The 72,089-nt window shown below is 36.8% G+C and overlaps 1 protein-coding gene and 1 long non-coding RNA gene across 2 annotated transcripts; both read left to right on the forward strand.

Moving 5' to 3' along the window:
* The first annotated feature begins 17,876 nt into the window (after nucleotides 1-17,876).
* On the forward strand, nucleotides 17,877-19,692 carry LOC145128286 (uncharacterized). The gene is made up of 4 exons (XR_013716787.1): nucleotides 17,877-18,390; nucleotides 18,731-18,832; nucleotides 19,217-19,381; nucleotides 19,607-19,692. It is a non-coding gene; the product is annotated as an uncharacterized LOC145128286 (long non-coding RNA).
* A 7,499-nt stretch (nucleotides 19,693-27,191) lies between these two features.
* Nucleotides 27,192-29,400, forward strand: LOC145129899 (nicotianamine aminotransferase 1-like). Its single transcript, XM_079064733.1, has 7 exons — nucleotides 27,192-27,485; nucleotides 27,622-27,961; nucleotides 28,171-28,389; nucleotides 28,511-28,570; nucleotides 28,645-28,800; nucleotides 28,876-28,969; nucleotides 29,060-29,400. The coding sequence occupies exons 1-7, from the start codon at nucleotides 27,220-27,222 to the stop codon at nucleotides 29,176-29,178; spliced, it is 1,254 nt and encodes a 417-aa protein (XP_078920859.1). The 5' UTR covers nucleotides 27,192-27,219; the 3' UTR covers nucleotides 29,179-29,400.
* Nucleotides 29,401-72,089: the final 42,689 nt, after the last annotated feature.

The following is a 72,089-nucleotide window of genomic DNA, read 5'->3' on the forward strand; positions in this document are numbered from 1 at the left end:
ATATATATATATACATATATATATATTATTAAACTTATAATATTATAAAGTATAACGGTTGAATTTTAACTTTTAAAACTCTAGGGTTTGGAATTAAAGTTTCATTTAATGAAACTTTGCAAATTCCAAAACTTGAGGGCAAGTTTTGAAACTTGTCAAAACTCTTCACATTCATAACCTATGAGTTTAATTTGATTTTAATGAAGAGACCTTTCATTTTCCATAACTGGAGGGCAATTTATGGAGGTCATTAAACATCATTTAGATCATTTTTTCTAACAACTAAATTATCACATAATTCATGATCTAACTAAACTCATAATCAAGACAATTTCATATCAACAATTTTAAAAGCAACTTTGTTTATCAAATAAAACTACAATTATTTTAAAAACTTTGACAATTATCTTGTGGTTGGATGAGTACAAGCACCACCATATCATAAAAAACATTTCCAATGATCCAAAACAGTTTGTGGTAGTGTTCCCAATCCAAACCAGGCCAAGAAACTCGAAATTTTGCACACAGGGGCACCAACTCGTCGAGTACATGAACTGGACTCACCGAGTTGGGCTGTTTCTGAGTGAACTTGGAGAGTCATCCAGTGGACTCGGCGAGTCCATCAGTCAGATGCAAAAATTTCGACTTTTTCAGCTTTGAAAAACTAGTAAGCTTCAAATATAATAGAAAACAACCCTAGGCTTTGATACCACTGTTGGGGTTTGAACACTATAACACTCATATGGTGCACATGCAACCCTAAATGCTTTGGATCTATGTTTTCTTTATTATACATGCATATTTTCAATTTTTCCAAAGCTTTGTCCTAACTAGCATACAAATTTCCAAATAAATAAAACATCTAGTTAGATGACATACCTTTTGAAGGACTTGTAGTTCTTGACCCTTGAAAGCTTGAGCACCTCAAGTGTGATGCCTCTAATGGTTCACAAACACCAATATGCAAAAGGATAATGTAAGAGAATAATCTATTTATCTCAAAGAGAAGAGGCAACCGGTTTTGGTCTATGGAGGGTTCTATTTATAGTGTTGGACATGATAGGGGTACACTTGGTAAACCCTAATAACCCATGACTTTCCACATTCTCATGCTCCATGGGTTTAACCTCCATAGACTATCCATGGAGTAGTTTAGCCCATAATCATGGATCATTAGCCCACACTACAAGAATGATTGATTTACATAAATAATCCCCATATATTTAGTTAGTCTCTGTTGATCATAAAATTAATAAACTAATTCTTGATCAATACTAATTAAATAATTTCGTATTAATATATTAAACTTGTAATATATTAACAAACCATAAATAACCTTATTCTCAAAATCCATCCTATCAAATTGCACTGATGAAGGTAACCCAAAAGGACCATGCTACAATCGGGTCAAGTACATACCAGTTATAATTATGGCCTTAGACACCAAATCCAACACAATCTTGGCTGGATCAACCAATATACCCTCTCGGTTGATGATGTGCCCCAAAAACTGCATCTTACGCAACCAGAAATCACACTTTGAGAACTTGGCATAAAGCTTTTCCGTCCTCAGTGTCTCCAACACCTCCCTCAAATGCTGCTCGTGCTGCTCCTTGGTATTAGAGTAGACCAAGATATCATCGATAAAAACGATCACAGACTGATCCAACATTGGCCTATACACCCTGTTCATGATGTCCATGAACGCTGATGGGGCATTGGTGAGCCCGAATGGCATCACCACAAACTCATAGTGACCGTACCGAGTCCTGAAAGTTGTCTTCGGTATATCCTCATCCCTAATCCTCATCTGATGGTACCCCGACCAAAGATCAGTCTTGGAAAACGAAGATGCACCCTCAATCTGATCGAACAAATCATCGATCCTAGTAAGTGGATAACGGTTTTTCACCGTTAGCTTATTCAGCTCCCGATAATCAATGCACATCCTGTGTGACCCGTCCTTCTTCTTTACAAACAGGATTGGTGCTCCCCACAAAGATCTACTCGGTATAGCAGCTCCTGAAGCTTTATAGACAGCTCCTGCATCTCAGGCGGAGCTAGCTGGTACGGTGCCTTGGCTATCGGAGCAGCACCCGACACCAAATCAATGCGAAACTCTACCTACCTCTCCTGAGGCACCACAGGCAACTCCTTAGGAAACTCATCTCGAAAATCCTGCAAAACCGGTAAACTGCCCAAATCTGTCGTGGTCTTAACCCTCGTATCCGAGATGTATGCCAAAAATCCTGAACAACCCTGATGGAGAAGTCTCCTAGCCCTCGCAGCTGAACAGAGGGTTGGCACCTACGAGGCCCTCTCCCCATGAATAACTAGTTCTCCCCCACTTGGAGTTCGAACTCTCACCAGTTGGTGCTTGCAGTCTATCATGACCCTATTGGCCCCCAACCAGTCCATCCCGATGATCACCTTCAGCCCTCTCAACGGTATCGGAACCAGATCAACATGGAACCTCTCCCCAAACACATTTAGGACACAGTCACGATATACCCTCGCAGCACTCACGGTGCGGTCATCCGCAATCTCAACCTCCAACGGGGAATACAAAGTCCCCGGAGCATCCCGTAACTTCTTGCTAAGTGCAAGAGATACAAATGATCAGGTAGCTCCCGAATCGAAAAGAACATGAGCCGACATACCATTGACCAAAAAGGTCCCTATACAAGCGCACATATATACATATAAGCATAACAAATAATATCAAACAGGAAAAATAGATTACGTACTAGCCACTGCGTCTGGTGCAGCTCGAGCCTCCTCTGTGGTCAGCTGAAATGCGCGGCTCTTCACCGCAGGAGCTTCCACCTTGGCAGGGCGACCATCAGTGATCCTCATTGTGGAAGGCGCAGGCGCCGCCACTACTCCTCCTCCTCCCTGCAACCTCGGACAATCAGCCATTTTATGGATGATCTGGTTGCAGTGGAAACAAATCAAGCCCTTGTTGGGGAAATCCCTACTCAGGTGGCCCGGTTGGCCACACGTGTAACATCCCGAGCCTGCTGCTCGACAAGCCCCATTATGTGGCTTACCGCACTTGGAACACCGGCTACAACCCTTCTTTCCCCTACTAGAAGAATCAGAGGTCTTAGGATTTTTAGCCTGACCTACAGCTGTCTGGACCTGCTCTAGCTTCCGCTTGGTGCGGAACTCCAACTCCATCTCCCGCTCCCTGACCTGATCCACCATCTCATCCAGGGTACCTGCACCCTGAAAAGCTCACGAACTCATGGATATCATCCCTCATCATGGAATGATACCTCTTCCTCCTCATATCCTCATCCGCAGCATACTGCAAGATCAATTATACTCGTTCCCGAAACTTGGCGGTGATCTCCGCCACAGTCTTGGTGGTCTGCTGTAGCTCCTGGAACTCCCTTACAATCTGTTGCACCTCAATGGATGGTGCAAACTCCAACTCAAAACGCCTAACAAACACGTACCATGACATCTCATCCACTCCAGCTGATCCAACCTTGTGGGTCACCTACTCCCACCAATCCTTGGCTCGGTCCCTCAACATGCACCAAGCAAACCCCACTTTTGCCGCCTCGGGGCAAGAGCTCGTGTGGTAGGCATTCTCCATGTTTGCCGCCCGACGTTGACTAACTATGGGGTCCCTGACCCCAAATAACTCCGCCGCCTCGCACGCCTTACACTCCCGGAACGAGGGAGTTCGGGCCCCGACCTGGCCTGCAGCAATCTCAGCTCGGAACGACCTGAGCCGCTCCTCTATGATCTCCATCATACCTTCCTTGATGGTCCCAAAAATCACAGGGGTAGCGTCAAGAATTCCCCTCGTAACCTCGGCTGCGATAAGCTCGCGCAACCTCTCATCAAGGGGCTCAGTAGCGTAGCCCGACCCAGATCCTGATCTCGATCCCCCTGCTCCATGACGTGTCATCACCATACTGTGCTGAAATACCATAAGACAGAATGATCAAGATATTCAAAACGGTAATCCTTCCACACCGGTTCTCCTTAGAGCTTCCAGATCTAACATTAATTCGGGTACAAGTCCTGTGCTTTCAGTAGTACGGGCCCAATACTACCTTCCACACCTACCTGTACCTTCCCCAAGGCTCTACTTGATAACTCTAATTCGTCCCAGAACAAAACATATCTCACAAACTACGCATAACTCAAAACCTAGGCTATCCTAAGATTTGCTCAATCCTATCAACCAGAACTTAAATCAATCATAACATGTTGCCTTATGCATGCAAATTATACATAGAACAGGATCAAATAGACTGTCGAATAGCAGACTCTACCCTAGGACCACAACCAAACAAGGAACAGGATATAAGGCCAAATCAATTATTCCAAGGCTATAAGATCCTAACTGTATACAATTTTTAAAGCATACACATAGCAAAATCCATACGACTATCACATTCCAAATATAGCATGGCTAACATATTGGGGAAACCACTTACTTGAGCTAGGCCAATTACGCGCATTGCACTCTCCCTTTTTCGGTTTTAAAACGTTTTTTACTTTGATTTTTGAAAACAATTTTTTTTCCATTTCTCAGTTTGGGTTTTGACACACCCGAGAGTGTGCCCGAATCCCTCAAACCAAGGCTCTGATACCAACTTGTAATAACCCAAATTTTCGATAATTTTTTTCATTTTTAATAATCAAATCATTTCCATAAGATATAAATTATTCATAATATCAGAGTGACCCAGATAAAACGCCAGAGAGTGCATGCCACGCCATCACGTCGGGCCCTTGCCCTTAGATCCTGAAGTACCTGAAACAACCAACAAACTGTAAGCTAACGCTTAGTGAGTTCCCCAGGGCATACCCCACATAATCCACATAATCATATAATCATGTAATCCACATAATCATATAATCCATATCAATCACATAAGCCATTCATATAACATATAGGGATGTCATGGGCTCCCCCAGGGTCTTACTCCAGGATGTCGTGGGCTCCCCCAAGGTTTTACACCTATTTGCCATGGGTTCCCCCATGGTCTTTAGCTGGAAAGCCATGGGCTCCCCCACATGGTATGATATCCAAGTACCATGGGCTCCCCTATGGTCTTTACCTGGAATGCCATGGGCTCCCCCACATGGTCTGATATCCAAGTTCCATGGGCTCCCCCATGGTCTTTCATGCAAATATCACAGAAACAACTAGCATACCACATAACATATAACAAACTAGTATACCACATATCACTACATCAACTAGTGTACCACATATCACAAAATGGGTCGGCCTTGGTGCCTTCGACCCATTGGTATGGTGAGGAGACTCACCTTGGTCTGCTGAACACGAAAGCTGCTCGCCTAACAGTCCGAAACCACCCGTGTTGAACAATAATGCCATTAACTCAAAATTAGGATTAAATACAATCTAATTAAAGAGCCCAATTACCTAAGCCTAAGTCCATGTCCAAAGCTATTAATGGGCCCAAGAGTCTTTCCTTTGCTGATGGGCTCAAAGTCCATGTCCAAAGCTATTAATGGGCCACATGGCCCACTAAGGCCCAACCAAAACAAGTATGGCTCCAAAATACCAAAATCAACCCAAAACTAAAAAAGGAGTCCAAACCCAACGTTGAATAAGGCTAGATGGCTTGCGGGCCCAAAACCAGCCCAAAACTCATCTGAGTGCGTACGCCTTACGTACCACTCCAGTACGCTCAATGTACTAGTTCCTTAAGCAGTACGCGCTGCGTACATGCTACTACGTGCGGGGTACCAGTCAGACATGCACAAACGACCATTAAGCTCTTAATGATTGGGATTTTGACGTCTAACTTTAGTTCTGAGTCCATTAAGATGTCTTAAGGCATAAAGTTGACAACTTTATGCCTTTGCATGTTCCATATGTTCCCAACAACCCCCTTATAACCCATTAAGACTTTTCCAAGGGTCTTAACTCATGCATGAGGTCAAAATACTCATCAAGACTGCATTTTTATGGTATGAATAAACTAAGAGACCTCAGATCTACTCTTCCTAAGCTCTGGAGTTTCTAAAACTCCCAAGAGATGATCAATCTAATGAATAAGATGCCAAGATTAAGACTTTATACCTCCAGAAGCTCCTCAAGATGAACTAGATGAAAGATCTTGAAGCTCAATGCCACACCAAGCTTGCTCACTAACTTCTTCTTCTTCTTGGATAATCTCTAAAATAGCCACAAATACACTCTTTAAGCTCAAGAACACTCTCACAAAGAAATCTGGGGTGAAAGGGCGAAATGAGGCTATGGAGGTTGATTAGGGTTTGGTCCAAGAGACTTAAGGATGTTTAAATAGGTGTCAACTCCGAGAGTTAGGGTTTTGAATATTCGTCACCTACGCCCTGCGTACCCTTTGGTACGCCCAGCGTATGTGCTGACCCATCGCAATCATCCATCCTTAGTACACCAAGCGTACTCCTGAAGTACGCCCAACGTATGTAAGGGACCATTATACTATACTTTTTCATTTTAAGGGTACAAACGGTATTTACCTGATTTGGAGTGTTACACAGTTCTTTGTAAATAATGTTTTTATTAAGTCTTATCTATCATATCTTCATATGAACTTAGAATGAAACAGCCTCATATAAATGACCTTGCATAAAAATTTGTTTTGATACATATATACTAATTGTATCAAGTATCACCTCATTAATTCGATACTCTCCGGATGACAGAAACGATAAGGAAAAGATGAACTTATAGCGAGCACGTGAGACTTTTAGAATATATATTTGTGGATTTGGATGTATTTTATGGTCAGACCAATTAATGTCATGCACTTGTTCAACTTCATTGTAAATTAAATAACAACTAATGATATTTAAATTTTTAAATAACAAATTGTGATGTTTAAAAAAGACAATTCTTCATAAATTGTCCATATGGTTTCCCTAGATTATGATGTTTAGTCCCAAATTCTTTTCGGTCTCATGGAAGGTCCTTGCGGTTTCAATTGTTATCGTGGTTGGTCAATCATCCACATAAAAAGACTTATTTACCCTTTTTTATTTATTATAGACTTTCTTCAGTTAATACTATTTTGAAAAAAATGAAAAAAACCCATATCCCTAACGCTAACGACAGTCGCATTCACCATCTCCCCATCCACACCCACCTCTCTCTCTCTCTTTCTCGTTCGTCTCTCTTCTCGATGGCAGAAACCACTGCCGCCACCTAATGGCCATCTTATGATCACTATGTAGCAAAACAGCAACGTCTCCACCTCGTCTTTTTCCCTAGTTGTCTTGTTCCTCACCCTTCTCACCATCGTAGATGACGATCTTGCTTTGTATTAACTTTTTCGAGCACCAGTTTTTGGAGATGGTGGCTATGTTTTTGTTTTTGATCAAGATGTAAAATGTTATGGGAAGAGGAGCGAATTGGGCAACAAGTAAATAAAGAGACTGATAAAATAAGGCTTCTTATTCATTATTTTCTATTTTGGCACAATTGCCCCTAATTACTACCATAATCACATTATTAGTCCATATGTCTCTTAGTTTGACATTTTAACTCTGAAATCAACTTATCTCATTAAGATGGATTTATCAAGGGAATGAGATAATTGCCATTAATCAATTGGTGTAATGATCAACACATCTGAATTCCTTATTGTTTCCCCTTCTTTTCCCCACCTTTTCAACTCAAAATCACTAGATGTTCATTGTTTTGCTTTTGGAGTGTTTTTGGGAGGATATTGAGCAAATGATTGATTTCTTGGTTTCTTTTCCTATATAGGAATTTACATGTCACATACTAACTTGGTAGACCACGTGTTCTATCATGTGTTGCATAGATTTCTAACACGTCATGTTACTCCTCTACCGCTTTGACATTGTACTTTGAACATTTTGTGTATTCTAACACTACATGTCGCGTAGTTATAAAGTACATTGACCTTAACCAATATAGCAACATACAACAAAATTTTACATCAAACGAACCCTAAAGGGCCATGTAATTCTATGGTACCCGTTGTGTTCTACTTGTCTTGGTTCTGAACATGGCAATATATAATGTGTTGTGTTTCCTTGCCCTACGCATTGTATATATGTAAAGTACATTGTTACTCTTTAAATTACAACACAAATCCTTGCCTTACGTCAAATGCACGCACCACGTAAATCTATATTACACGTCGCGTAATGGAGGTCAGTTCAAGACTTCTTTTTATTTCCAAATTTACCCTATTATTATAATTTCCCTTTTTAGCAGATACAACTCATAATATAAATGAGCTCAAACAACTATCTCTATCAGTATAACAATGTTATCAGCTCAAGTTTACAAAGAAATTAGCTAAAACTCATAAAATGCACAAAATAACAAAATTGTCTTCTTACTACATTAAGCTCTTAACATAAACAATACGAGTGACAACTAATTAACTATTTATATTATCAACTTACAAAAAGGGTTTTACATTATGAATTACTAAAAAATCTTTCTTCGTATTTCAATATATGTATCTTTAAGTTGTTATGCAAGTTCCTTTATTTAATCTAGAGAAAGCTCTTTCGTTTATGAATTTTTAGGTTGTTCATTTGTTTTTAAGTTTACTTACTACTACTTTTGATTATGTTTTTGTACCACCTTATCTTGGTCCTATACTAACATCATCAACTGTTCATCGTGTTCAACCAAACACTTTAGTTCGATTATGTGGAATGGTAAAAGACATGTTATGTAACAAAGTTTATGTTAGTGCTTATAAGGTATGTTAATCCCCAAATTCCATTTCCCAGTGAACCTATGAATAGGATCTAGATTATATTTTGTTTATTATCATTAACTTTGTATTAGCTTTTATCTCAATTATCCATGGATCATTCTGCTGATATGAATGTTTGGGAGTGTCTTCTTCTTTAGTTTGTTCATGTGAGTATTTCTCATCCGATTTAATCTCCTACTTTTTAATCAATATCCTCGGTATCTACTCTAAATTCATGGGCATATTCTACTTATGATGATGCAATAATTACATACAAATGCTACATCCACAAACAGAGAAAATAGACTTAAGGACACATGTCTTCTTTCTATGTGGAAATAGAAGTAAGTTCACCTTTAAAAGATCTTGAGTTCTTTGATATCTATCTTTTTTATTTATATTGAAAATTTAAATGAAAAAGTTCACACTTTTACATGTTTTCATACCTTTTTTTCATTAAATGCATGATTCAAGTGAAAAGAAGATGGTGATCAGCTAATAATGTTACATTCATACCTTTTTTTTTTCAAAATATTAGTTCATATTGTAGTATATTTATTCCAAAAATGGTTTTATTGCTTCTTTCTAAAGACCAAAATTCATCCCAGATTTTGAGAAATATAATAGCATTTTAATGCTTTTGTTATTTAATGCATTCTTAAAGAATTATCTTTTGATTCTTAGAGAATGAACTCTAATTTTTAAAGAATTAACAATGGCTGATGGAGGTGGTTTGCGATGATGAAGTCTTGATAATGGGATTTTTATGCATGTAGGTGGCATAAGAGAATGGTTATGCATGTGATAATCTATATCAATCGGAGAAACTACCATCGAAACCTTCTTGCTTAGGCCAAGAAAAAAATTAATGACAAGCCCCCTCTAAGCCACCTTACTGGTTCTTCAACCACCATACACAACCGATTACCAACCAATACCACCGTCGAAACACAACCTTGTTCATCACTAGCTTCACATCCAAAACCACCATTAGAACACAACCTGTGTTCGTGACCATCTTTTGCATATATTCTTTCAGAATGATATTCTTTTATAATTCTTATTCTTTCATAATGTTATTTACTTTTAAAGAATATTTCATATTCCTTTCAAGAATGTCTCTTATTTTTTTTCAATAATTTATTTTATTTATTCAAATATATTACTAGCATCAAGTTCTTTTTAATTCTTATAGAATATACTTATATTATATTTTGAGAATGTATGCAATTTAGTTTATTCTTTAAGAATGCATGTGATTTGTGAAATTATATATCATTCTCAAAATTTTCTCACTCATTGTCACCCATTCTCATTCAATCTTATCACATTTTTAAGAATGATTGGAATTTTGTAGATAATGAATGCAATTCATACTTATTATTAAAGTAGGCATTTTCTTCTATTTGTAATTTGTAATAGGAATTATTATTATTTTGATGGAAATTGTTATTCTTGAACATATGCATTTGTATTCATTAAGATTGTTGATTCTAAAAAGATCTCTTGAATGAAAGAAATATATCTGAGACGGAATTGGAAACCATATTTGAAAGTGTTGAATGAAAGTCATATTAAAAAAAATCTAATTTAATTTGATTATGTTGAATAAAATCCAAGATTTCATTTGATTATATTAATTAATTTGAATTAGTTTCCTAAAATAAAGACAATATTAAATTTCTCTCTTAGTAAAATGTCATATTTACCTTTATAATTAATTAAGTCAAACTATATAGTAAATGTTATTACATGATAATAACATCTATATTAAGATCACAACCTTTTATTATTTTAATGTAATAACCACAATTTGGTCACACACACACACTATACTTGTTTTTTTTCTTGAACAACAAGAAATTTATACAAAACAAGCTAGCAAGAAGCTAGAATTACATGAATTTGACACATTCTTGTGAAGGGTTATAACACCAATCAAACTAATTAAAGAAATAACCTTTTTTTAGATCTGCATATAAGGCATTCGAAGGCCAACATCACTTACACTATACTTGTGATTTACATTTTATCATAACACATACACATACACACACACACACTCCCCCTCTCTCCCTCTATCTCTCTTTTCTCTCTCTCTCTCTCTCTCTCTCTCTCTTTATATATATATATATATATATATATATATATATATATATATATATATATATATATATATATATATATATATGAGTAAATTACATGGATGGTCCTTGTGATATTGGGTACTCGGCTGTTAATATTGGTGCTATCTAGGTGAGATATCGGTTATCGGTACCTTTCAAAATATTGGTATCAAATATCGGCCCAGGATACCGGAACCGCAAATATCGACGATAATTACCGATATTTGAGTACTATTTTGATTCATAAATATCGGTTATATCACCGATTTTCCAGTAAATCTATTTTCAGGCCAAATTGTGGATAAGCTAATAAACATTGATTTTTTTTGGAATTAATTTACGAACTCATAATCCCATACACCTAAAGTCTTAATCCCAAATTCCCAATCATATACGTAGCTTTTTCAATCAGATTGTATTTGTTCATATTCAACCCTCGACAACATCGATCTGCGACTTCAACTGATTTGTGATTCCTTTGGTATGTGGTGCGACAACTCTTGTTCCTTTATTCTTCTTCGGTTCTTCCACTATTAAGTAGCTAAGGAGCTACTGTTCTTCGTCTTCAACAAGTATCTTTTTTCTTTGGTTCTTCCATCAATTTTTATTTTTAAGCTAAATAAGTAAACTAACTTATTGATGTTATGATGCTACCCTCCTACTCTTAATCTTCAGTAATTTAGTTTCTGCAATATGTTGTCTATTTTTCTTAACTTAGTTGTTACTATAAAGCCATGGATTCAAGGTTTTAAACATTAACCGATCATGTTATTGTTATATCGTGTTAAATACTTAAGTTTTAACTGTTAAGTTGCTTGTTGCTACAAATTTCTTTGATCATGTTGTTGTAAAATTTTAATAAGTATTAAGTACTTAATTCTTAAATGATCCCGTTGTTTTGTTACTTTGTTAATGATCGTGCTTTTCGCAACAGGTTTGATAATGGATGGTCCATACTCATATGCATCTATAAACCCTACAAACACAAACAATAATACAATATGGTCTGATGTCGGAACCGGCTCAAAATGTTTGAATGGAGATATGGCATGGGAATGGGGAGAGTGGAGAGATCTCTCGAAAAAACAAAGAATTTGGTGCACATTACGTGGTAAGAAGGTAAGTGTAGGAATCATACGGTTGAAGCAATATCTTACTCATACCGGAGGACAAGTCATCGATTGTCCAAATGTAACTGTGGATATCCAAAAGAAAGTCATGACATCAATTAAAGAAAAAGAAAAGATACAAAAAAAGAAAAGAAAGTTACAAATTCTTAGATCAAACACATTTGATCTTTTTGATGAAGATGAGGATGAGGAAGTCGACGTACAAGAAGTTAGTGCAAAAAGAAATGTTTCAAAAAAAAAAGAAATTTGTGGGTGCTAGCAACGTGTGAGGTCCTCTCGATACAATTTATAAGACTAATCATGGAAAAACAAACCAAAGTACACTTGATAAAAATAATCCAATAAAAGAAAAGTTAAAGATGAATTATTGGGATAAAATTGCAACTTGGGCTTATTCGGTTGGTTTACCCTTCAATGTCGTACGTGACGAAGGTTTCCAAGATATGATCAATTCCATTGGAGAATATGGGAGAGGTATTTAAATGTGATTAAAGATTTATTGGTTATTTGATTATTACTTAAATACTTAATTTTATGACTTTATATTAGGTATGCCAGCTCCATCTTATCATAATATCTGTGTCACATTGATGAAAAAACATTTAGAAGATACTCAAAACTTTGTGGATTCGTTCCGACCACATTGGGAGGAATATTGATGTAGCATTATGTCTGATAGACGGTAAAGGAAGATGTTTGATAAACTTCTTAGTCAATTGTCCTCTTGGAATGGTTTCATGAAATCAATTGATGCATCAGAGCATGTGAAGAATGCTCAATTGATTGTGTAGATGATAAATGAGGTGATAAAATATGTTGGAGAGGAGAACATTGTGCAGGTAGTTTTGCTTTCCAGTTTTCTAAATATTATTTGTTATTTTAAATTTATGTTCATGTTATTAATTAATTCTTTATTATTTCTTATAGTTCATTACAGACAAAGGGTCAAACTTTAAAGATGCTAGAAAGATTTTAGAAGAACAACATCCTAAGTTGTTTTGGACTCCATGTGCAACACATTGTGTGAATATCATGATAAGAGATATTGTTGAGAAAATACAGAAGATAAAAAAATACTTTGACTGATGCAAGAGCAATTGTGGCTTACATTTACAATCACGGAAGAATTCTTAATCTGGTGAGGAAGTTGATGAAGAACTAAGAGATGCATAGGTCTTGTGTAACTAGGTTTGCAACCCAGTTTTATACAATTCAGAGACATTGCGACGAGACTTTATGTTGCTATTGATCGTATAGTGCCCGATAATGATGACAATGATAAAGTGAGGCAAGACTTGAATCTATACATTGATTCAGTTGGGCAATTTAGATCTCTAGCTGCTATAAGGGCTAGGAAGAAAGTTGCACCATCTATGTAAAACATTTTAAATATATTCACATGTTTTTATAGCATAATTTTTATTAGGCCATTTCATTTATTTATAAAATGTAGAAATATGGTGGCGTACTTATGGGATCAACACACCTTTGCTCCAAACATTTACTATCATAGTCCTTAGTCAGACATGTAGTGCTTCACCTTATGAACACAATTGGAGTGCATTTGACAATGTAATTGCTTTCTACCAAGTACTTTTTATAAATAATATTAAATTTAACTTATTTACTTCATTAAGTAATTCTTTTATTCTTTATGTGCAGTTACATTCAAAGAAAAGAAATTGTCTTTTGCAGCAAAAACTTAATGAGCTTGTATTCGTCCACTACAACACAAGGTTACAAAGGTGATTTAATTCATAGAAAGCTAATAGATATTTGGATCCTATTTTGTTGAGAGACGTAGAGGAAAATGATGATTGGATTATTCCAACAGAAGTTAAGCTTCAATTGTTTGTTGATGGTAGAGATGGTCTTCTTTAGTCAGCTACACAAGAGAAAATGGGAAGAAACGAAGAAGTTAGGGTAACAACTAGGAGCAAAGGAGAGAGCTATAGAGATGATGCTAATGATGATATTAGAATTGAAGTGGAAGATCTTGATAAACAATTGGATGTCTTGGTTGATGTGGACTCGGAAGAAGATTTCATGGCTTATTATTAAATTATGTTTCGATTAGATTATGTCTAAAACATTGACACTTTTTGAATTTGCTAGTTGCTATTATATTTATATATGTTTTATGTTTAGTGTGTATATATATATATATATATATATATATATATATATATATATATATATATATATAAATTATACGTAATATAAAAATACCGATATCCCACTGATATCCCCACCGCGATAACATATATATTGAATAACGACCCTTGACCATTATTTGATTTTGGACCGCTATAAATGCAAAGATTGGGTAAACTGTACGCTTAGTCCCTAAAATCTTTCTTTAACTCAGACAGTCCTGTTATGTTTTTATGTTACGTCTTTAGTCCCTACTAGACTAGAAACGATCATACTGCCCTTATCACTACTAGAAAATAGCCCTTTAATGATACGCGAACCATGAGAAGAAAATCTAAGACAAATATATGTTTTTTTGACTTTCTTTGCTGTTTGATTTTCTTGCACTTCTATGGTTTGAATTTCTAGAAAGAAGGGTATAACAGTCCTTTCCCATAGCCAGGTCCCTACTTCCTTCACCTTCGGTTCCTCAGATGTACAAGCCATATCCAATATTCCAGAAGTGATTTCCATTTCTGCCATTGAAAGCACCAAAATGGATTTTCTAATTCTTCCTTTATTTTATGTATATATGTTTTTGGTATAAATGCAAGATATAAATTAGTTTTAGTTTCAGGTATGCGTGACTAACATCTTGGATATGATATTGATATTGTTGTTGCATAAAGGAAACTATTTTGTGAAAATGGCATCTACTTTCATCAAAAGCAGATGCTTAATTATTGCAATCAACAGCCCCAATCATCACATACTGAGAAGGGAATAGAAAATGACTTCCTATTAGCTCTTGTTATTATCTGCATTTAATATGTTCTTGTTATATATAAACATTAAATCTTTGTTGTTTTTTTCAAGTTTTTTTGCAGATATACAAGAGTTGCATTCTTCATTTCAATCGTTAGTTGTACTACCGAAATAGATTTTTTGTATGAAACACAAAATAGATTAGATGAATGATGTTGATACATTTATTGTAAGAAATAGATTTGTATGACATTAAATTTTGTGCAATGGATTATATTTTTTTATATGGTATTTTATTTTCTATTATGAGACATTAAATGCAAATTTAATTTGAAAATTAGTAAATTTATAAATATTTTTTTAAACATTTAAATTTACGATACGCAAAAATGTGTGTCATCTGCATTTATGACATGACCTTTCTTGACAGGGGCTTTAATGATACGCATTGCGTGTCGTAAATGCGTGTCGTAAATGCACGTCGTAAGGTTACGACACGCAAATGCGTGTTGTCTTCCTTTATGACATGACCTTCTTTGACACGCATTTGTGTGTCATCTGTACCCTTTTATGACACGCAATGCGTGTCATTAAAGGGTATTTTTCTTGTAGTGTATTCAATTCTTTTTTTGATTTTTATATATTGTTAGAATGTAGTGGGCCCCACCCACAAACTTTACATACCTCCTCTATATCCTCTTGTTTTCTCTTCTTTCGTACGATGGTTCTCGACCTCCAACAGATTGAAGTCGTCAAGCGCAGATCCTCGGTCGTCACAGGGAAACAATTGATGGTTCTAGACCCTAATTCGAAATCATCTCCAACACCACGAACTCTCATCATGCCCTATTCCACCATCGACGACATGCATCATGTTTCCTACCATCATGCCCTATTCCACCAAGATTCTGCGATTTTGGTTTAAGAATAAAGCATGATTATTGATCCAAGTTTGATTTATGTATCCTCACCGGAAGTTGCAGGTTTGTTCATATCTCTATCTCGTTTATGGATCCGACACCTGGTTAGTATACTTTGTCTGATTGAAGGTTTAACTCAATGGTGATGTTTTATGAATCTTGTATGATGATGGTTCATGTTGAATAGTATAGAATCTGATTTTGGTATCTTCCTATTAATCTTTGGTTGTCTTTGGTACTAAATCTTTTGTTGTTTTGACCAAATTGGACTTAGATTTATTGGTATGATAAACCTTCAGTTGCTAATCAGATTGTAATTGATATTACCCTTGTCCCGACGACATGTCGTCGGTACAAGTAAATAATAAAATTTTATTTTTTTCTTCGAAAATCAGTCCCGACAGAGCTTGTGCAAACGACATGTTGTCGGTGTAGGGGTAGCTATATCGACGACATCTATGTCAACGACTTTGTACCGACGACTTGTCGTCAGTATAAGCTATCCCGATGACTTGTCGTTGTCATAGGGTTAAAAAAAGTCGTCGAAATAGGGTAGATTCATAGTGTTGGAAGCTTGATTCAAGATTTAATTCTTTCTACATATTTCCTCAGTAGTCAGACAGTCACATATCCGTTTGTAAGGGATTGTATTTGGGTTTTTGAATATCTGATTGTTACTGAATTTGTTTTAATAAATTTTAATTTCAAGAAGCACATGTTGTAGTACTTTATTGTTTGTTCATCTAATTTAATTTTAACTAATGAGCATGTTTGATTTATGTTTTTTTTGGGCACGATTATGTCTTTTATTTCTAGACAAGACGATGATGAGTGTTTTATCTAGCTTGGAAGCTAAAGTGATCACAAGTGCTTGTTTGATTCTCAAATATTCATGAATATATTGTTGGTTGTAGGAGGTTTTATAAAATCTTCGCATTTTAGAGAAATGTTGAGGGAGGGAAGGGAAAAGGGGTGATCTGTGGGCCCTAACTATTTGATAATAATAAAAATAATAAGATGCAAAAATAAATATATTAGACATTAAGTGAATAATGGCAGAATTTTCATTTTAGGTATGGTAGGGACCAAACACGTAATAAAAAAAACATAATAGAGATCGTCCGAGTTAAAAAAAGAAGCTAGAGAATAAGCACAGATTACCACAAACTATATGGACTATTCATGTAATTTACTCTCTCTCTCTCTCTATATATATATATATATATATATATATATATATATATATATATATATATATATATATATATATATATAGTTGTGACACTCATATATTACGCGAGTTTATTTAAAAAAATAAACAAACATGAAGATCTAACAATTTAAAATATTTAAATTTATAAGAACAAAAAGTAAAATATTAATTATTAAAATTGAAATGCTTATTTATCTTTTAAATTTAAACTAATAAATTAAATAAATAAACAATTAAAATAACTGGATTTAATTTAAAATTTTAGAAGTTATAAGAAAAGTTGAATTTATAACAATTAAAATGCTTATTTACTATTACATTTAAGTATTATATGAAATTTAATAAAATAGAAAAAAACACAAAATGACACATCCATATATTTAATCTAAATTTTACCTTAAAATGACATATGACATAATGCATAATAGGATGATAAATGATAAAATTATTTTCATTTATTAAGGATGATATATATATATATATATATATATATATATATATATATATATATATATATATATATATATATATACTATCTTATAAAAGAAATCTTACTATTTCCATAATAGATTCAATATAATAATAATATTTTTTTAAGACGTTCAAGTGTCTAAGCTTAAAGTACAACCAATCATTAATATAATAATATTATAATTTAAATAGTCCAAACTTTTAGGCTGAAATTACAATTACAGAATGCATCATTTCTTTATCTTTTAATGGCTTTTGACCGGTAGGCCATAGGTCTAATCCAGTTGAGCTTATATCTCGTCTATTCTGGCCCACCTTTCCCGGCGCAGAACTTTTCAACTTTCTCTTACTTCTTCAAATTTTGACCGAATGTATAATTACATCATGAAGTAAGATTACAGTTCTTCCTCTCAAAACCCTAGATGCCATCTTCGCACTACCACTTCATCTACATCGTTCCACCTAAATAACCAGATGCTTTCCCCCACCACCAGTGCACCACCACTCTGTCTCCGCCCTCACATTATTCTCCTACAAACACCACCAACAATCATAAGAAGTTGCCAAACTGTCGGCACCACCCTTCCACTCCGCCACCAACGCTGTCTCCCGTTTCCATCATCATCGCTGCAACGCTACATCTCTATCAATCTTTATCCCTCCCCAAATCAATAGTGTTTCTATTTCTCTTATTCCTCTGTATCTTCTGTATGCAGGGTTTTAATTTAGTTCTTAATTTTTGTGATTAGGGCTTGATGAAGACCACTATTTTGCTGTAAATAAATATCTAATTTGTTTCTCTTTTTTAGCAACAAATACATTTGTATGTCAAACTCTGTAACACATGACACTCTTGTGATTTCGATTTCATGGATATGGATGTAGATCAAGAGACCAACAACAATTCGGGTACCATCTTTATTTACCTTAAGACCGGTGTTTTTATTTATTTATTTGAAGATGATGAGTATCTACAGTTGACGTCCTCTTTTAATTCAAAAGAGGTAAAACACCCCGATTACCCTTCTATCTCTCTGTGTGTTTGCAAAAACAAAACCCTTTCTATATCTCTTCTTTTACCTCTTCAACATACACAGACGCATCAAACATGATTGATTTTGAACGTAGGAAAATAGGTGTTTAAGGTATTATTTATGGTTTGAGAAAGGAATGACCCAATAAGTTGAAGTCTTTTATATATTTTTTCTCCCTAAATTGAATTTTTTGTTTTTATTCTCTGCATGTGTAGATAACTTGGTGATGCTCCGATTTGAAGAGGATAGACACGAATCGATTAAAAATCTTTCAAAATCATATACACAACATGAAATGCAGCTTGCTATGGGTGATGGTACGTATTCTGATGTTTAGATAGTACATGGTGTGCCTGCAATCCGTTTTTGGAGTTGATGAAATGGAAACATGCTTCAGTTTTAGTTCTTACATGTATTAATAGTTGGTATCTACTTATTGAAAACAATGATTATGGTATTATTTTGAAAGTTCTATATGAGCCCAAGTCTTTGTTAAAACGCCTAAGTGAAATCTTGAAACATGGGTTCACTGTTTTGGTACTATTTGAGGTGAATTTGATTCTTTATCTTATAATTTTTTTTCCAGTATTAAAAGTCTGCTCATTGTTCAAATACCTTGTAAATTTTCTTCAAAAATCTATTAAATCATGTGTTGTTCTTCCAATAAGCCTATTTCTTATTTTGTTATTCCTTTTTTGCAGGTTATTTCGTTATGGTTTTGGACCGATGGAATCAGGTTAAAATGACAGAGCCATCTAAAAGTAGAGTTTTGCAAGCGCTCTTCAGAAACCCTGGCCCTCAAGCAATAATTGAAGAAATTAAGGGAAAAGGAACCTATTTAGTGAAAAAATAAAATCTTCCAACAAGTAAGCCTTGCTTTGTTCAAACTTTGATACAATGCTTCATTTTAGTGTTCTTTTTCTATTAAGCTTGTTTTCTTCCACTAACATATAAGATACAAAGACGAAGCTTTGGTTTTCCCCTTTGATATAACTCAAATGTTTTTATAATTTTACTTTAACTCATTAACATCAGTTCAAAATATGTTTTAGGTTTACTAAATGTGTTTGGATTTTGATTTTTGAACATAGGGTACGTCGGGAGAGAAAAAGAGGAACAACCAGGCTTATTCAGTGAGATGGTGCATTTTCCGTTAACGTGTAAAATCCCTTCCCCCCCCCCCCCCCCCCCCCCCCCCCATACACACACACACATTTTTTTAGACATAAAAAAGACCATTTCATTTATTGTATGAAAAACCCAATAGTAAGATCACTATCTAATCCTACATAAGAAATCCCAAGTTAGATTTCATTTGTCAGTTAGTTAGCACAATTTCATGACCTTTGTTATTTTAGACTTTGAAATATGTTTCATGCAAATTTACTCTTATTTGGGTAAAATCTTGTATTAAATGTTTTACATTATGCTTTCACCGTAAATAAGAGGGAATGGTGTATTTAGTGTCAAAGCGCTTTAGCGAGCCACTAATTGTTATTTTGTAATGGTTTTGTTATTACATAATATTTTATTTGTCAGTTTTTATTTATAAGAGGCATAATTATTCCATCTAAAAGTTAGAATAACAAAACTATACTCAAAGTTTATAGAAATTGTAAGAATGGATTGAACATATATAATTTTACCGTTGATAATGAATTCCAAATTGCCTAATTACTTTTTGTACAATCACATCAGGTTTATTGGCGGTTGACAAATTATACCGCTGCAGACAACACTTTATATAGTTAGACAACATTTTATATAGTTAAAGACAAAACATTAGTTTCAAATAATTTTTTTTGCAAATTTATTATTATTTTAAGTTCTATTAACTTTCATGTTTTATGTTAGTTAAAACCATATATATTAATAAAATAGTATATTTTTTTCCATATATAAAGATATTTTAAATATATAAATAATTAAATATGATAAACTGAATAAGAATAAATAACCAATTTAGGCAACAAATAGGATGGACAAAATCGTTCCAAAGCGAAACAAACATTCGATAAGTGATTTTGGATCATTTTCTAAATTGATCAAAAAAAAAAAAAAAACCTACATGCATGCAACAAATGAAAAAAACAATTGATATATTACAAGAAGCAATTTTTTTTTGTCAATTTCTTCATATTCGAACAATATAATAAAAATACACATGCACCTAATGTAAAATCGAGCAATAAAAAATTGTGTCTGCCACGTGTTTTTTAGATTATCACATATTCGAAAGAATACTATTCACCGTCATCATTTTTCATGGGTACCAAAAATGTAGCTATAAATGATATAACTTCGGTACAATGAATCCATCGGTAGAAAACCTATACAGAACACACAAAAAAATATCAACAAATTAAAATGCATATCCAATATACACAAAATACTCTTCCAAAATCCAGCTTCGATCAACCAATGCATTATGTGTTTTTTAGAACATGTTTTTAAATAAAAAAAAAATTTAACCTAAACAAACAAAATACTTAACTACTTATATTTTACCCAAAAACAATGCTATTCTTTTGAACCCAAGACAAAAATATATTTTTAATTTTAATCAAAAACTAAGAATATTTGTATTTTAAACCCAAAACAACATCATAATTTTTTTAATTCAAAATAGCATGTTGAAAAAAATTAATCACCCTTAGAAACTATTCAATGGACAATTTTAAGTCGTCGCATCATCTAGGTACACCAATACATTTTATCTTATTTTTAATTCGACATGTTTCATAAAACAAACTAATCGTTGAATTGAAACTAATCAGTGTTCACCGAAAAAATTAATTGCCGAAATTATTATTCGCCGCCCGCTGCTTTCCGCGGGTAAACAGCCACTATATATATATATATATATATATATATATATATATATATATATATATATATATATATATATATATATATATATATATATATATATATATATATATATATAGCAAGGATCATTTGAGAACTCATATTTTCCCAAGAACCTGAGAACTAAAAGTGGACCATTAGATTAAAAAAGTTAAGGGCTAAGATCTTTGATGGCAATTTTGTAAATAAATAGGAAAAAAACAAGGAAGGGTATCTTAATAAAATAAGATAAGGGCATTTAAGGGAACATGTAATTAGCTCCCCTAATAAACATATCAGATCGTGATTAGTCTTTCTATCGCTCGTTCCCTTCTCCGATTCTTCACTGACTCCATCTACCTCCTCCCTCTTCGTCGACCCCTCCCTCCTCCCTCTAACAACCACCCTACATCTGTCAACAACCACCGCCTTCATTGAAGATTCTCCGATGATTGATAGATTTAACATCGCGGTGGTTGCGTCATTCTTCCCTCTCGAAGTTTCGTGCCCTAATAAATCAACCAGAGGTCCGATCGCTCTGAACCTCCCGATTCTCCTTCGCCTCTGAGCTTTCGGTCTCTGAGCCAGAGGACGACTCGATGTTCGGAAGCAGCAACACCGTCCGTTCAATACAGAGTCTGTCCGACCTCGATGATGAGCGGCTTTATCTCGTTGATCACAGGTGAGTTTTTCCCATCGTTAATCAATTGGAAAACCAAATTCGAATTCAAGTTACAAACCACAAATTAAACGTACGATTTATCAGAAATAACGATTCACATTGCAAAATTTGGAGGAAATAAACTGCATTGATGTAATACCAGCGGCTTGAACCTTGAATCGAACAGGTCTGAGCTTGATAGCATTTGCCTGAACAATTCTCTTCGTTCCGAACGATTTGATAAGTTGGCGATAGCATATGAATTGCTGCGATTCTATAAAGCCTTTTGCAGGTATGCTACTAACAACCTGCGACTGAACTAACCGAAGCTCCATTAAAGCTTCTGATCAAAATTGAATTTCGGATTGTGTGTGTGAACTCAAGATCAAAATTGAATTTTGAATTGGACTAGAGAAATTATTGTAGGAAATGTTATGCAATTTCTCTTCCTTGGCCTTAAAATAGTGGTCAGTTTTATGTCCCAAGAGAGAGAGAGAGAGAGAGAGAGAGAGAGACCACTGATTGTTTACATTTGACCAATTTTATGTCCTAATAAATCTACCTCAGGTCAAATCATAAATGAAAAACACTTTTAAAAAAACTTCAAATTCTTTCTATTATTTAGAAACATGAACACTTTTTTCATTTGTACAGGCTGCTATTCTTGAGAAATCAACTGATGAAGCATTTAGAATTAATTCAGGTGGCACATTGTTATACTTTTTTTTTTTTTGAAAAATACAGTTGATTTCGTGATTGCAGAGTCCCAATTCTATAATTCTGTAACTTGCTTTTAGATATGTTATTGATTGTCTTCATTCAATAGCTTATCAGCTTAAGATTAGGCCGGGTCTGTTGGTTTTGAAGGAATGCAATGGGATGACAGTGGAATGGAATGGACATGGTAATTGAAAAAACAAGGTGGTGGAATTTAGTGTTACATTCCATGACCATGTGTGGTTACTGTATAGGAATGAAATAACCTTAGAAATGTTTCTATAAAAGAAGTAAGTTTCTGGTTTCATGATTTTGATGTTTTATTTATTTGTTAATATGTGTAGAAAATGATTCCATTATATATGTTAGTTTTAGACTTTTATGAATTACATTTTTATATTTGTATGTGTTTGTGTGTGCATAGACTGATTTGGGTATAATTCAGCCTGTGATATATACAGTATATGATATATCTAGTAGAAATCATGTAGACTTTTGACATTTCAGGTTAAAAAGGAAGTGAAAATGTGAAAAGAACTGTGTTGAACAGTATTGTTGGAACTATGGACTTGACCATCCGACAATATTTGCAAGGAGAAACATATCGTGGGGTATATTAATCCATCCATCTTATAGTGTAAATTACATTATTGTCCCTATACGTATTTTGATTAATTTGTTTATTATAGCCTTCTACTTTCATTTCTTCCAGTTACATGCTTACAACATTTTACTTGAAAAAATAGAAAATTATTGCTTATTTTTATTTTAAAAGTTGAAAGTACAATGGTAGCTATAGTTTTAGTTTAGATTTTTCAAAATACAATGGCCAATAAGAAATAAACTGAATGAAACTTGGTGTCATAATTCATGTCAGCTGTTTAAATTGGTATTAAAGTGATAAGCATTTAACTGGTGTTAATGTTAGATATTTTGGTAACTAAAATCATTTGGTTTAGTAAATAAAATCACATGGAAACATATGAATTACATGTGATTCACATGTAAATCACATGTGATTCACCTGTAAATCACATGTAATTCATATATGAATCACATTTGATTCACATGTAATTCATATGTGAATTACATGTGATTCACATGTGAATCACATATGAATTGCACGTGATTCACATATAAATCACATGTAATTCACATATGAATTACATGTGAATCACATGTAATTCACATATGAATTGTAATTTACATATGAATTACATGTGATTCACATGTAAATCACATATGAATTACATGTGATTCACATGTAATTCACATATGAATTAAATGTGATACACATGTAAATCAGATATGAATTACATATGATTCACATGTAAATCACATATGTATTTTTGTGAATGTTTTTGCATCAATCAATTTCCTTTTAATTTTCTTGTAGATTTGGAAGAAATTGTAGTGAATATTGAAGAGGTGGAAAATGATAAATTGAAGAAAATATGGAAATATTGACACGAAGACATGAAAACGCTTTGAAATTTGTTGCATTTTTTTTATTTTTTATATTTTATTTTGTATCGAATAAAATAGTTGTACTATTATGTTTATAGATTAATTAATAAATATGAGATTTGTTGTGATTTACTTACGAATATTATAGTATAAGAAATGTATATATGTGCATTTGAAAAAATATGCATATATGCACCTAAAAATTTACTTTTTTTTTAAAAAAAAATGTCGTTTTTTTTAAAAAGTTGTAGTTTTTTTTTGTTAAATTCAGTTTTTTTCTGAAAAAAATATAACTTTCTTTAAAAAAAATTACAGTTTTTTTGAAAAAATTGCAGTTTTTTATTTAAAAATGCAGTTTTTAAAAAAAATTGCAGTTTTTTTTGAAAAAAAATGCAGTTTTCTTTAAAAATATTGCAGCTTTTTTGAAAAAAAATACAGTTTTTTTTAAAAAAATTGCAGTTATTTTAAAAAAAAAATTTTCAATTTTTTTTTTCGAATATTCATGTTTTTCTATAAAAAATTAAAAAATCTGCATTTAAAAAAAAAACCGAAAAATACAATTTTTTTAAAAAAATATGAAAATTTGATCTATGATGTAAATTTTTAGACATTTATATTAATATGTTAAATAGCACAAAAAAATTAAACATTAAATGAGATTGGTAAGATAACGATCATGTCCTTAATGAATTACTTTTGATCCAACGCTCCACTTTTAGTTCTCGGGTTCTCGGGAAACTATGAGTTCTCAACCGATCTCAACCCTATATATATATATATATATATATATATATATATATATATATATATATATATATATATATATATATATATATATATATATATATATATATATATATATATATATATATATATATATATATATATATATCAGTCACATACATGCGGTACGTTTTGATTCACACTTTTAGAATTTAAAACCACAAGCTCTGCACTGCATACTATAGTGCCGTTTGAAATATTTGTGAAATACAAACCGTATCGCGATAAACCATGGCAAGATGATTTTTGTGATTTATATGGTTTGATGAAAAAAAAAGAGTAAATTACACGATGGTCCGAGTGTCAAATTGCGCGTTTAGTCCCTATTTTTAAAAATTAACTCGGACCGTCGCTGTGATGTTATTTTTTCACGCGGACCGTCCCTAACGGACATAAAATGACTATTTTACCCTTATCATTTATTTTTTTTATTTTACTTATTGTTTTATTTTCAATTTATTAAATAAAAAATAAATAAATGGTCCACCCCCTATACCCCACCCCCACTCAAACCACCCACCCCTTTGAAGTTTCAGGAAGTAGACCCACCCGCCGGCCACCATCTCCGACCACCTACTGCCGAGCACTATCTCCGACCACCTACCGCCGACCTTGAAACGACCTTCATTGATACCCTTACCCATCAAAATCTGTAAATCTAGAAAATCCATCAATCCCAACAAAACCATACACCTCTCACACTCTCGTTTCCTTATTTCACCATACAAGTTTTTCCGGCAACACCACTACCAACCAACAAACATCCAAGAAGATAAAGAGTTCCAGCCACCAACACCATCCGACCACCAGCCACCTAAAGACAGTGGTCATACGGAGAATATGAAGGGTTTATAGATCTGAGAATATGAAGATTGTAGTCAAACGGAGAACATGAGCGGTTTACATATCTGAGAAGAAGAGATGCAAATCTGAGAAAAAAGGTGCAAATCAGAGATGATGTCCGTTTAATGTTGATACCCGAGATGGTGGTGTAGATCTGAGATTCATTTTTTTTCCGGAGTACAGGTCTACATCGATGGTGGTGCACAAGTAGGAAGCTTGGAGTAAGAGAGAGATTGTGATAATGGTGTGACGAGGACGATGTGCAGGTGGCAATGGAGGTGGCGACACCCCTCTATCTCTCTGTGTTTAGCTCCAACGGTCGGAAAAGAGAAGGAAGAGGAACGCTGGTGATCTAGGTTAGAGCGTCTGGTGTTGGATCTCGATGGGGTGAAAGATAATGGCGGCAGAGGATGTTTCCGACAGAAGGGATAGCAGCCGGCTGATGCAGTGGTTTCTGGCAGAAAGGGTGGCACTGGTGTTCTCACTGAAGATGGAGAAGATGTTCTGAGTGAGAGAGTGTACCTCGAAGACTTAGGGTCCATTTCATTTTTTAGAATACTTATAATTAATAGATAATTATAAACAAATTAAAAATAAAGTAAAAAGAAATAGAAAAGCGTATTATAGTCATTTTATGTTTGATAGGGACGAAATGTGCAACTTTTAACAATATAAAGGACGGTCCGAGTTAATTTTTGAAAATAAGGACTAAACGCCCAATTTGACACTGAACCAAGGACGAATCGTGTAATTTACTAAAAAAAAAATCGTTGGTAAAATAGGTAACCAATGGGCAATTATCCGCATTCAAACCCTTATTTCCGTTGGTGCATGCATCTATATTACCGCCAATTAATGCTTTGTGAAAATATAATTATAGTTGGGTTAAAGTGCCAATGGTGCGTAAAATTTGTTCTTTTCAAGAACTTGTTATGGTAGGAATGAGTTGTCATATTGCAAGATAATTGTTGGGACTTTAAGCTAGAAATGTTGTTTTTATGTCTATAATTTGAATAACAACCAATGAGTACATTCAAATATAATAACCTCTTCACCCATGTATATGTCCCTAACATGTGAGCGTCTCATCAATATAATGCAGAGTAAGTGGCACATGGAAATTGCCGAAACAAAGAAAAATTTGTTCTGTTAATTGTATGACTGTGACATGTCCTTAACATGTGAACCCTTCATCATCATGGTAGAGTAAATGTGTGGAAGGTGGTTAAGAATTTGTTGGCAAGCGACCAGCAGAAATTTAAACCCAGTGCATGTCCATTTGCTGGGACCCACCGCTATTAGCAACCACTCAACCACATTTGGACTTCTATAAATCAAGCCATTGTCGACATAAACAAAGAAAATTAAGGAAGAAGAGCAAGAAGAATGGAGAAGCAGGAATGGGGTTTCAAGGAGAACCATGAGCTTCATGCTGCTGCATCTTTCACGATCAGAAACATCCTGGAAGCCATCATGGGCAACATTGATGAAACCGCAACTGGGAAACCAATGATTCATCTCGGACATGGTGATCCTTCTGTGTATCCATGCTTCCAACCATCTCCTGTATTAGAAGAGGCCTTAGTTCAATCAATCCAGTCCACTAAGTTCAATGGTTACCCTGCTGGTGTTGGAATTATTCCTGCAAGAAGGTTTGTTACCTCCATTCTACTTTAAAAATTTGTACTTCTAGTATTATCTTTATTTCCAGATTTTGATTTTAAGCATCATTATTAAAGATACAACAATATCATTATGATGGGTTGCAACTATTTTGTTCATTAACAGGGCTATTGCTGAGTATCTAACGAGAGACCTTCCCTACGAATTAACAGCTGATGATGTTTTCCTTACGGCTGGAGCAAATCATGCTATCGAAGTCGTACTAACTTTTCTTTCACGTCCGGGTGCTAATATACTTTTTCCTCGGCCTAATTACCCAATTTATGAAGCCCGTGCTAGATTTAGTCCACTTGAGGTCCGCCATTTTGATCTCCTCCCTGAGAAAGGATGGGAAGTTGATCTTGATGGTGTCAAAGCATTGGCAGATGAAAATACGGTGGCTATTGTCCTCATCAACCCTGGAAATCCCTGCGGAAATGTTTTCACAATCGACCATATGCGAAAGGTGTGGTTATTTCTTTTAGTTTCATTTCTCCCACATGCAGCCATAGAATAATCGCATGCCTATTACAAATATGGTTGAATATTATGTGATATGTACTCTAGTTTTTGTTTAAAAACATAGATGTTATGTGGTACGTAACGTGTAGTCAATGATGTGGATTTTAGTAAACTGAACATAGATTCTTGTTTTTGTTTGTTCCAAAACTATAGATTGCGGAATTAGCAAGAGAACTTCGGATTTTGGTGATAGCAGATGAAGTTTATGCCTATCAAGTTTTTGGACAAAAACCTTTCATCCCCATGGGAGTATTTGGGGATATAGCACCAGTTGTGACGCTTGGGTCATTATCAAAACGATGGATCATTCCTGGTTGGCGTTTTGGTTGGATAGCAATAACTGATCCTAATGGCATTCTTCGCAAAACTGGGGTTTTTCTCTATTCCTTGTTCTTTCTCTCTAGCCTTTTGAACTTCTCTAACATTTATATATGTATTTTTCCAGAAGTACAAATCAAAATTTTCTCGTATCTAACATTTGTAATCATGTCAGCTTGCTGAAACCATAAAGAGTACTCTTGTGATAGCAGCAGATCCCCCAACCGTTATTCAGGTCCGTAGTTGAATAATTAATATTTTTGAACAATGACTCATTTCAATTACATTGAATATTTAAAACGTATGTAGGGAGCTATTCCTTATATCATGAAGAACACGCCAGACTCTTTCTTCTTGAATATCAACAAAATACTAAAGGGGGCTTCCGATATGTTCTATGAGAGGCTTAAAGAGATACCCTTTGTTGCATGCCCACACAAACCCGAGGGATCAATGTTTGCGATGGTAGAGATATTTATTAATAAAGCTATTGTTCGTTAAATACAATTTGTTAAAATTTGACTGAATTTGCTTGTACAGGTGAAGTTGAAACTAGAAGCTTTTGCTGATGTTGCTGATGATACAGACTTCTGTATGAAGTTGGCTAAAGAGGAATCCATGATCCTTTTTCCAGGTGAAATAGCACCTTCATTAGCATAAACAGTGGTCACTTGTCTATATTACTATAATTTTAATTTTAACTTTTAATGTTATATCTGTGTAGGGTATGCTGTCGGTATGAAAAACTGGGTTCGAGTGAGTTTTGCTGCCGAGCCAAATGTGCTTCAAGATGCAATTGTGAGGCTGAAAGCGTTTTGTTTGAGACATGCAAAACAGGAGTAATAAAATATGTGACAATGGAAAATTGTCTTGAGGTTTTTGCATTCCGTGTCTTTAAGGCTCACTTTTTTGCAATTTGATGAATAATACCTCCTTTATGAGGAACAAATTTGTTTTAACTTGAGAAGTCATGCTCCACTGCTCCACAATTGTTGAACTGATCATGGGTTGTTTTTCAGTCTCATGTTAGCATTCAGTAAACTCTTTGATAAAATCAATTCTCCAAGTTAGCATTCAGTAAACTCTTTGATTTTCTTTCTTTTATTATATCTATAAAACAAAAGAATATTCATATGCCTCATTAAAAACGTTTCCGTAGAAAACATTTGGTACAAAAACTTTGGCCAAAAGAGAAAAGAGTACGATCTAGATGTCTTCAGCGAAGGAAATAACCATACCTGAAGTGTCTTATTTTAAACGAATGGAGGTATCGTCATCGGTAGTGTTGAACAAATCCACATTAGACATGATGATACTCAATCAAGTTGATTTTTAGAACATGGGAGAATTTAGGGTTAGGGTTCTTAAGAGAATTTTGTGAGAGCGGAAAAAACGAATTAGAATCGTCAATCCCCTTTTTATGGCGTCAAATTAGAATTTGAAATGTTTTCCAATAAAAATATGCCACGTGGAAAGCAGGTAACTGAAGAGACATTGTTACTGTCTGCCACGTGTAAGGGTAATAAGTAGTTTCCTTCTCACGGAGATAACGAAACAGTAAGCTGACATCATCTGCACAACAATCACATCACCTTCTAACAAACATCGAACTTCCATTGTTAAATCCTCTAACAAGAACCAAACTTCGATATTGAGAATAGAGAAGGTTGGGTCTAGTCACACCCCAAACCGGAACGGCGGAAACATTCGAGGGCGGAGGACGTCATGTACAGTATCACAACAATTGCATAATAGTAATCAAAGTACAACAACCATGTATTGATAAAGTATAAGTTATTACATATGTGTTCAAATCATTGTATATTGACACCAAAATGTATAGCAAAAATTAAAAGACATGAGTCTATGAAGCTCCGTCTTCTCAAAACCTGTGGATACCTGTTTACTGATTTCCTGAGAATACAAGTAGTTTTGAAAAGAGTGTCAACAATTAAGTTGGTGAGTTGATAAGCATGTTTGTAATTGAAATCTGTCGTTGTTATTTAAAAATGTAAACATAATTTTCCCAGAAAATCCTATATTTTATGTTGTAATATGTTGTACTCAAAACGTGTAAATGTTATCGTACTCTGATATAGTATGCTATAGTTTTAATCCATATGAAACCATGAAAAGTATGTTTTCTCTGTACTGACTTAGTATTCTGTATTTATACTTGTAAAATATTGTATTATAATTTTATTATTTAGTAAAACTATGTGAAGATGTTTACTTATTCTTACACTAATCGTATTGTTCAATACCAAATTGTGAGTTATCATAACCATGCTTGATGACCTAAGATGGCTTGAACACGACGTTCTTCAGGCGTCGCAATCGGTACGACATTTGTCACATCAGGCCTGCCGGCCTAGCTGTTGCAAGTAACTCAGTTGCAGGATTGTCAGTCCCGTATATATCTATACACAAGTGTCACGCTCTCCCTCCAAGAGACTCTGGTTATAATTTCAGGACTTGGTTGATACTTAAATAAGTACGAGAAGTGTGTCTCACAAATGCTATATTGACGGTTACAAGTCGAATAATGAAAAGTTACTTTGAAATTGATAAACTGTAAGTATATCTCATAAACTACATTTATTATAGTTTATATGTTTGTTTTCTGTAATGTATTATGAATATGTATTGTAGTGCATATGATCCATAATATTTATATAATTATGATTAAATAGACATTCGAATAAATAGTTCTACCCCAAGCCCACAACCAAACAAGGAACAGGAAATGGAGCCAAATTATCAATTCTAAGCCTGTTGAACCCTAATTATATAATTTATATATATATATATATATATATATATATATATATATATATATATATATATATAAAATTTTATTAACAGCAACGATTAATAAATATTGAAAACAGTTAGGTATTAACACAAATTTTCATGTGTTACACTTGTATTCCCCCCTAAAACAGTGAAAAATCATGAAAACGTAGGGGTATGAACTCACCTCGAGTGTGTGTTTCTGGTTAGATTCGATGTGGTTGCGATGATTCCCGGGATATAATACATGTAATTAACCGTATCCTAATTATATTTTACACATAATTATATGCATAAATTAGATATATAATAATTTAACATGATAATTAACATTAGTTTGTATAGATTAGTTACTAATTGAAGAGAAGTTCTTATGAAAGTTTGAAGGTTTGAATATTTCTGGGTAACTGCTTGCAGATGCGAAGGATTTGATATGTGTTTTGAGAGCATATGAGTGAAATGAGTTTACTGTATGTTTCAAATGAATTCATTTGTATCTTAAGTATGAAGGAAACTCATGAGGCGGTGAATGTGAGGTTTACAGTGGTAATTGGATTATATCACATTGGGAAGTTAAATATGTAAAATATCTAGATTTTTAAGAGTGTTTTCGGCTAAGAAAAGAAGTAGATTACGGTCCATATTTGCAACATGGTATAGATTACGGTCCTAAGGTGTGCTCATGGAGTTATTTCGGTCCTAGTGGAGGACCCCAAACCGTGAACACAAGATGGTATTAGATGCTCAAACCGTAAACCCTTTATTTCTATAAGCTTATGACCGAAAACACATTTGATTCAAGATTACTTAGACTTTAAACACCTTGATTCTAAATTTCTTAGACCGTAAGCACCTATGCAAGGTGTTAAATGTGGATTATAACTTCACCTTTTGACTTATGTTGACTCATTTTATCTTATTTAAACATATATTTGCATGGTTTTAAATATATAAGTATTTATAACTTATATAAGTATGTTTTCCCAAGGTATACTCATATAATAAGTATATAAACATGCCCTTATGTTATTTAAAGTTCTTAATGCATCAATGTTATTATGTGGATTCACTTATATACGGATGTAGTTTAGAATTTTATTTGAATAAGTTTGATTTAAATTGACTTGAAATAACGGGTGGTTACATTATCCCCCCATTAGAGGGAATTTCGTCCTGAAATTGTTTTTAAAGTGGTACTCATGAACTAGGGAAAAGATGTGGGTACTTTTGTTTCATCTAATCTTCCCGTTCCCAAGTGAATTCTGGTCCCCACTTGGCATTCCAACGAACCTTCACTATTGGTATGCGACTTTGTTTTGTTCTTTTGACTTCCCTATCCATGATTTCCACTGGTTCATCTACGAAGTGTAGACTCTCGTTTAACCCGATCTAATCGAGTGAGATTACAAGAGTCTCGTCAGACAAACACTTCTTGAGATTAGAGACGTGAAAAGTGGGATGTATGTTACTGAGTTCATGCGGTAGTTTGAGTTTATAAGGAACCAGACCAATTCTAGCAAGAATCTCGAATGGTACGATGTACCTCGGATTTAGTTTTCCACGTGTTCCGATTCATGAGATAACGAACTCCACCACCCTTGATTTCTAAGTTCTTTTCCATTCCTCTTAAGGCTTCACCTGTCATATTCTCTGGTTTCAAGGCTTCTAGCTGAGCCTCTTTGATCTAGGTAGACATGTGCGAATGGATTGTCATAGTCAGAGACTTTACTCGGCGGCCCAAGTACTTTTTACAACTAAGGGCATCTGCTACTACATTGGCTTTACCGGTATGATAGCGAATCTCGCATTCGTAATCATTGAGTAGCTCTACCCATCGTCATTGCCTCATGTTCAGTTCCTTTTGATCGAATATGTGCTGGAGGCTCTTGTGGTCTGTAAAGACTGTGCATTTCGTACCATAAAGGTAATGTCTCCAGATCTTCAGAGAAAAAATCACTGCTCCTAGTTCAAGGTCGTGTGTGGTATATTTGACCTCGTGGTTCTTAAGCTATCTCGAGGTGTAGGATATGACCTTTCCTCGCTACATAAGGACGCAACCTAGCCCTTGCTTGGATGCATCGCAGTAAACTACGAAATCTTCCGTCCCTTCTAGGAGGGATAAGATCGGCGCGCTGCAAAGGGCTCGCTTTAGTGTCTGGAAAGCAGTTTCTTGTTTCTCTTCCTAATTGAAGGTTACACATTTCTGGGTCAAGGTGGTGAGTGGCTTCGCGATCTTTGAGAAGTTTTGGATGAATCTCCTGTAGTAGCCAGTGAGACCTACGAATTAACGAATCTCTTTCGTGGGGTCGCCCAGTTTTCGATAGCCTTGATCTTGGAGGGATCAACATGTATCCCTTCCTTGCTGACTACATGACCTAGGAAGTCCACCTTTCGAATCCAGAATTTGCATTTCGAGAACTTCTCATACAATTTCTCTACCCTTAAGGTTTCCAAGACTTGTCGTAAGTGTTGGCTGTGTTCTTCCTTACTTCGAGAATAGACTAGTATATCGTCAATGAAAACTATAATGAACTTGTCTAAGTAAGGTCGACACACACGGTTCATTAGGTCAATGAACACTTCGGGTGCATTCGTTAGACCAAAGGGCATCACTACAAATTCATAGTGACCGTAGCGAGTTCTAAAAGCAGTCTTTGGAATATTGGCCTCCTGGACTCATAGCTGATGGTACCCTGATCTCAGGTTAATCTTGGAGAAGAAACTGGCTCCTTGAAGTTGATCAAAGAGGTCGTCTATTCGTGGTAGATGGTATCAGTTCTTGATAGTGAGTTTATTCAATTCCTGGTAGTCTATGCACATTCTGAACGATCTATCCTTCTTTTTCACAAACAAGACCGGTGCTCCCCAGGGTGAGAAGCTTGGTCTAATGAATCCTTTACTGAGAAGTTCGTTCAATTGGCTGGACAGTTCCTGCATCTCTGACGATGCAAGACGATATGGGGATTTAATTGAGTTCCAAGTGCTCCATTGAACTCAAATGCTTTGTATGAATGTTCCAAATGCTCAAGTCACATTTAACAGTGATGATTCTAAAATCAGTAGACTAAGTAGCTCCTCACACTCTTGCGACAGAATATCCACTCTCCCTCAGTTGGAGATTCGCACCCTATACTTTATGATGTCCATGCTAAGCCAAAGTTCCAGATTGGCTCACCCAACTCATAACAATCTTGTTTCTAATAGGATAAGACTAAGGCGTAATCAGACAGTACATCAAACCATTCAACAATGTCGTAGAAATTTATTATAGAAGGGCGTAAGGAATGGCCATGTCTAATCTTTTAAGCCTATGAAACTTCGTTCCTTTAAAAGTCCCTAAGATCTTGGGGATCCTAGTTCAAGGATCACACAACAAAACAAAAATAGGAAGACAAAGGATTCACCAGAAACATTACCAAGCACATATACAAAAGAATGAAATAAAAGGAAAAACATATAAATAAATTAAATCGAATACGTACCAATAACATCAATAGGATCCACTCCTGATTCCTTTGCGCGTTGTGCATCCCACAGACTCAAGGTCACATAAACTGGGGCTTGCATTGCTTTTATTGCAGGTAGGGGACAAATGACCTTGATCTGGCCCATCTGATCACAATCGTACCATACATGCATAATCAATTCACATGTTTTCCTATAGTGCCCCTCCTTATAACACTTGTGGCACCCAGTTCATCCGAACACTCCACTATGTGTTTTCTGGAACCTACCATACTTGGTGCCCCTTTTCCTTTTTTATCCTAAATCGACAGTATTGAGCAACATAGCTTTCAACTGAGTTACATCTTGGACTTCCTCCTCCACTCCATGTTGGACCTCCAATACACTCTCTCGAGTCACACTCTTAGTCAATAATGGAAATGCCTACTCCTCCCTGAATCAAATCATAAACTAAATCCATAACATGGTGTCTATCTTAACCGCAATAACAGAGAGAGGAATCACATCTCAACAACCCCTCGAAGCATGATGTAGAACGTCCATAGAAAACTATACCCTTTCCTCATCGGGAAAAAATTGGTGTGAAAGGAACTCTCTGTTTCCTCTAGTCATCTCATGCTAATAATCCTATCTTTCCCCCTGACCATTCAACTCCCTACTATAGATAAACACGAGAACAAATCAACACAATTTGATAGTGTTATTCCATACTATATACACACCGAATAATGCCTTAGAAATATTGTGACTCCTTATGATCCACGTACGTATCATGTGTTTCTTGTAGTACAAACCAATGTTTAACACTCTAGTTCCCAATACATATCTTAATCTAACTTGAATTTGTTTAATTCACTGAAAACTAACAATTTTAATAATTATACTAAGGCACGGGGTGCTTACTCATGGGGCCCGATACGCATAGGCCCATGGACGGAATGTTTTATTAGGGTCTTGGTACTATTTAATGGTAATGAACCCACATGGTTTGATCTTTTTTTAGGCTCCATCACCCTTAGAAGAATTCTTGTGAAATCCTAACCTTTTTTTTTTTAGAATTCTGATGATTTGAAAGCTTATTTCTTCATTTTTGAGTCAAGCTTGAAGATCAAGAAGGTTTCCTTATTGTAGAAAATGTGGTTCAAACTTTGGACCTATCAAAGTAACTCCATTACCATACTTTTAAGAGTATAAAGTTCATACATGGCTCTTTAGTTCATCAGATCTAGTTCATTGTTGTATTTGCCACTTTTTGGTCCATTTGACTTATGCCTTTGGAGTTAAGATGTAACACCGTAAATTTTCAAACAAATTTTTCATTTTAAAAATCACATAATTCTCATAAACATAGTTCAGAAATCTCACAAATGACAATTTATCAAAAACACATGTTCATAAATTGTTTAAGCATAATACAGGATCATCAAAAGGTAAACTCCATCTCGTGTGTGTGTGTACAATCAAGCCGACGCCTTCCCGCGATCAAAAGAAGTACCTGAAACACATGTCACATAACATGGTAAGCACGAAGCTTAGTGAGTTCCCTAAAATACCACATACAACTCATTAGCCTCTCATGGCTATATCTCAAATAAGACCCTCCGGTCAATGTGTCTCAGTGAAACCCTTCGGTCCCACAACTCGGGTGGACCCTCCGGTCCTAACTCACTAAAGCTCAATATAATACACAACATAAATCACAAAAACATAATGCAAGATATCACAATACTCAATAATAGCATACAAGACCCTCCGGTCACACAAATTACCACTCAAGGTAAGTATAGTGAGAAGACTCACCTCGTAAGCAAGTAAATGAACTTCGTACACGAATGACCGATCTAGCCTCCGCCTAACACATATGATAATTATCTCTAATTAACACTCCAATCTCAACCCTAAATACACCAAAGGCTACTCTCTCTCTCTCTCTATCTAACTCTTGGAATGGGTAAAAGTACCCCTCCATGGTCTCAATAATCCATGTCTTGACCAAACCCTAAAGTCAAATGAAGTCAACACTCGAGTCAACAGTCCATGTTGACCCGACTCATCGAGTGCATCTATGTGACTCGTTGAGTTCCCTTGTTCCTTCAGAGAAGTCGCGAAAACCCAACTTAACTCGTCGAGTTGTCTCATCAACTCGCCGAGTCTCACATGTCCAGACTCGTCGGGGAAAACCCTAACCGACTCGGCGAGTCAGTTCCCCGACTCGTCGAGTCCTTTCAGACTCTATTCTCATTCATACGTTTTAAGGAAGATTTACAACCCCAAACTCTAGATCTAGCCTCCCAAGGCTAATATACCACGTAAGGCTGCAAGCTTTATGTCCATGCATGGCACTTATGGCTTGAAATGCCAAAACAACTTCCATTTAGGGTCTTAATCATGAAAGCTCTTCTATTAGCTGGATAAAGCTGGGACCTTTGGACTCTAGGGACCTCACAAGGTCCAGATATGAAGTCTCACTCTCTTGGTAAGCTCAACACACTCAAAGCCTCAAGGAAAGATGGAATAAGCCCTAAAACTCCATAAAATGAGATCTAATCAAATTAATGAGCAAGGTGGAGACTTTTTACCTTCAATAGAAGCTCTAGATGAAATAACATCAGATCAAATAGTCTCTTCTCGTTCCTTGCTTTGATGCTCCACTCTTCTCTTCAAAAAGTGCACTAAAATGCCCAAAGATTAGCTCTCTCTCTCTCTCTCTCTCTCTCTCTCTCTCTCTCTCTTAGCTCAATATAGGCGATTAGGGTTTCACACAGGGGAGTAGGGTGGCTGGTGTGAGTCAGACATGAGGGCTTAAGGTCCTTTAAATAGGACCCAACCCCGTAGAATTAGCGTTTCCTCTCACAGTGCCAACTCTTCGAGTTGGTCTCTCCGACTCTTCTAGTTGGTCATAAAACCCACGTGGTCAACCCGCCTGTACTCGACAAGTTGGGGCACCAACTCGCCGAGTTGCTCACACAACTCATAAATAAATAAATATATAAATATTATACCTGGAAGTCGGGATGTTACAATTCTCCCCCACTAGAATCAAACTTCGCCCTCGAAGTCTTGCTCCGGAAACAACTCTGGGTACTTCTCGCACATCTCTTTGACTCCGGCTCTCAAGTCCACTCGGATCCCCTGCGGTGCTCCCACTTCACCTTAACCAGTCGCACCTCCTTGTTCCTCAGGGTCTTAACTTTTCTATCCAGAATTGCTATCGGTCTCTCAATGTAATTCAGGCTAGCATCTACCTGAATGTCCTCTAAGGGTACAACTGCCGTCTCATCGGCTACACACTTCCTCAACTGGGACACGTGGAAGGTGTTATCAATCTGGCTCAAATCTGCGGGTAGCTCCAACCGATAAGATACCTTCCCCACTCTGGCAGTCACTCTGAAAGGACCGATATATCTAGGACCCAACTTTCCCCGCTTCCTGAATCGGATCACCCCTTTACACGGGGATACCTTCAGGAGGACAAAATCTCCAACCTGGAACTCTAGCTCGGATCGTCGCCGGTTTGCGTAACTCTTCTGACGACTCTGAGTTGTCAGTAGCCTCTGTCTGACCCGCTGAATCTGCTCAGTCGTCTTGAGAACTATCTCAGTGCTACCCATCACTCTCTGCCCAACCTCTCCGCAACAGATGGGAGTCCGACACCTCCTCCCATATAAGAGCTCAAAGGGAGGCATACCAATACTGGAAAGATGGTTGTTGTTATAAGAAAACTCAGCCAAGGGCAAATAGGTGTCCCAACTTCCTCCGAAGTCCATAACACATGCACACAGCATGTCCTCACACGTCTGAATCGTCCGTTCACTCTGCCCGTCTGTCTGTGGGTGGTATGCGGTACTAAAGTGCAATCGGGTACCCAACTCCTCATGAAACTTCATCCAGAACCTGGAAGTAAAACGCACATCCCGATCTGACACTATCGATGTCGGCAATCCATGCCGTGTAACCACCTATCTCACATAAATTTCGGCCAATTTCTCTGCAGAAGAGCTCTCACTAATAGCAAGGAAGTGAGCACTCTTCGTCACCCGGTCCACAATCACCCATATCGCGTCGACACCTTGCGTGGTTCTCGGTAACTTAGTGATAAAATCCATGGAAATCTGTTCCCACTTCCACTGGGGAATATCTAGAGGCTGTAACGGGCCATGTGGATGCTGGTGCTCCGACTTAACCCGACGACAGGTTAAGCACCTCTCGACTACCCATGCCATATCCCTCTTCATACAGGGCAACCAGTAATCTCTCTTCAGATCCAAATACATCTTAGTGGCTCCAGGATGGATCGAGAATCTCGATCTATGTGCCTCCTCCATCAGTATGCGCCGAGCTCCACCGGTATATGGCACCGAAATCCGCCCACGGAAAGTCGTAAGCCCTCGACTATCTGTTTCAAACTCGGAAACCTGTATGATCACCCGCTCCCTCTTGCGGTTCTCCGGTCTCACGGCCTCCACCCAGGCCTCTCGAATGGTATCTAAGATTTGAGTCATCACCGTCATCGTCATACACATATCTCGAATTGGATCACTCTCTGTTCTACGGCTCAAGGCATCGGCTACCACATTAGCCTTGCCTGGGTGATATAATATCTTGCAGGCGTAGTCTTTCACTACATCCAACCACATTCTCTGTCTCATATTCAGGTTGGGCTGATCCATGAGGTGCTTCAGACTCTAATGGTCTATGTATATGGTGCACCAGACTCCATACAGATAGTGGCGCTAGATCTTGAGGGCGAACACCACCGTCCCCAACTCTAAGTCATGGGTGGGATACCTCATCTTATGAGGCTTCAACTGCCTCGATGCATATGAAATCACGTGTCCCCTTTGCATCAACACAACTCCCATCCCTGATATAGATGCATCACAGTAAACTACGAACTCCTACATTCTCTCGGGAAGGGCTAACACTGGAGCTTCGCACAATCTCTGGCGAAGAGTCTCGAATGAGCCCTGCTGCTCGGGCCCCCAGGTAAACGTAACACCCTTCCGGGTAAATTTCGTAAGAAGAACGACAATTTTGGAGAAATCCATGATAAATCTCTGGTAGTAACCTGCCAGACCAAGATCCCACCGCATAACTGCCTCAATCTTGGCCGGGTCGACCAAAATCCCATTCTGATTAACGAGGTGTCCTAGGAACTAGACCTCTCGTAACCAGAAATCACACTTGGAGAATTTGGCGTAAAGCCTCTTCGTCCTTAATACTCCAAGAATCTCCCAAAGATGCTCCTCGTGCTGCTCTCTAGACTTCGAGTATACCGGAATATCGTCGATAAACACGATCACCGATCGATCCAACATGGGTCTGCACACCTGGTTCATGAGATCCATAAACGTTGTCGGTGTGTTGGTGAGTCCGAAAGGCATCACCACAAACTCGTAGTGCCCATAACGAGTCCTAAAGGCCGTCTTCTGGATATCCTCCTCGCAAACTCTCATATGATGATATCCAGATCTCAAATCAATCTTGGAAAACCAAGATGCCCCCTGCAACTGATCGAATAAGTCGTCGATCCTCGGTAGTGGATAACGGTTCTTGACCGTCAGCTTGTTCACTTTCCGGTAATCGATGCACATCCGGTGTGAACCATCCTATTTCTTGACAAAAACGATCGGAGCTCCCCACGGTGAGCTACTCGGTCTAATAAAACCCTTCCCCAACCGCTCCTAGAGCTATGAGGATAACTCCTGCATTTCGGCCAGCGTCAGGCGGTAAGGTGCTTTGGCAATAGGTGCCGCACCCGGAACCAAATCAATCCAGAACTCTACTTCTCAGGGGGCACACACGGCAACTCCTTGGGGAAAACATCCGGGAAATCGTACACTATTGGAACCTTGGAGATAGAACTCGACCTCTCTGTAGCAACCAACGTATCCATCACGTACGCCAAAAAACCCATACAACCCTACTGTAGACTCTGCTTCACTCTGGCAGCAGAGCAGACAGCTGATCCAGAGCTGGTACCCTCGCCATACACCGTAAGCACTCCCCTACTAGGGTCTCGTATGGTCACCATCTGACGCTCACAGTCGATCACAGCTCTGAACCGACTCAACCAATCCATGCCCACTATTACACAAACATCACCCATGGCTATCGGCACCAGATCTATCAGAAAATCAACACCAAAAATCTCTAGTACACATCCTCGGAATACATCTGTGGCAAAAACCGCATGCTCGTCGACTATAGAAATACTCAGAGGTCGACTCAACACCTCTCGCCTGACACTGATGTGACGACCAAAGGCTAAAGACACGAAGGATCAACTCGCACCCGAGTCAAATAACACCAAAGAAGGTACTGAACTGACAAGAAAAGTACCTATATACAACACAATGTAAACAAAACAAATCTCAAAGTAACAAGAATAAGGAAATACGTACCAGCCACGACATCAGGTGCTGCACGGACCTCCTCTGATGTCAGCTGAAAAGCTCTCCCGTGAGCCTTCGGTTCCTCGACCTTCGCTGGTCGACTATCAGTAGCTCACAAAGCAGCAGGAGCAGAACCCTGGGATGATCCCTAAATGAGCTGAGGGTACTTGGCCTTCCGATGGCCGGTCTGGTTGCAGTGAAAGCAAACTGCAAACCCCTTGGGGAAATACCTCGCTAGGTACCCCTCTTTGCCAAATTTGTAGCAAATACCTACCCGACACGATCCCTCGTGACTCTTTCCGCACTTGCCACTAGTTCGGCCCTTCTGGCCCACAACTCTTGTATCAGCCGGCTGCGACTACACTGGACTCCGGTCTCTCCCATGAGACTCCCCCTCCTCCCTAGCCTGTAACTCAAGCTCAATCTCCCTGCGCCTGGCATTGGTCCGAAGCTCAGCCAATGTCCGGTATGACAAGTTCGCCACGAACTCTCGTATTTCCCTCCTCAGTATGCTCAGATATCGGGTCACACGTGCCTGCTCATTAGACACGTGCTCAGGGCAAAACAACGCCCTCTCATGGAACATCCTCGTGATCTCGGTCACAGTTTCTGTCTTCTGCTTGAGAGACAGAAACTCCTGGGCCAAACATTCCCTCTCCACCAGGGGAACATACTCATCTCGAAACAATTATGTAAACCTCTCCCATGTCACTGCAACATGATCTGCAGGAGTAAAGCTGCCAGTCACAAACTTCCACCAGTCCTTCACTCCCAAGCGAAGCTGGTTCAGTGCAAACCGAAATCTCAGGTGCTCAGGGCATGCACACGTGTAAAAACATCCCTCAATGTCGGAGATCCATCTCATAGCAACAATCGGATCCTGTGTTGTGACACCAGTCAAATTTAGGTCAAAAATAAATTGATCAATAATCGTGATTGGGATGAACCAAGTGGTAGAGATTGTAACAAGGTTTCGAAAAATATAAAGAACACTGAAATCCAAGTTATAACGAAGAAGTTATGACCAATCGAAGATCCGCGACAAAACCGGCAAAACACTGTTTAGTGTAAAATGTGAATTTTCGATAAAAGGCTTTTTAGCCTTAACAATCTAAATGAAAGTTGTAGAATATGTTAAACTGAGAACTTTCATAAAAAGAACGTAAAAATCTGACTTCATATGAGGAAGTTATGATTTTTCTAAGTTTCGGTTTAGTAGTAGGCAGCTAAAAATTCGAAATATAAATCGATCGGTATTTAGCCGACACAACTTAAACGAGAATCGAAGGTCTCGTCAAAAGTAGTACAACGCTAAAAAGACAGACGAAAACGGACATCGGATGAAGAAGTTATGAATTTTTAACGGATTTCCTGTCCCGGTCTGTTAAAAATAATAATATTAAAAATAATAATATTAAAAATAATAATATTAAAAATAACGTCAAAATTAGCCGACGAAGTCTAAACGAAAGTCGTATAGTATAATTTTACCTACGCGTGCATATAAAGAATGTCGGAAACGGAGCTCGTATGCGAAAGTTATGAATTCGCTAGTTTTTGGCACGAAAATCGAAAAAACATGAAAACCGGGAAAAATCGCAAGGTCACCCTTCGGCCACGTCACCCTCGCATGCGAGGCTTCCCCGTGTCCTCCACGTGTTCGCTGCTGATTGGACGGAAGTTGCTCGTGGCGTCTCCTGATTGGACCGAAGTTCGACCCTCTCCTCATCGGACACGCGCCTAGCACCGTGGCTCCTTCCGAGCCTCGGCCTCGTGGCTTCTTGCGAACCGAACATGCGTCCCTCTTCCCTCGCTGCCACATAGCTGCTGAATCTTCCATCCATTCGCCACCTGTCCGAGACTTCGGACTATAAATAGGAGGTGCGAACCCTCCTGGTTCCTTCACCATTTTTACCTCATTTTTCATTCTCTTTCACTTCTCTCACCCCCGTAAACTTCCTTATCACCCCCCGAAGCCCCGGTATCATATCTAAAACCCGAAGCAAGCCCCGAAGCCCTGGAATTCTCGAGAAGCAAACCTCTTTCCAGTCGAAGTGCTGCCCGCATAAAGCCCGGTTTTTACTCAAAAAACTCGCGGTTTCTTCGAGAAAGATCATCTATAGAAACGAAACGCTGCCCAAATCACCACTTATCAAATGAGTTCATACCCCTATAATCTACCTTTTTAATGGTTTTTAAATGCTTTTTAGGGGGGGAATACAAGTTTAACACAATATAAACTGTGTTAATAATTGTATGTGATAATAATCACACAAAGGGTTTCCTTATGCTTTTAAGGATTACCAAATACTTCCAAAATGACTTAAAGCCATGTTAAATCTTTAAAGTCATGTAAACTCCGTTAAATTCTTTGAAAAAGGTTTTATAAACTATTTCAAATTATAATTGCCAAAATCAAGTTTATATATGTATAAATATATAAATAAGATTTGAAGGGCTTAGGACTAATGAATTATCTTATTTCCTTTTCCTTGTTTGGATGTGGAATTAAGGTGGTGTTATTTGTCCGAAGCTCGTTTCCTTCTTAATCATATATATATATATATATATATATATATATATATATATATATATATATATATTATACTTATAGGAATATAAAAGGTTACTTCATTCGGTATCATTACCTTTGTATCATGTTGAGCAAAGGTGTTCATCCATGAGAAATCATGCTAATCAGATAGAACATATAAATTATAATAGGTATAATTTATGATTCAAAACTAAATATACAAGTATGATTCACGATTGTATACTTTCCAAGGAAATTACCAAAAATTCATTTATCTATACCAGGATATGTATAATACTTTTAGTATAAGGATAATATATTAAAAAAGTAATAATATATCATACCGGGTTTGCATTAAGAAGGGTACAAACGTACCAGGGTTAGTAATCATGGGGTAATAATACATCATACTGGGTTTGCATTAACAAAGGTACAAATACAACGTACCAGGGTTAGCAATCACGGGGTAATAATACATCATACCGGGTTTGCATTAACAAAGGTACAAATACAACGTACCATGGTTAGCAATGACGGGGTAATAATACATCATACCGGGTTTGCATTAACAAAGGTACAAATACAACGTACCAGGGTTAGCAATTACGGGGTAATAATACATCATACCGGGTTTGCATTAACAAAGGTACAAATACAACGTACCATGGTTAGCAATCACGGGGTAATAATACATCATACCGGGTTTGCATTAACAAAGGTACAAATACAACGTACCATGGTTAGCAATCACGGGGTAATAATACATCATACCGGGTTTGCATTAACAAAGGTACAAATACAACGTACCAGGGTTAGCAATCACGGGGTAATAATACATCATACCGGGTTTGCATTAACAAAGGTACAAATACAACGTACCAGGGTTAGCAATCACAGGGTAATAATACATCATACCGTGTTTGCATTAACAAAGGTACAAATACAACGTACCATGGTTAGCAATCACGGGGTAATAATACCTCATACCGGGTTTGCATTAATAAAGGTACAAATACAACGTACCAGGGTTAGCAATCACGGGGTAATAATACATCATACCAGGTTTGCATTAACAAAGGTACAAATACAACGTACCAGGGTTAGCAATCACGGGGTAATAATACATCATACCGGGTTTACAACGTACCTGGGTTAGCAATCACGGGGTAATAATACATCATATCGGGTTTGCATTAACAAAGGTACAAATACAATGTACCAGGGTTAGCAATCACGGGGTAATAATACATCGTACCGGGTTTGCATTAACAAGGGTATAAATACAACATACCAGGGTTAGCAATCACGGGGTAATAATACATCGTAATCTCGTTGAAACAATAAATTTGTGACACTCTTCATGGTGTACTTATCTAAGTACGACCTTAAGTCTTGACTTATTAACCAGAATATCCTGTAGGGAGAGCGTGAATTTGTGTATAGATCTATATGGGACTGACAACGCCCGCACCTTCACTGTTCGCTACAGTTTGGCCGGCAGGCCTAGGGTGTCAAATGTCATATCGTTTCCGACGCCTGAAGAACGTCGCATCAGGCACATCCGTCATATTAGTATGCTTAATAGAACTCACATGGATAAAACAACAAGTAAATTACTTAGTAATATACTTCTCTTAAAACAGTAAGAAAAGATAATTACATCCTGACCAAATATACATTCTGTTAGTTTTTACTTATAGTAGAAACTACGTATCATGAAATCAAGTATGGCAAATATGTTTGTACTTATAGTTTTGGAACATTTAAAACCACAAAGCAGTATTATGGATAATATAATATTTTCCAGGATTAATACTAATATTTTACTGTAGAATGGATATAACTAAGAATACTTTTACAAATGAAACGGTTTATGGGATTAAACTACTTTTACAAATGAAACGGTTTATGGGATTAAACTACTTTTACAAAAGAAATGGTTTATGGGATTAAACTACTTTTACAAATGAAATGGTTTATGGGATTAAACTACTTTTACAAATGAAACGGTTTATGGGATTAAACTACTTTTACAAATGAAACGGTTTATGGGATTAAACTACTTTTACCATTGGAACTTAGTCATTCACTCTCTGTAAACTAGTATAACATAAAGGACCTTTAGTGGTTAATTATATAATTCCTTAGTTTTTACATCAGAGTTATACATAAGCAATATCCGATTGACAATGAAATGTGTGACTTCCGCCTTACTTCCTGTTCCTTATTTGGTTGTGGGTTTAGGGCAGATACACCCATTTAACTGTCCATTCGATATTAGGTTATATATAATTAGTATAAACTAAGTAATTGTAGAGGGAACTATTGAGGTTATTAGTTTATCACCTCAGAAATATAGGATTTTCTGGAGGCACCAGCGAACTTTTCCAAAGAACTTAGAGTATACTTTATAGAACTAAAATACTTATGAACTCACCAGCTTAAATGCTGATCTACTCTTTCAAAATAACTTGTATTCTCAGGAATCCAGTAGACAGGTACACTCCTGAAGCTTTAGAGAAGACTACCTAGTACCGTACCGCGACTCTTGTCTTCTACTATACCTACTTTGGTGTTTGAATATGTAATGTTTAAACACTTATGTAAAATGTATACTTATTAATGCAATTGTTGTTTGTACTTTGATTACTATATTGCATGTGTTGTGATACTTACCTGAAGTCCTCCGCCCCCGAACGTTTCTGCCATTATGGTTTGGGGGTGTGATAGATTGGTATTAGAGCAATGTTTATAGTGAACTCAGTATATCAATCATAAAAGATATACAACTATATACCCATTGGGATAAAAACACTCTGACCAAGAGTTATACTTTAAAAATATAACAATATTTTATAAAAGTATAAGTACATGCATAACATATATACAAGAATGAGTATCACAAGAGGAACAAAACAAAAGTATTTGGATGTTGGACATTACAGTTAAACCTAGATAGTGATCTAATCATATCTGGGATCAATATAACCTGATCAACTATATTCATTTGAGATATGAACAACATGTGTTTGAGAGTGATTGTAGTGTTGCAACAAGTCTAAAACTTACCTAGGTACCAGAAGAATTCTAGAACCAAACAAAAAGATTAAAATACTATAGGAGTATTTTAGGATGCTATAACAAGAAAACTGAAAACTTATCAACTTCTTATATCTAGAAGTCTAAGAATCAAACTTATAATTAAAATACCAAGGAAGTATTTTAAATATCATAAACTTTTGGGAAATTTTAAAAGATCTTTTCTGATAAGTCTATAATTACTAAATGGTTATGGTAAGGTTATATATAGTTGAGATTTTATAGACTTAGAATATGTGATTTTCACTCTACTTCCTTTTCCTTGTTTGGATGTGGTTTTAGAGTAGGATTACTTATTCGAAGGTCAATTTGATCTGGATTATATATAATCGGTACGCACCATATGATTATAGAAGGACCAGAAACGATCACCTTCATAAAAATTTAAATTTTCTCATAGATTCTTTAGACATTCCAATTCTCGTATAAACCCCTTAGATAGATGTAGTCACTCCAGGAACCAATAGAAGAGTCAAGGAGGATCCAACATAATTTCATTAGGAGAATTCCGAGAAAGAAACAGATAAGAAGTAAATAAACTATAGAAATCATTTAGTTCCTTTACCCTATTAAGGACACCAATGAGAGATTCGCATGAACTTCCGAGATTCAAAATCTTCATTACGAAATAATGGGGATCAGTGTCAGAATTGGAAGTAAGATAGCTCGGGAATTCAATATACCTACGGAGGAGAAGGACACCCTATAGATACCAGGAGAAAACAAATCATTACCACCCAGAATAGAACAGAGAACAAAGGAAAACCACGTGTGATTCATGTGAAGTGTTTGCGCACCTTTTCATCTAAGTAATAACTAGTAAATCGATTCAACCTAGTGAGTTAGTGATTACATTACTCACATTAGGTTTTGAGCTTATCCTCTTTTCTTGTCACGACTATAACAATAAATCAGATCACGAAATCTTAATTGATAATGATTACTTCTCAAATTCATAAGTCTATTTTATGTAGACTTTATTATGAATTATTTTCAAATCATTTCGAAAGTTGGAAAACGAAATCCACAAATCGAAGGTAACTTAGTTCAGATGATACTCAGTTCATAACCATTCTAGAAACTTATTTATGTTCCTTACCAGGACTGCATCATAGGGATGTAGGTCGAATCATTGAGAACAATATAACAAAACGAAAGATTTATACAAAGATACAAATGGTTAGAATACATCTAGAGCCAACGATAGTCGCTCACGAGCTCATTTTCTTATCATGAAACATAATCATGCCTCCGAGGGAACGTAACCAACCCACCAGCAAAACACCAATCCTTCAAATAGATGCGGCTACATTTCAAGCTGTAGTCACAGCAGCTGTAGCAGCTGTGATGGCACACCTTAATGCTAACAATGCAAATGTTAGTGGTAATGCTATCGGTAACCCCGATCGTGGTGATGGCCAAGTACAGCAACGAGTACCTATTTGTAAGGACACTTCGAACCTTAAGCCTAATATCCTGAAACAAAAGTTCGAGAACAAGAAAGGGAGTTGTTCAACTCAAGAACCTAACAGAGGGAAACAAACTGGGGCAGTCAATACCCCCATCAGCCCTATTATTCCAGCACCGACCACGTCGTACGTAGGAGACCTCCCACACTGCAGCAAGTGCAACTACCATCATCATGGAGTTTGTCGAGAGCTGCATTGCAATAGATGCAACATGAAGGGGCATACCACCTGCATCTGTAGAACTCTGGTTGAGTTCATCACTTCAACTGCCAATGTCGGAACCATTCCCATATGTAACCTTTGAGGTGAAATATGACATTACAAGAGGGGCTGTCCAACAGAGAAGAACGACGGGGCAGCAGGAGGAGTTTGACCCCAATACATGGGAAGGCATCAAAGAACCCTGCTATATTTTGGTACGCTTCCAAACCCCGATAATTATCTATAATTATGAGTACTCTCCCGTTCAAATTAAATCACAGCATTTATATAAAATTTCAAACCCTAACAGGTAAGCTATGATGACTTAGTGTATACATAAGGGTCATTTATAATTAAGATTTGTAAACTTAGAGTGAGTAATCCCGCCTCATTTCCTGTTCCTTGTTTGATTGTGGATTTAGGGCAGGGTTGCTCAGTCAAAGGTCTTACCAATCTTAATTATACATAACTTGTATACACCAAGCGATTATAGAGAGACCTAGTAAGGATCCTTTCATGGAAGTTCATAATTATCAGAACCCTCGTATTGGTAGTACCCACCAATTTCGAATCAAAAAAGGGATTCGTAACAGTAATAACAAAATAAAACCGGAAGCGCTGAAAACTTAGGTACATAGGATATCATCCTAGTAATCATTCCTCCTAGAACGACTTAATAACTATTTCGTTAAAAAAATTCTGACATCCTCATTCGACATGGTTTGGCCTTGCCCTTACCATGTGAAAATTCTTATGCTGTGTAAGAGAACTTTTTCCTTAATCAGCTGTAAGACGAAATTCTTCCAATCCATAACGCAAACCCTTAGGTTGTCTCTCATTTCAAAACTTCAGAAGTACCCATGCGAAGGGTACCACGCCCTTCTAGCCTACTCAGTAGACAGGAAACTTCAAACGAAAAGCACCGAAGTAGTTTTAGAAGTCAATAACCACCGAAGTACCCAGTAGATCTCGTAGGAAAATCATTGTACCGCAGGTCAAGCTCAAGAATACAGACTAAGAACTCATTAGGTTAATCTATCGCTACTAAGCGTATACACGGGAGTGGTATATAATTTAGATTTAACAAGATTTAGGATGTGCAATTCCGCCCTATCTCTTGTTCCTTGTTTGGTTGTGGACCTGGGGCAGAGTCACCCATCCGAACGTTTTGTGAAATATGAATTATATATGACTCGTATATATGAGGTGATGATAGATGAGCCAAGTATGAATCTTATCGAAGCACAAGCCGCAGGCTTACTACAACAACCGGAGATACCTGAGTGGAAGTGGTAGCGGATTACAATGGGCTTTATAATCAAGTTACCAAGGCAACAGGTGGACTTAATTCCATTTTGGGTGATCGTCGACAGATTAGCCAAGTCCGCGCACTTCCTACAATTTTGAAGAAACAAGCAAGTAGAAAAGATAACTAAAACGTGTGAGTGCATGGTGTTCCAATATCTGTTATCTCTGCTGAGATAATAGAATCATCTCCCAGTTCAGGCAGTCACTTCAAAAATCTCTGGGAACTAGAATAGTCATGAGCCTATGTGTTCGGCTATGGTAAAGTATGGGATACCCATTTACCAATTAGTCGAGTCCTTGATCATGCTAGCATTTAAAGTTGCTTAATTCGAAACCTTCTGTGGTCGCAAGTGCATATCCTATCTGCACTGGACTAAAGTTGGTGACACGCAAGTAGCTAGAGGTCAAATTTCCACACAACACCTTCGTTCATCTGGAATTCATCCGAGAAACTACCGAAAAGAGAATACGAATAAGGAAGCGACATAAAGCTTCCAGAGTTAATCAGTGAAGCTACAGATTCAATAAAAGAAAACCCTTGGAATTCCAGGTTGATGACGTTGTCATATGAAGGTCTCACCCCGGAAGGACAAGATACGCCTGAGAAAGCGTGAAATACTAAAATCCAAGGTACATAGGACCATTTGAGATTCTTACCAGAATCGGTCTTGTAGCTTATAAATTTAACTACAACAAAAACTTAATAACATTCATCCCACCTTTCACATATCTAATCTAAAGAGGTGTCTATCCGATGAAACACTTGTTATTTCACTCGATGAAATCAAGTTAAATAAAAGTCTACACTTTGTAGAAAAACCAATGGAAATCATGGATAGGGAAATCAAAAGAACCAAGCAAAGTCTTATCCCGATAGTGAAGGTCCGCTAGATTACAAACCGGGGACCTGAATTCACTTAGGAAAGGGAAGATTAGATAAAATGAAAATATCCACATCTTTCTAGTCCATGAGTATCACTTTTAGACTTAATTTCGGGACGAAATTCCCTCTAACGGGGGAATAATGTGACACCAGTCAAATTTAGGTCAAAATAAATTGATCAATAATCGTGATTGGGATGCACCAAGTGGTAGAGATTGTAACAAGGTTTCGAAAAATATAAAGAACACTGAAATCGAAGTTATAACGAAGAAGTTATGACCAATCGAAGATCCGCGACAAAACCGGCAAAACACTTTTTAGTGTAAAATGTGAATTTTCGATAAAAGGCTTTTTAGCCTTAACAATCTAAATGAAAGTTGTAGAATATGTTAAACTGAGAACTTTCATAAAAAGAACGTAAAAATCTGAGTTCATATGAGGAAGTTATGATTTTTCTAAGTTTCGGTTTAGCAGTAGGCAGCTAAAAATTCGAAATATAAATTGATCGATATTTAGTCGACACAACTTAAACGAGAATCGAAGGTCTCGTCAAATGTAGTACAACGGTAAAAAGACAAACGAAAACGGACATCGGATGAAGTAGTTATGAATTTTTAACGGATTTCCTCTCCCGGTCTGTTAAAAATAATAATATTAAAAATAATAATATTAAAAATAACGTCAAAATTAGCCGACGAAGGCTAAACGAAAGTCGTATAGTATAAATTTACCTACGCGTGCATATAAAGAATGTCGGAAACGGAGGTCGTATGCGAAAGTTATGAATTCGCATGTTTTTGGCACGAAAATAGAAAAAACATGAAAAACGGGAAAAATCGCAAGGTCACCCTTCGGCCACGTCACCCTCGTATGCGAGGCTTCCCCGTGTCCTCCACGTGTTCGCTGCTGATTGGACGGAAGTTGCTCGTGGCGTCTCCTGATTGGACCGAAGTTCGGCCCTCTCCTCATCGGACACGCGCCTCGCACCGTGGCTGCTTCCGAGCCTCGGCCTCGTGGCTTCTTGCGAACCGAATACGCGTCCCTCTTCCCTCGCTGCCACACAGCTGCTGACTCTTCCATCCATTCGCCACCTGTCTGAGACTTCGGACTATAAATAGGAGGTGCGAACCCTCCCGGTTCCTTCACCATTTTTACCTTATTTTTCATCCTCTTTCACTTCTCTCACCCCCGTAAACTTCCTTATAACCCCCCGAAGCCCCGGTATCATATCTAAAACCCGGAGCAAGCCCCAAAGCCCCGGAATTCTCGAGAAGCAAACCTCTTTCCAGTCGAAGTGCTGCCCGCATAAAGCCCGGTTTTTACTCAAAAAACTCGCGGTTTCTTCAAGAAAGATCATCTATAGAAACGAAACGCTGCCCAAATCACCACTTATCAAGTGAGTTCATACCCCTATAATCTACCTTTTTAATGGTTTTTAAATGCTTTTTAGGGGGGAATACAAGTTGAACACAATATAAATTGTGTAAATAATTGTATGTGATAATAATCACACAAAGGGTTTCCTTATGCTTTTAAGGATTACCAAATACTTCCAAAATGACTTAAAGCCATGTTAAATCTTTAAAGTCATGTAAACTCCGTTAAATTCTTTGAAAAAGGTTTTATAAACTATTTCAAATTATAATTGCCAAAATCAAGTTTATATATGTATAAATATATAAATAAGATTTGAAGGGCTTAGGACTAATGAATTATCTTATTTCCTTTTCCTTGTTTGGATGTGGAATTAAGGTGGTGTTATTTGTCCGAAGCTCGTTTCCATCTTAATTATATATATATATATATATATATATATATATATATATATATATATATATATATATATATATATATATATATATATATATATATATATTATACATATAGGAATATAAAAGGTTACTTCATTCGGTATCAATACCTTTGAATCATGCTGAGCAAAGGTGTTCATCCATGAGAAATCATGCTAATCAGATAGAACATATAAATCATAATAGGTATAATTTATTATTCAAAACTAAATATACAAGTATGATTCACGATTGTATACTTTCCAAGGAAATTACCAACAATTTATTTATCTATACCAGGATATGTATAATACTTTTAGTATAAGGATAATATATTAAAGAAGTAATAATATATCATACCGGGTTTGCATTAACAAGGGTACAAACATACCAGGGTTAGCAATCACGGGGTCATAATACATCATACCGGGTTTGCATTAACAAAGGTACAAATACAATTTACTAGGGTTAGCAATCACGGGGTAATAATACATCATACCGGGTTTGCATTAACAAAGGTACAAATACAACGTACCAGGGTTAGCAATCACGGGGTAATAATACATCATACCGAGTTTGCATTAACAAGGGTACAAATACAACATACCAGGGTTAGCAATCACGGGGTAATAATACATCGTAATCTCGTTGAAACAATAAAATTGTGAGACTCTTCATGGTGTACTTATCTAAGTACGACCTTAAGTCCTGACTTATTAACCAGAATCTCTTGTAGGGAGAGCGTGAATTTATGTATAGATCTATATGGGACTGACAATCCCGCACCTTCCCTGTTCGCTACAGTTTGGCCGGCAGGCCTAGGGTGTCAAATGTCAAATGTCAAATGTCACATCATACCGGGTTTGCATTAACAAAGGTACAAATATAACGTACCAGGGTTAGCAATCACGGGGTAATAATACATCATACCGGGTTTGCATTAACAAGGGTACAAATACAACGTACCAGGGTTAGCAATCACGGGGTAATAATACATCGTAATCTCGTTGAAACAATAAATTTGTGAGACTCTTCATGGTGTACTTATCTAAGTACGACCTTAAGTCCTGACTTATTAACCAGAATCTCCTGTAGGGAGAGCGTGAATTTGTGTATAGATCTATATGGGACTGACAATCCCGCACCTTCACTGTTCGCTACAGTTTGGCCGGCAGGCCTAGGGTGTCAAATGCCATATCGTTTTCGACGCCTGAAGAACTTCGCATCAGGCACATCCGTCATATTAGTATGGTTAATATAACTCACATGGATAAAACAACGAGTAAATTACTTAGTAATGTACTTCTCTTAAAATAGTAAGAAAAGATAATTACATCCTGACAAAATGTACCTTCTGTTAGTTTTTACTTACAGTAAAAACTACGTATCATGAAATCATGTATGTCAAATATGCTTGTACTTCTGGTTTTAGAACATTTAAAACCACAAAGCAGTATTATGGATAATATAATATTTTCCAGGATTAATACTAATGTTTTACTGTAGAACGGATATAACTAAGAATACTTTTACAAATGAAACGGTTTATTGGATTAAACTACTTTTACAAATGAAACGGTTTATGGGATTAAACTACTTTTACAAAAGAAACAGTTTATGGGATTAAACTACTTTTACAAATGAAACGGTTTATAGGATTAAACTACTTTTACAAAAGAAACGGTTTATGGGATTAAACTACTTTTACAAATGAAATGATTTATGGGATTAAACTACTTTTACAAATGAAACGGTTTATGGGATTAAACTACTTTTACCATTGGAACTTAGTCATTCACTCTCTGTAAACTAGTATAACATAAAGAACCTTTAGTGTTTAATTCTATAATTCCTTAGTTTTTACATCAGAGTTATACATAAGTAATATCCGATTGACAGTGAAATGTGTGACTTCCGCCTTACTTCCTGTTCCTTGTTTGGTTGTGGGCTTAGGGCAGATACACCCATTTAACTGTCCATTCGATATTAGGTTATATATAATTAGTATAAACTAAGTAATTGTAGAGGGAACTATTGAGGTTATTAGTTTATCACCTCAGAAATATAGGATTTTCTGGAGGAACCAATGAACTTTTCCAAAGAACTTAGAGTATACTTTATAGAACTAAAATACTTATGAACTCACCAGCTTAAATGCTGATCTACTCTTTCAAAATAACTTGTATTCTTAGGAATCCAGTAGACAGGTACACTCCTGAAGCTTTAGAGAAGACTACCTAGTACCGTACCGCGACTCTTGTCTTCTACTATACCTACTTTGGTGTTTGAATATGTAATGTTTAAACACTTATGTAAAATGTATACTTATTAATGCAATTGTTGTTTGTACTTTGATTACTATATTGCATGTGTTGTGATACTTACCTGAAGTCCTCCGCCCCCGAACGTTTCTGCCGTTCTGGTTTGGGGGTGTGACATGTGTCCCATCAAACTCTGGTGGCTTCGTGTTGCTGAACTCCCGAAACAACAACGAGTCACCCCCTGTGGTCTCGAAGTAGCTAGAGTTGCAGTGGCTGTGGCAGGGGCAGTCTCAGTAACAACATCATAGCGCTCATCGAATGTCTCAATCAACGTGGTCTTAATAGACCCAAACATCTGCAGTATCACCTCTCGGATAGCTGCGCCCACCTCAGCATGGATGATCCTGCGGATCTCCTCATCACTGGTACTACTGGTGCCCTCGCGGTTGTGGCGTGTACCCACCATAATGTCTCTGAAACACAACACGAAAATAATCAGAGACTCATTCGGGCATACTCACAATCGATTTCCCGCCCCTACATCCCAAGATTCTTAATGATGGGTTTTGAGCATTCTAATACTCATATGGTGTACATGCAACCCTAAATAACTTGTATCTATGTTTTCTCTATTATACATGCAAAACTTGAAGTTTCCAAGGTATTACCCTAAATAGCATACAATCTTTGATACATGGGTAATAAAACAAGTTAGAATACATACCTTTTGTTGTAGCTTGATTCCGTGGAGCTTAAGAGCCTAGTGCCTCAAGTGTGACACCTCAAATGGTTCACACAACATCACCAACATCTTGGAATAACTTGGGAGAAAAGGTTCTCCTGCTCAAATCGGCTAGCCCTCATGTGTACACACCTTGGTGCCGATTTCTTGAGCCATGGGGTCCTTATATCTTGTGGCTAGTAGGGTTACACCATGTAACTCATGTCTTTCCATATTCTCCATGCTCCATGGGTTAAAACCTCCATGGGATACTCCATGGGTTTAGCCCAACATGAAGAAGTATGGATCATAAGCCCACACATATAAGAATGAATGATTTACACAATCAATCCCCATATATTTTTAATTAGTCTCCTTTTGATCAGAAAATTAATTCCAAATTAATTCTTGATCAATACTAATTAAATAATATGATTTCATATTAATATATTATAACTTATAATATATTAACAAATCATTAATATCCTTTTCGCACAAAAGTCTATCCAAATTGTTTCGATGCCATGCAACCCAAATGGACCATGCCAATCGGGTCAAGTACATACCAATTATAGTTATGGGCTTAGACACTAATTCAACAGTCTCCCACTTGGATAAGTCTAAAACTATTATTGCATATGACTCCAAAACCCGACTAGCATTCTTAGCTCTTAAAAGCTGCTTTCGAACTCTGAACAAATCAATGACACGTCCATTAGATAAGGGATCATATATTCCTCCATTTTAGATATCATATGGACTGAGACATGGATTATAATCATTCTCTCTGTCCATTTTTTGTTTCCCGATTTCCGATTTATGACAACTGAGTAATTGAATAAATCAAATCAGTCCAGGCTTGGCCAAGCACTTCGGGGTGTCATCACTAAATCATCGAGGGGCCCACATATATTCGCTTTTATCCCTTTAAGGGTAAAAGGAATGGATAAAATTTGACTACTTGTTGAATCATACACAAAGTCACGTTTTATAACATCGAGTTACCAATGCGTTTTCGTACAATCAATATATAACCAACTCATAGGCAACAACTCATATCTCTAGGTTTGAAGAATATAAGATATTATCATCTCATGATCACTCGCGATAAAATCCATGAAGTGAGTCAAATAAGCATGGGTTTAATCCAATACTCAGAACTTATGAGCACTCATGAATGTTGTAGCAACTCTTGCTATGTCCAGTACCTTGTACATCTACAAACCAGCTTCATGACAGTCTTGCCTTAATACATACTTCCAACGTATTATCAACTGTGGATGGTTTGAATAACTTAGTCATTCAGGAAGAGCGACTTGGTTATTCTGGAAGTCAAAACATGCAAAGTGAAACACAAGAATAATCGAATCCAATATGGTCTCAGAACTTATGAATATAAATAGAACACCTTTTATTTATCACCATATTGATTACATATTATTCATTGCATACTGTTTCAAATTATCAACTTTATACTTGAATCAAAACACTAGTCATGCCATGCTCCAAGCATGCACACTATGTTTATTCAAACAATAGTCATGCCATACACCAAGTATACACACTATGTTTGTCCAAACATTAGTTATGCCATACACCAAGTATGCACACTAAGTTTGTCTATGATATTTTACTTTGTGAAATAGATCGATTGAACATAATTCCAATGATTCTCATTTCACAATCCCAAATCCTTACTGCAAATGCAAGAATTCCAAATTCCTGCCATTTACCGAAATCTGTTAGATTTTAAACGTATATGCACTGATCCTCTTGTAATTATTATGCACAAAGTCACAAAGACTTGTCAACAGACATTACAGAGTATTTCAATGGAGATCACCACCATGGAAACAAAGTTTCATATTCAAAGTACATTGCTTTGAATATCCTTCTTGCATTAAGTTTTTCTAATCTTACACAGATTGAATAACTTTCACCTATGGAATATTTCCATATTCTCATTTCGACTATCAACTCTGATCAAGAGTTGCCTCTTTTCAGAGTATGTCAATATGATCCTTCCAAAATTAACACTATACTTCCAACTGTCCCTGAGCAACCAATCTTTGGTAAACCTTAGATTGTCCTCGACAATTGCTTAATCATTTTAGTCATATCCAATTCTAGACCTTTTCCCCTCTTAATGCCCCTAGGCACTTTGGAAAATTTAGAAAGGATAAATATTATAGCACATGCAATTGATCCTATACCCGAAGCATATGGGACACGATTCATGATGTCTCACATAAAGACATGATTCTATACCAATCTTTTGCTACAATATTTTTTATTTGCTATGTTTTCATAATTCAACTATAAAGAGGGATGTCGCAATCATAATCAAATTTTGAGAACGCAATATATATAGAATTTCCTCAAGTTGAGCCATTCCAACATAAAATTCATATATATATATATATATATATATATATATATATATATATATATATATATATCCTTGACTAAAGATGATTAAAATCTCACGATCTCAGCTTTTAGATTTGAAATGAAGTATAATTTCCTCTCCCTTAATTATAGCAAAACAACTTTTCCCATTTGAAACTTTTGTTTTCTATAATTAACATTGCTAACTTGCAACACTTATCATAATTATCATGCTCCCACTAACATGATGATTATTACCATAACACTTATGCTCCCACTAGCTTTGACATGTACTCAAAAATCAGCTGGACTTCTAGAAATCAATACTTTATTGACTTTCTTACCAAAGTTCAGATTTCTGATACGAGATGCTTTGATAAAACTTTATCAAAATCATACACCTTTCCATAGATATCACACATGTGTGTCTAAACAATTTCAGAACTATGAAAAGGGATGCCGTAATCATAGTCTCAATTGTTTAGACCTTTGCCACTTCTCACAAGTCCATGTTAGTGTGCCGGTTAACCACACACGCTCCACTAACGACTTTGAGAATGCAAATATCACAATTGCTATCTACTTAAAATCAACTTAGTGAAAGTGTTTCCTCACCATCATTTTCATGAATCGAAGAGAAACCTGATGACACTTAGACTTTATGGTGTATGTGTTCCTATCCATGTGAATTTGTCAAAACCATAATCACAAGAAAAGGTTAGTGACAAATCCAAACTCATATGGATTGAACTTGTGCAATTTTAAATTCTTGCCACTTGGCAGCACAAGGGCCTGCCATTGCTTCCAAGTTGTTATGCAACCAATTGAGAATTATCAGAACTCATATGCAAAGCCAACTTTAACTAGAATAGGCATAGAAATAGGAATATGTCAACACGATAGGTTATAAACCTCAGGTCGTGTGCTAGTGATAAACTACAGGTTTTATTCTTGATTAGACTCTTTCAAGATCTTTTAGACTCCCACTGTCCTCTTGACATATAAGACTCTCTTGCCAAGAACCATGCCTTGTCAAACAAATATTCAAGAGACAGTGCGGATTTTTATCAAGATAAACACTTCACGCAATTGGTCTTAATTGGTCTCTGTTTTATCCAAAACATCACAACTTACCAATTTCAAATGTACAAGAGTATGACACATTTTACTCTTACATTTGATAAGTGTTAATACACCTTCTTGAAGATGTTTCACTCGAATTACAATCTTGGAGTATTACTCTAAGACTCAATTTTGGAACAAAGTATGATTCATCTTTAAATTTAACCAATTCAACAATTCACGATTCCTCTTCTTAGTCAAAAAAATGCACTAAGATGTCCTTAGAGAATCAATTGTGATATGGTTTCATAATCATTAAAATGATCATAAACATGATACTAAAGTACTCTCCCATCTTTTCAGATTTGAGAAACTTTTTATCCTTCTGCCAAATTTGATTCTTCTCATTCGTTCTGCCATACATCGAAACTTTTCCAATGCTTCAGAATTATACTTAAACTTGTAAGTATAACCATATTTACTAAAATTTAGTAAATCATGACGAATAGTCTTATAGATCTTTTGTGGTGGACTTGACCAGTGAACAAGAATGTGTACTCGATCCCTTTGTCCTTCACTTGACTCACATATACATGTGAACAAGGAACTAGTCTTAATTTTCCAAAGATGAAAATTCTCATTCACCATACAATACAACTTGCATAATTCCAAGTTTCTATCCAACTGAAACTTGGTTGATGAGAATATTTCCTTATTTGGTAAATTTAGACACTACCATAAATGAAAGAATCAAATCCATTTTCCATATTGCTATTAAATGAATCATATAAGCAACAATTTTTCACAAATGCCATTGTAAGGATACTTAACATAAATAAAACGAAACTTTTCTTTTATTTAAAACTTGGGGAAAAACTTATCCTTACAATGCAAACGCATATGGAAACTATGTTGTTATCTATTCCTAAGCAATCTATCACAACTCTTAAGCAGCAACTCAAAAATTATGATCACCGAACCATGCGATCGAAATCCATCTTCGCGATCAGAATCAACATACTCTTCTTTAAGCTTCCTCTCTTTTCTTTGATTCTTAAAACTTCAACATGTGACCCAGTCACATCATGTAATAAGAATCTCCAAATAGGAACTTAATAGAGTTAGATAGTGGACTTACGTGAAGTAGAGTCAAACTTTTTGACTTGACCAACCATATGATCTTTCAAGTAAATAGGGCAGCTTTGCAACCAATGCCCCTTCCTTTGGCAATATAAGCATATGGACTCTTTGGGAATGGTACACGAAACTGTCTCAGACTTAGCCTTTCTCTTTACCATTTGGTCAACCGAGTTGACTATGGCCGATCCCTTTCCATTGGGAAGAGAAAGCTTTTCTGGATTTTCAATGTTTCCATTGTCAATGTCCATGGAAGTTTGGGAAGTTGATCTTCTAATCAAATTTTCTTTACCAGTGCTCCAAATCATTGCTGATTCAGCAGCACCTAGCAAATAGATAAGATCATTAAGGGTCATGTCATGGTCTATCATGTAGTAGTCCTAAAGGAAACTCACTATGTAACTTAGAAAGTGACTGAATAACCCAATCAACAACCAACATCCTTTAGACCTTGACACCCAACTCTCTCGGCTTGTCAATATGTGACTTTATCTCCAAGATGTGAGCACATATAGACTTTGCTTTCCAATAGGGCTTGAGTGAGCTTGAACTATTCAAGAACTTGTGGGTTAGGGAGAATAATTGGAGGAGGTGGAGGAAGTGAAGTATGATTTCCATGAGCCAACCACGGGACATCATCTTCATTAGGAAAACTTGTTCCTAGGGATTTTGGAAGATCATAGTTGTCTGAACCAGACATCTACAATGGGAGATATTCAAGTCAGTTGATTTAAGTCCTTAATATAACACCCAATATGAAATACTAAGGCCAGGACCCAACACAATGCTTTTATAACTTGGAAGAGGGATGTCGTAAACCAAGCTATAAAATATTTGAAGGTAGGCGAATGACGATTCACCAGTTTCCACCATGAAAAACGAAATAGAAATATTAGGTTTTAATTGGATTCGAAACTCCTAGATCTTTTGAGATTCATTGAACTTTTCAATGGCATGTTTCAATCTCGATTGTGCCCTCTCAAGTTTTGTAACTGGGATGTCGAGGATCATAAAACAAGGTCTGAATAACCATGCAAATATACTTGGTACCCTTAATATTTATCACTTAATCAATGTGCCGGTTAACCACACGCGCTCCACCGATCCTATGATAAACATTAAGTTACCATTTGCCTACCTCGTTAAATCCAGGTTAGTGTGCTGGTTAACCACACACGCTTCACTAACGACTTAAGCAAAGTGCAAAGTGTAAATTCATGGGTTAGCACCAAATTAACATTTTCCTAAAGTAACTAAGATTGGGAATTTATAAAAGGTTTAGTTACTTTATATTTATCATTATACTTATAATGAAAAATTATAGTCCTTGTCCTACCCGTTCGGCTAACGACCCTCCACCAGTCAAGGAAGCGGTGGGTGAGAGTGGACACCCATTAAGCTGCCATTTTATAGGCAACAATCTTATACCCCCCTTATAGACGACTTCGTGAATGAGGCCTACTAACGGTAATACTGACTTGCTCTTATATATATATATATATATATATATATATATATATATATATATATATATATATATATATATATATATATATATATATTATTAACTTATAATGCTATAAAGTATAAGGGTTGAATTTTAACTTTTAAAACTCTAGGGTTTGCAGTTAAAGTATTCATGAGGGGAAACTTTACGAATTCCAAAACTTCAGGGCAAGTTTTGAACTATTCAAAAACTCTTGGATTTTCATAACTGATGAGTTTAATCAAGGTTTTAAAAAACTTTAATGAAGAGACTCTTAAACATCCATAACTTGAGGACAAGTTATGGAGTTCATAAAACACAAAGACTCTTCAATTTTGTAACCTATGCATTTTAATGGATCTTTAAAAGAAATGTCTTTTGGTAATCTATAACTTGAGGACAAATTATGGACTCCATTAAAACACATTTAGATCAAGAATTAACTAACAAACAATTTTGCAAATAATTCCTATGATCTACCAAAACTCATAAGTGTATGAACAATCATATCAACAATTTCAAGAATCACATCAACACATATAAAACTTGACATTTTGATAATAACTTTGAAATTGGTTTACCATAATCATTAACACATCAAAACCAGGTTTTATAAACCCAAAACAGTTTAAGGTAATGATTCTAGACCAACTCCAGCTTTAAAACTCGAATATATGCTGTCAGGGGGTCCAACTCGTCGAGTGCATGAACCAACTCGACGATTTGGATGAATTTAGGCATGGACTCTTCGAGTCCCTTACTGGACTCGTCGAGTCAGCTGACCAGACATCATATAAACTTCGATTTTCAGCAATTTGCATCAAGTATAAAAGAAAACAAGCCTAGTCTCTGATACCACTGAAGGGTTTTGAGCATTCTAACACTCCTATGGTGTACATAAACCCTAAATACCTTGGATCTATGTTTTCTCTATTATACATGCAAAACTTGAAGTTTCCAAGGTATTAACCTAACTAGCATACAATCTTTGATACATGGGTAATAAAACAAGTTAGAATACATACCTTCTGTTGTAGCTTGATTCCATGGAGCTTAAGAGCCTAGTGCCTCAAGTGTGACACCTCAAATGGTTCACACAACATCACCAATATCTTCGAATAACTTGGGAGAAAAGGTTCTCCTGCTCAAATCGGCTAGCCCTCATGTGTACACACCTTAGTGCCGATTTCTTGAGCCATGGGGACCTTATATATTGTGGCTATAAGGGTTACACCATGTAACTCATGTCTTTCCATATTCTCCATGCTCCATGGGTTAAAACCTCCATGGAGTATCCATGGGATGCTCCATGGGTTTAGCCCAACATGAAGAACTATGGATCATAAGCCCACACATATAAGAATGAATGATTTACACAATCAATCCCCATATATTTAATTAGTCTCATTTTGATAAAAAAAAATTAATTCCAAATTAATTATTGATCAATACTAATTAAATAATATGATTTCATATGAATATATTAGAACTTAGAATATATTAACAAATCATTAATATCCTTTTCTCACAAAAGTCTATCCAAATTGTTCTGATGCCATGCAACCCAAATGGACCTTGCTAATCGGGTCAAGTACATACCAATTATAGTTATGGGCTTAGACACTAATCCAACATTTACTTGGGTTCCATACAGATCCGGTGTTTTCAGTAGTACGGGCCCAATACTACCTTCCACACCAACCTGTAGTCACCCCAAGTCCTCCTCCTAGGATCCCAATTCACACGTACTCTATCTCTCACGAATAACAGACTACTCTCTCGGTAGACCCCTCATATGCTCATCTAGGTACCTCTCCTAGATTATCCCTCGACTTATAACTCTTTCTAAGTGATTCCTGCTAGGTACTCCTACTCAGCACATACTCAAGGCAAACAACATATAGCAGCAACTCCTAGGCTAAGGCATCACAAAGCAAGCAACACTAGCCCTAAATATGAAATACCTAGCCTATCCTCTAACATGCATTCCTAACATCTCATAAATATCTCATAACACAATTAAGTAAGGGTATTTTGGGAAATCACCATTCGGGCTCTGGCTGACTGTACACACTGCTCCACTCGTTTTTCTCATAAACTATTTCTCATTTTGGAAAAATCATTTCTTTTTAATTTTTTTCTCTAATCCTCAGTTTGAGTCCAGACACACCCGAAGGTACATCCGAATCCCTCAAACCAAGGCTCTGATACCAACTTGTAACACCGTAAATTTTCAAACAATTTTTTCATTTTAAAAATCACATAATTCTCATAAACATAGTTCACAAATCTCCAAAATGACAATTTATCAAAAACACATTTTCATAAATTGTTTAAGCACAATCCAGGATCATCAAAAGGTAAACTCCATCTCGTGTGTGTGTGTGTGTGTGTACAATCAAGCCGGCGCCTTCCTGCGATCCAAATAAGTACCCGAAACACATATCACATAACACAGTAAGCACGAAGCTTAGTGTGTTCCCCAAAATACCACACACAGCTCATTAGCCTCTCATGGCTATATATTAAATAAGAACCTTCGGTCAATGTGTCTCATTGGAACCCTCCGGTCCCACAACTTGGGCGGACACTCCGTTCCTAACTCAGTAAAGCTCAGAATAATACACATCATAAATCATAAAGACATAATGCAGGATATCACAATACTCAATAATAGCATACAAGACCCTCCAGTCATACAAATTACCACTCAAGGTAAGTATAGTGAGAAGACTCACCTCGTAAGCAAGAAATTGAACCTCGTACATGAATCATCGATCTAGCCTCCGCCTAACACATATGATAATTATCTCTAATTAACACTCCAATATCAACCCCAAATAAACCAAAGTCTATTCTCTCTCTCTAACTCTTGGAATGGGTAAAAGACCATTCTACCCCACCGTGGTCTCAATAATCCCTGTCTTGACCAAACCCAAAAGTCAACACTCAAGTCAACAGTCCATGTTGACACGACTCGTCGAGTGCATCTATGTGACTCGTTGAGTTCCCTTGTTCCTTCAGAAAAGTCGCGAAAACCCAACTTAACTCGTCGAGTTGTCTCATCAACTCGCCGAGTCACACATGTCTAGACTCGTCGGGGAAAACCCTAACCGACTCGTCGAGTCAGTTCTCCGAATCGTCGAGTCCTTTCAGACTCTATTCTCATTCAGACGTTTTAAGGAGAATTTACAACCGCAAACTCTAGATCTAGCCTCCCAAGGCTAATATACCACATAAAGCTGCAAGCTTTATGTCCATGCATGGCACTTAAGACTTGAAATGCTAAAACAACTTTCATTTAGGGTCTTAATCATGAAAGCTCTTCTATTAGCTGGATAAAGCCGGGACATTTGGACTCTAGGGACCTCACAAGGTCCAGATCTTAAGTCTCACTCTCTTGGTAAGCTCAACGCACTCAAAGCCTCAAGGAAAGAGGGAATAAGCCCGAAAACTCCATAAAACGAGATCTAATCAAACTAATGAGCAATGTGGAAACGTTTTACCTTCAACAGAAGCTCTAGATGAAATAACACCAGATCCAATAGTCTCTTCTCATTCCTTGCTTTGATAATCCACTATTCTCTTCAAAAAGTGCACTAAAATGCCCAAATATTAGCTCTCTCTCTCTCACACACACTCTCTCTCTCTCTCTCTCTCTCTCTTAGCTCAATATAGGCGATTAGGGTTTCACACAGGGGAGTAGGGTGGCTGGTGAGGCGGACATGAGGGCTTAAGGTCCTTTAAATAGGACCAAACCTCGTAGAATTAGGGTTTCCTATCACAACGCCAACTCTTCGAGTTGGTCTCTCCGACTCGTCGAGTTAGTCATAAAACCCACGTGGTCAACCCGCCTCTATTCGACGAGTCGGGGCGCCAACTCGTCGATTTCCTCAATAAATAAATAAATAAATATTATACTTGGGAGTCGGGATGTTACATAAGAGAACTTGAGCACATTGTGAGGAACTATGAAGGCTCTCTGTACGTTTTGGACTTCGAAAGTTGGGACCTTTTGCATTCCATTTAAGTCATGTAACCGATATGTCCCATTTAGTCATTTTAGAAATTGGGTGTTTGGACCATATTATTGGCTAAAGATAGAAACTTTATGCATTAATACATTAAGTCAAAATGTGAGCTGAAATGCCTAGGTACGGTGCATATTCGTTCCTGAATTTGTTGTTGCGATCATGTTATTTAGCTCATGTAAGTTTTCTCACTATACTGATTGTGACATTTCATATCATTTGTACATTAGGATATATGTTCCGTTAGGGTACGAATATGCTAGTAGACTTGTTAGTCTTGTTATAAATATGAATGACTGGTTGTGTGATAATATTATAAGTTATGATTGAATGACTATTGGTAATATAAGTTGATCACTATGTGAATATCGTGGGGATGGTATGTAGTTTAAGTTGGATATCATGAGAACTCTAGTCTAGGCCTTATTGCATGGTTCGTGTTTGATATATTGCTCTCGGGCAGGATCGTTTGTTCGACTATCTATTCTATTCATTAACCACGTATGATTATGCATTCATAAGACAATTGTCCTTATTAGTAGTAGCCTCGATATGGTTATGGTAAGCGTGAAAGCCAAAGGTTATGGACGGCTTAGTGCCAATAGTAGTGGACGATGACAATCAATAGTAGTGGACGACCGATAGCCGGGGGTAGTAGACGGCTGAGAGCTAGTAATAGAATGGTGTCAGAGCGCTAATAATTTATATGTATGGTTATTATGTATGTTGATTCAAATAAAAATCGGAAGAATATTTCCACCAAATAGCGAATAGGATAACAACAACATAACCTTGTCTAGAACATTCCAAATGAGTTGTTACAAAGTAGTTGGTGACCAAGAAGGGCTTGAGGAGTGGAGGTGGACACCGGATAGAGATCACTCGTGCTATCACATCGAAGGAGGATGCGTTTGGTGCTACAAGGAAGCGTTGAGACCGAGAAGGGCTTCAGGAGTGGGGGTGGAAACCGAGTAGAGATCACTCGTGCTATCACATCAAAGGAGGATGCGTTTGGTGCGAAAGTCCTTCACACAAAAACCAAACTCGTTAAATTCAATAGAACATTTGTTAGCACGAGTAAATTGGCGCACATAAATAAGATTTTTAATAATTTGTGGTGTAATAAGAATATTTTCTTGGACAAGAGTACAAAAAGGATTTCAATGAATATGAGATTGAGCAAGTTTAGTGACCGGAAAACGAGATCCATCACTGACTAATACCGATAAATTTGAATTGTTGCACGTCTTGCTTAAAGACTTGAGAGTACCTGAATCGGCATAAAGGTGCGTGATTGCCCCGGTGTCCATGTACCAATCTGCATTGCATGGATCTTGAAGGGTCATAGTATTGAACGCTTGTAGTAAGGCAGTCGGTTGATCCATATTATTCGGGTGTTGAAACCATTTCCAGCTATTGGGTTGGTTATTGGGCTGTTGTGCCATGGAGAAAAAAACATTTTGTTGGGCTGAAGCTGGATTTGAAGTGGGCCAATTCTGAGGGAAAATGGAATTTGCACCATTGGGCCATTAAGCCTGATGGGTCGTTAGATATTGCAGCAACCCATGTTGCTGTTGTTGACCTTGCGATGTCAACCAAGGGTAAAAGCCGCCCCTCCCCAATTGTTTGGATCGCGACCAAAGCCATCGGTGTCGTACCTTCCTTGTCTTCCTCCACTTTTGCCGCCATTCCGACTACCTCTCATGTCGCCTCGCTGATTTCGGCCATCTCCTCTACTCCCTGAATTGCGGAATCGAGAATTTGAGGGACGATTTTGGTGCTTTGTTGCGAGAACAGTGGGTGATGATGTGTTATCTTGGTCTGAAGCTTGAAATTAGCATGAGTGGTCTTTAATCATGGATCATTCTTCAAGTGTGAGCATGGAGTGCATCTCAAGGAAGGTGGGAAATGACTTCTGATGTCGAATGGTGTTGACGATGTGAGCAAATTTCGGAGATAAGCCATTGATGGAATAAATGACTAGGTTTCTTTCAGGTACCAGGGATCCAATGTTAGCAAGAAGGTCGGAGATGTACTTGATGCGAGTGCAATACTCCATAACTGAAGAATCTCCAATGGTGATCGTAAGAAGTTCATCATCTAATTCCACAGCTTTTGTCTCTTTATTCTTATGAAACAAATCTTCAATGATCTTCCATATGTCTGCTGCTATGGCGCTGGGTTTGAGAATAGACTGGAGAATAGGTTGAGTGGGAGTGCTATATAACCATTATTTGACAATATTCTCGATTGTGTCCCATTTTGTATCATCTTCAATCTTATAAGTGCCAAGAAGATGACCATAAACTTTGTATCCAATGTAGTGAGTTTTAAAAAGTACTTTCCAGGAGTCATAATTCAAGCGGTCGAGATCAAGAAGAAGGGGAACATAAGATTTAATGTTGGTTATCCCATAAATTTTATCATTAGGAGAAGGTATAAGAGTAGAAGAAGATAACGAAGAACGAGAAAGGAGAAGCTTTGAGGTAAACAGAGAGAAGAACAGATGTAGTAGAATAGAAGAAAACAACAAGAAAAAAGAGTATTAGAGACACCGCTTTTCGCGACGACACCAGACAAGCCACGCTTGGTGCTGCCACTAAAAGACAATGTCGTCGCTAATAGGGTCGTCACTAAAGGCATGGAGCGGAGATCAGTCAGAGACACGCCACTTTCAATCTTGGCCCTTGGTTTTGAACATGATCTAACAGTTAGGGTTCGTTCTTGTGGAAGGAAATAGAGATGTCACCTTTAGCGGCGGCATGTCGTCGCTATTGGTGTCGATCCCTTGACCTACATTGAATGAAATATTGGCCCTAAAATTCTTATGCGATCCAACAGTCAATAATCTCCAGAAATGGCGCGTTTAGTTCCCTCCAGCTAGTCATCGCTAATACCCTCTAGGTCGCCGCTAATACCCTCTAGGTCACCCAACGGGTATCATAAATAATGTGTCTGATTGCGAGACTGATTATGATGAGGATGATTACGATTATGATAGTGATGTGTCAGCAGACACTGAAGTGTCTGAGGGCGAGAATGATTAACAAGTCTTTACATTTGACTAGTAAAATAAGGTTTGTATTTGTTGTAATCATATCATATTATATGTATATATATTCATATTGTGTTATAATTTTTCAGGATGTCTTATTTTTGGATTGTATTGCTCCATCTCATGGCTGTTGTGATGGGCCATGGAGGTGACGGTGGTGACGAGCCACCACATCCGTTCGGTGGAGGTTTTGTTGATCACCAAATCGATGGCAATTAAGATTTATTCTAATTAATTGTATTTAATATTGTATGTATATAAAGAATTATTTTGACTAATATTTTTTTATGCAGCGGTGCCTCCAAAATGAAGATGCATAGCACTAAAAAAATGTACAAGTTATTTGCAGCTAAAATCCTCAATCCCCTCTCAGAGGGTCAATACCGCGACCTCGCATAATCTCTGCCGAAGGGTCTCAAATGCTGACTGCTGCTCAGTGCCCCATCAGAAATCCACCCCTTCCTCGTCAGACGAGTGAGGGGTACTGCAATCTTGGAGAAATCCACCCCCTGCCAAACCCACGAAACCCACGAAGCAAACTTTGGGCAAACTATGGCCCTCTCAGTAAACATCCTGGTGATCTCCATCACCGACTCTGATCCCTGCCTCAGATCCAATAACTACTGGGCCAACCTTTCGCGCTCTACCCACACCACATATTGAGTACGAAACATCTCTATGAACTAATTCCAAGATACCGCAACCCTATGCTCAGTGGAATATGATCCCGTAACAAGTCTCCACCAATCCTTCGTTCCGGACCTCAGGAGGTTCAGAGCGCACCTGACCTTCTGGTCAGCAGGGCAAGAGCAAGTGAAAAAGCATCCATCGACATCAGATAGCCACCTCATGGCTACAATCGGGTCCTAAACTCCATCGAAATTCGGTGGCTTTGTATTGTTAAAGTCCTGATACTGAAAAACCTGACCCGGTCCAACACCTACAGCTGCAATAGTTGTTGAGGCTGCAACAGCAACACTCTCAGCAACGACTGCATATCTGTCATCAAAGAACTCCATCATCGTGGTCTTAATAAACCCAAATAAATCCGATATCTGATCCCTGACAATAGCCACAACCTCCTCACAAAGAATCTCCCTAATCCTGTTATCCAACGCAGCTGACCAACCCTGACTGCCAGCTCCTGATCCTGATCCGGACCCAGTCTCAACTCGCCTCGTCGTCACCATACTGAAAATAAACCAGGGAATATCGTATGACACACATATCAAACAGGGAACCTGTTAGATTAGTGTCTAAGTCCATAACTATTTTGGTATGTACTTGACCCGATGTTGAGCATGGTCCTTTTGGGTTGCCTTTACCATAGCAATATGTAGGATGAATTAAGAAGAGAAAGGTTTAATTATGATTTATTAATATATTATGAGAATAATATATTAAAGGAGAAATCATATTGTTTAATTAATATTAGTCAAGAATTAATTAAAAATTAATTTTGTGGTTAAAAGAGATTAATTAAACTTAAGGGACTTGTTGTGTAATTATAAGATAATTACATAGATGGGCTAATGGACTCCATAGAAGTTGGAGTGGACGAATTCTATGGGGAAACCCATTAGAAATCGTCCAAGGCTTCTAAAGAGGGAGTTCATGGGCCGCTTAGGGCTTAAGTAGTCAGATTAGGGTTTCCTAGCTGTAAACCCTAATAGCCAGCATATATAAGGAACCGTTATGGCCCCAAAAACGTGGTGAATACTTCCTTTAGGGTTTCCAGCCGTTTTCGGTGCCTCATCTCTCCTCCCTCTTCATCCAAGTTGCTTAGTGGTGTTTGTGACTCCATTAGAGGTGCAACACTTGAGGCACTAAGCTTTCTGAAGCCAAGGATTGATTGTTATTGCTATATAACAATCAAAGGTAAGATCTAAACCCTAATTTCAGTTATAGTTTATTAGATCTAGGGTTTATGGATTTGGATTATCAATTGCATGTTCATTATACAAACTAGATCCAAAGCTATTAGGGTTTGCATGTACACCATAGGATTGATGTAGTGCTCAAAACCCATCAGTGGTATCAGAGACTAGGGCTGTTTGTTAGTGAATTTGATGCTTATTTGATCGAAAATTGACTCAAAATCGAATTTTTTGAGGTTTTTTGACTTGACTCGTCCAGTCAACTGGGTGACTCGCCGAGTCCATAGTGAACTCGACGAGTCCAAGCCTGACTCGACGAGTCAGAGGGTCAGATGGAGCAGATTTCGGGATTTTGACCTGTTTTGGCTGTGGATAATTTCCTAAAACAAATTTTATTAATAAAAAACGATTTTTTATCAATATTTGGAGATTATCCTTGCCAAAATAGAAGATAATTGTCAAAATTTAGATAATCTTTTGGTTTATTAGATAAAGATTGATTATTTGTAATTTAGATTTGAATTATCTTGTGAAAAAGTTTCGATTTTCCCCTTTAGGTTTTATAGTTTAAATTTGAACTTAGAAGTTTTGTTTTTGAAATTTAAATAGTTAAACCCTAATGTTTTGAAAAAGTTTCAAAACTTGCCCTCAAGTTTTGGAATTTAAATTTTTTAATTAAAAGTTTAATTTTGAAATATTTAAATTCTAGACCCTAATGTTTTGAAATGTTTCAAAACTTGCCCTCAAGTTTTGAAATTTAAAATTTTGATTAATAGTTTAATTATGTAATATTTAAATTCTAAAAACCCCAGTATTTTGAAAAGTTCAAATTACACCCACATGGTTTTGTTAAGTTAATTAAAAGTTTAATTAAAAGAGAAAGTTAATAAAACCACCTAGTATTTTAAAAAGTGTAAAATACACCCTATACTATATATATGTAACATTAAAAGTCTAATATGATATATATATATATATATATGAGTAAAGAGTCAGTCTTACCGTTAGTAGGCTTCATTCACGAAGCTGGTCTATAAGGGGTGTTTAAGGAAATTGCCTATAAAATGGCGATTGAATGGGTATCCACTCTTACCCACCGAACTCTTGACTAGTGGAGGGTCGTTAGCCGAACGGGTAGGATAGGACAGAAACCTTCCATTATAAGTATAATGAAGTACAAAGTAACTAAATGTTTTTCCAAATTCCCAAATCATAGCTAATCCATGGAATTACACTTTGTACCCTTGTCAAACGTTAGTGGAGCGTGTGTGGTTAACCGGCACACTAATTTGGGATTGACATTGGTGGCGAAGGGTGACTCGATGTTTATTATAGATCAACGGAGCGTGTGTGGCTAACCGGCACATTGATTAGGTGATAGTAGCATTGGGTGCACCACGTGATTCGTATGGTTATTCACACCTTGTTTGTGATCCTCGGCATCCCAGTCGCAAACTTGAAGGGCATAATCGAGATTAAACATGCCATTGAAAAGTTCAATGAATCTCAAAAGATCTAGGAGTTTCAATTCATTTAAAATTTAACTTCATTTTTGTTTTTCATGGTGGAAATTGGTAAATCGTCATTTACCTACCTTCAAATATTCGCCAACTAGATTACGGCATCCCTCTTCTAGGTTGTAGAGTATTGTGTTGGATCCTAGCCTTGATGGTTCATTTGGATGTTACATCAAGGATTCTAATCAACTTGACTTGAATTTCTCCCGTTTTGTAGATGTCTGAATCTAACAATGGTCTTCCCAAATCCATTGGAACAAGCTTTCCAAATGAAGATGGCGTT

The sequence above is a fragment of the Lactuca virosa genome, chromosome 8 (genome assembly GCF_052849685.1).
Source record: "Lactuca virosa cultivar CGN04683 chromosome 8, Lactuca_virosa_CGN04683_v6, whole genome shotgun sequence".
Lineage (NCBI taxonomy): Eukaryota > Viridiplantae > Streptophyta > Magnoliopsida > Asterales > Asteraceae > Lactuca > Lactuca virosa.

Coding starts and splice junctions, on each gene's coding strand:
- LOC145129899 (XM_079064733.1), top strand. CDS start 27,220: ATGGAGAAGCAGGAATGGGGTTTCAAGGAGAACCATGAGCTTCATGCT. Junction 28,390..28,510: donor GCATTCTTCGCAAAACTGGG/GTTTTTCTCTAT, acceptor TAATCATGTCAG/CTTGCTGAAACCATAAAGAG. Junction 28,970..29,059: donor ATCCATGATCCTTTTTCCAG/GTGAAATAGCAC, acceptor ATATCTGTGTAG/GGTATGCTGTCGGTATGAAA.